The 72,089-nt window shown below is 45.0% G+C and overlaps 3 protein-coding genes across 3 annotated transcripts; 1 reads left to right on the top strand and 2 right to left on the bottom strand.

The window, feature by feature from the left end:
* The first annotated feature begins 21,696 nt into the window (after positions 1–21,696).
* Positions 21,697–31,721, top strand: LOC123159518 (CBBY-like protein). The gene is made up of 8 exons (XM_044577354.1): positions 21,697–22,103; positions 22,203–22,273; positions 24,762–24,920; positions 25,433–25,499; positions 25,776–25,871; positions 27,033–27,079; positions 30,728–30,808; positions 31,386–31,721. The coding sequence occupies exons 1-8, from the start codon at positions 21,786–21,788 to the stop codon at positions 31,507–31,509; spliced, it is 963 nt and encodes a 320-aa protein (XP_044433289.1). The 5' UTR covers positions 21,697–21,785; the 3' UTR covers positions 31,510–31,721.
* A 938-nt stretch (positions 31,722–32,659) lies between these two features.
* Positions 32,660–37,863, bottom strand: LOC123158205 (protein RETICULATA-RELATED 1, chloroplastic). Its single transcript, XM_044576286.1, has 8 exons — positions 37,394–37,863; positions 35,869–36,027; positions 35,692–35,784; positions 35,497–35,612; positions 34,660–34,758; positions 34,305–34,580; positions 34,020–34,184; positions 32,660–33,451 (listed from the first exon to the last, which is right to left on the bottom strand). The coding sequence occupies exons 1-8, from the start codon at positions 37,727–37,729 to the stop codon at positions 33,199–33,201; spliced, it is 1,497 nt and encodes a 498-aa protein (XP_044432221.1). The 5' UTR covers positions 37,730–37,863; the 3' UTR covers positions 32,660–33,198.
* Positions 37,864–50,789: 12,926 nt separating this feature from the next.
* LOC123159353 (copper transport protein ATX1) lies at positions 50,790–52,987 on the bottom strand. Its single transcript, XM_044577178.1, has 3 exons — positions 52,758–52,987; positions 51,932–52,007; positions 50,790–51,082 (listed from the first exon to the last, which is right to left on the bottom strand). The coding sequence occupies exons 1-3, from the start codon at positions 52,764–52,766 to the stop codon at positions 50,931–50,933; spliced, it is 237 nt and encodes a 78-aa protein (XP_044433113.1). The 5' UTR covers positions 52,767–52,987; the 3' UTR covers positions 50,790–50,930.
* Positions 52,988–72,089: the final 19,102 nt, after the last annotated feature.

Here is a 72,089-nt window from a genome sequence, read left to right as displayed (position 1 = left end):
CCGAGGCCCCACCCTGCCGGCAACGTAGGGGAGGATTTCCACCACTCCGCTGAGGCGCCGCCCGCCGGCAACGAGACAGAGGACATCGCCGGCTCCACCGAGGCCCCGCACCACTGCCAACAAGGTCGCGCCACACAGAAAACAAGGAAGAGTAGAACACGGTAGGTCGCCGCCGCTCGGGTCCAAGTAAGGCCACCGCTGCTACCCTCCGATTGAAGCCAAGCTAGGCGGGTTGACCATTGACGGCCGGTTAGCTTCTTGGCGGCGACGTGGAGTCGGAAAGCTGCGCTGGAGAAGAACGCTGCTTCTACTTAACTGCCGATGCAGTTGGCTGACTGACACGTGGGCCCAACATGCCACATATCAGTTACGCAACTGCACCTGCAGTTAAGTCACTGAAGCTTCTGTTCGGCTCAGCGGGACACAGGTGGGTAGCTTCGGTTAATTAATTATACCTCCAGCGCACCCCTTTTTAGTTGAAGAATGTATGAAATGTAATGAAATCCGGCATGTTTATATGAAATCCGACCGTGTATGAATGAATTTATTTCGATTAGTTCGAATTCCTGTATCACTGGCATTGGATGAACATGCAAAACAATACGTACTAGCATTATTCCCAGCGTGATCACCTCGTTTGCAGCAGTTTCACATGTACTCCCTCCGGTCCTTTCTAGTGTGCATACAAGTTTTGTCTGCAGTCAAAGTATCTCTACTTTGACCAATCTTATACAAAAAAGTATGCACTTTCACAATGTGCGAAGTAAAAAGGAACAGAAGGAGTACAAAGAGTTTGAGCAGCTTTTTAGCGTTTCTGTACATTGCAATCAAACACACAGCCTGGCAATTCATAAAGAACATTCAAAACAATCAATGATTATGCATCTCAGCGACTCAAATGTAAGAGGCAATATTTACTTCACAACTAAATAATAAAGAAAATATTGATCGACGCTGCTGACAGCAAAGGGCGTCCCATTCAAAAATATCAAACACATATCTTGCTAAAATCAATGAGCAAAATTTGACAAGGTTGTCCCATTCCAAGGATTATGGAATGGGCAGGGTTTGCCATCAGTTCGGACATTGACATGGCACCTCGTGCTAAATAAACCAGCTATTCTTTTTGTGCAGTTCCACCAAAATCAACCAAATTCGCGCGTAGCTTGTATGATTTCGCCCTTATATGTTGCAACGCCTTGAACTTATGGGCACCTCCTTTCTTGTGGTGGAAATGAATGATTCGATGTATTCATGAACATTTTGTGCAGTTCCCATTGAAATCAAGCTGAGCACCCCTGTTTGCACAAATACAAAAAAGTGATTAGTATAAAGCAAATTGTACTATGAATTGATAGTTTCAACAGGCACATACATGGTCCATGTAGAGCACACTTTTAGAAAAATGGAACTCACCAGAAAGAATCCTAGAACAACATTGTACTCGCGCATCACAGCAAAAAAATGGAGATTTGTCAGTCCTTCTGAGCTGAAGTTAGTTTGGTCTTGTGGGGAGTAATGTAACCATCCTTCAACTGCTCCTTCTGATGAGAAGATAGACAGGGCTTCTTCATCCTGGCATAATCGGAACTAGTCACTTCACGTACTCCATATTCTTCTTTAGAGGAAGATGATCTTGTTGTGCAAAGACAAGAGGACTACTAAATGTTAGCATCCCTGTTTGCTCGAAAAAAAGGAAAGGAAATATTTAAAACAACACAGATGAAGCACTTCCCAAGGACAATACCACTTTTTCATGACAGTATCTAAACAGTAGCACAACACCAATAGAGATGACAAAGCTCAATCATATGGATGAAATCAGTGGGCGAGTACCAACCTTTGTCAGGAGGGTGATTGTGTAGAGCATACAGATGAAGCACTTCTCCGGAACCATCTGTTGCTATCTATGGGGGTGGCCATGCTTACTATATACTCCTCGATTAGTTTAATGTTTCCAACATCTTCTTGTGCAGTTCCACTAAAACATATGGTATCTTCAAAGAAGATCCCTGTTTGCACAAGTAGAGATAATTACGTATGGCATCAAATCAGTGGCAAAACAATTTCTCGTTCCAGCCATAGCAATAAATTAAGATGCAAAACTATATCATTACTTGTGTCATCACAGTTCCAGTGCTTCATTACAGCACCGGGAGTTGATTTTTGTTTTTCTTCCGCTTGTTCTTCCCCTTCATCACTTGGTTCAATAACAGACAAGCTTCGCCTTCAATGTAAGATTTGGCATGTCAATTAGGGAGCACAAGTATAGTACTAAACTTAATTTTCTGATGAAAGTGGCAAAATACAGGCCAGCAGTTGTGAAATATCCTTATCTTACCTCAATGGGATATTACGGTGCACATACAGATTGGAAGTCTTGTCTCCATTTGTGCAGTTCACTAAAATCAAGCAACATTATCGTACAAGTAGCACAACATATGAAAGCACACTGCAGAATCATGTGAAAGAAGGCTAGTACTGACCTCTCATGATGCGGAATTCAAACAACTCACAAGAAGAAGATCTGAACCAAATTCGCCTTAACGGATAGGAAGTAAGATCTCCTCTTGTGCAGTTCCACTAAGATCAAGCAATCAAGCAACGTTGTCGGTGTGACATTTTGGTTGAACTGCACAAAACACTCTTAAAACAAAAGTGTTTTGTGCAGTGCAACAAAAGGTCACAATGGCAACGAGGTGAAGTAGATAACCCTGTTTACACAGAGGTGCAAAGGAAACAATTAGTGGTCAATAACGGTGGATGACACAGAAGCCAACAAAAAGAAGCATCTACCTTATCTAAATGGGAAAGAAAGCAAGACAGTAGCATTTCTCAAACGGTGGCATTGATTAATATTAACATAGAGATTATATTAACAATAAAATTCGTTAAACATGTAATTTGCTTTTAACTGTGGCATTGCATCAATTTTCCAGCGGCATTATTAGAGGGTGTTTGTTTACAGGGACATTTTGGTGTAGGGACTAAAAAAACTCCGTGTCAGTCCCATCTAAACCAAACAGGAGGGACTTTTAGGGACTAAAAGTGGGCATTTGGGACTAAAGAAAGAAGACCCCGAGGGAGTCTTTTTGGGACTTTTTCCAATAGTTGCCCCTGCCACGCATCGCACCTTGTTTCTATTAGTTCATTACTAGGGGTAACATGGTCTTTTAGCATGTCATTTAATAACCTCTAGTCCATGTTTAGTCCCTGGAACCAAGCAGGTAGGGACTAGGGAGTTTTTAACCAAACAGGGCCTTAGATTAACAACAGCTAATGAGTTGCACGGGACAGTGGACGCACCAGCACCATGTGCATCTACCGATGTACTGTGGTCATGCACAGTCTGTTGCAACAAAGAACAAACAACCAAGGAGCATATTTGTGTTGGTCCCAGTTTTGTTATCTTTAGACACCTTTCCCTATGTGAGCGCAGCAAATCTAGTCCTGCTCAAACTCTACAGCCTTGTCCCTTCCTTTCCTTTTTGAACTAGTACTTTCGCCCCTTCCTTTCCTCTTTGAACCACGTCCTAGATTTATGCGATACAACTTTCCCCACTACTTTCCCCCATTCCTTTCCTCTTTGAACCACGTCCTAGATTCATGCTATACAACTTTCCCCCTTCATTTCCTCTTTGAACCACGTCCTAGATTCATGCTATATACAACTTTTCCCACTACTTTCCCCCACTCCTTTCCTCTTTGAACCACGTCCTAGATTCATGGTATACATGCAGCTAGAGCAATGCATGTGGAGTAAGTAAAATATACCTTAAGGTTCTTGGGGCGTGGTTCGGTGGGCGACGGGACGGCGGCGAAGAAGAAGGGGTCGGAGGCCCTCCCGCGCCGCCGCTGGGTGGAAAGTGAACAGCTGCGCCGGTAGTGGATTCCCTCCCTCGCCGACGGCGACAGCGTTAAGCCTCCTTCCCTTCCCGGCGGACGGATCCTGCCGGCTCTTTGAGCAGCAGTGAGGGGAGAGAGAGGCCAACGAAGTCTTGTTTAGACCTGGAGAGGGCGAGAGAGTGTGAAGAGAGCAACTACAAGCACTGAGGCTCCAGCGGGAGAGGGCGAGAGAGTGTGAAGAGAGCAACTACAAGCGCTGAGGCTCCAGCGTGTATATATATATATACTGGAGAGAGAGTGTGAAGCGTGCAAACCCTAGAAAACATTTTGACCAGTCAAAGAATCCTCCTGGCAAAAATTATGCTCAAGTGTAGTTATCGAACCCGAGACCTCAAGTTTGATGAGCGAACAGGCTAACCAGCTACACAACCCTCCCGTTATGTTCAACGAGAGGAAAATAACCTTTTATACATTCCTGCATTCGTGTGACAAGCATGCCGTGTTTTTTTTGTGTGTGTGTGGGAGTCATTGGGATTTCAATCATAATCGTGTCATGTGGCTTTGGTGGTAAGACTATCCACAGTGGTGCAGAAATAATGCAGCCTTAGTCACCTTACCTCTCTCCACGTAGTACGTTGGGTCCCACCAGTCAGAGGGTGAAACAAACAAATTAATAAGAAAAATTAAAAGCGCCAGCGGTGTATCTTACCTCACACATCTCGCTACTGCTCGGGAACACTGTCCAATTGATCCCTCTATTCGCTCAGGTACTATTTTAAGTGAATCCTTATTATAACATGCACACAAATTTTGGGCACTTGTATTCGACTTAAGTCAGTGTGCCACCGTATCTTGTATACTTACTACTCCCTCCGTCTAGGTGCAATAAGTCACGTTAGAAGGTGCAATAGGACCAAGGTGCGTGCGTGTGCGTGTGTGTGTTTAACAGCATGTGTGTGTTAGAGAGTGCGACAGATCGACCTACTCCTACAGAGAGATTGTGTGTAGTGTACGATTTTAGCCGCGAGAGTCGGTGCATCCTCTCATTTCCGGGTGTGTCCGGTAGGGACATGCGGACAGCTGCCACGCCTGCTCCTGACCAGCCTGGCCCACCCAAAGCCCCTCCATCGCCCGCGCGCGCTTCCCGCCCGAAACAGTCAGCGCCGCTCCAAAGAATCGGTGCCGCATTCATGCCAGGGCAGAGCGGACGCGACCTCTCACTAGCGCAAGAGTGATGGTTGCTTCGTCCATCCAACTTACTGCTGGGTCTATGTGATTTGACGGCTCATTGGTCTTTATTACTGAGGTGGTAGGACTGCTGGATGTCCCACGCTTTCGGCGAAAGGAGGTACTACTACTACTAGATTACAATTTTGTCCATTCTTACAACGGAGGAGTGCAAGAGCAGTGAAAACACGCAGGCTCAGTGATTACATGGCCCACCTCACACTATCACCGTGCAACACCTAACTCTTTACATAGTACTCCCTCCGTTCCTAAATATTACTATATGAGTCCATGCGCGTTGCCACGGAACAGCGGTATATCTCTCTGCGCAAAATTATCGATTTCATAGAACTAAAAAAAACTCTATAACCGCATGACAAATGTGGTAGCCAAACTAAATAAACTCCCATCATCATTTAGATCATCCCACGTAAGGAAAAAAGATCAGCCAACTCCTACTGCATAATGGGATTATATTTTTCTTTTTGACATGTTAATGGGACTTAAAAGCTCACTTACATGCATGCTACTGGTGCATGCTTGTATGTAGACATGTTGATGTGACTTAAAACCCACTCACATGCATGTGCCACGGTATTTCTGCATGCTTGCATGTGGCTTAGTGTGGAGCCTCTCAACGTCTAGATCAGACGGCTATTATGGACTGACTTACTTCATCTAAAAGCTACATCAATCTTGATGATGTGGCTTAAGGAGAGGATAGAGAATTCCTAGTAGTGGGGGCTAGCTATTACTAGTAGATAAGTCTTTGTAGAGATTCCACTAGGTGAACTACATATGGAACAAAATGAATGAATCTACACTTAAAATGCATCTATATACATCCGCATGTTGTTCATGGTGAAATCTCTACAAAGACTTATATTTAGAAATGGAGGAAGTACTAGTATAGTACGAAGTACTGTAATTTATCAGCGAGATAAATTTGTACAATGCTATGAAGCTTCCAGCTCCTGTTACATGTATCTTGCGTCCAAGGTTGCCCGTTGCAACATTTCATCAAATACAAAGGAGACTAACATGCATGCTATTGCATCTCAATGATTGACAGATCATAGCAAATATGTACTCCCTCCGTTCCAAAATAAGTGTCTCAACTTTGTGCAAACTTTAGTACAGAGTTGTACTACTACTAAAGTTGACACTTATTTTGGAACAGAGGCAGCTAAAGAAAAAAACGATCCATGCAGTCCCTAGCCCTTGAACCGTGAACCCTGACCAGGCTTCAATTTGCTGGCAACGTTCGAGCTTCCTAATAAATGAAGTTTGCAACCTTTTGACCATCGGATCATTTTGTGCAGTTTCACCAAAATCGAGATGAGCATCCCTGTGGCAAAGAAATTGAAGAAGCGTGATTAGAATAAGATTACTGGGACTAGTTGATGAGACATAAACTCATCACAAATACAGTACGTAGAAGCCAGTAGAGGTATCAGGTATGTGCGGGGCAAAGAAGTAGAGAAATATCCACAGGGAGTGATGTGGGCAGCTGGAGCAGTGGTGCAAGCCGGCTGTAAAGGGAGTTGTACCTGAGGGACGTAGCTCAACCTTGAGGAGGGCGGCGGGAGGCGGCAACTGCCCACGTCGCGGCAGTGAGCAAGGGACGAAGGCAACCTCACCGGCTTTGTGAGAGAGAACGGCGGGGACCCCTGATCGGGACGTGCCGACAGTGGGTTTTCGCCGTCGGCGACGGCCACCGCATCTACACTAAGCATCCACCCCTTCCCCAAGCGGACGTGATCCGCCGGGATGTTAGAGATGTGGCCACAGTCGTTTTGTGCGAGAGAGTGTGAAGAGAGCAACCCCAGCAAGCAACCGTGTAGGCTGGCCCGTCCTGACTATGTATATAGTGGAGCGGTTTCCTTTTCTCTCCATATGAACCTATCATATTGCGTACGTGCCACTGAAGAAAAAAAACTTTATTTATAAATGACGCGGCACCTACTACTCGTTCTCCTATAACCTTGCGCTTGGCATCTCCAAAATATTAACCTTGCGATTGGCTCTTCGCCTCTTCGGGAAGTCGAGCAATAATGGTAGTGCAGTATATATCGTTCTGGCTATATGAGACCGAATGAATTGCTGCACGTCCACCACGTGGGCGAGGGTCGAGGGGCGAGGGAGAGTGCTACTACCTCCGTCCTGGTTTATAGGTCCCTTTTATAGTTTGTGCCAAATTTTGACTAAAGATTTAACTAACAAAATGTTAATGCATGTCAAGAAAAATTATCTCATTGGATTCGTATTTGAACATAGTTTTCAAAAATATAATGTTTGGTGACATGCGTGAACATTTTCTTAGTTTAATCTATGGTCAAAATTTGGCACGAAATACAATGGGGACCAATAAACCCGGACAGAGGTAGTAGTACATACGGAGCAAAATGAGTGAATCTACACTCTAAAATACGTCTATATACATCAGTGTTTGGAGTATGTACTAGTAGTTCATATTGAAATCTACTAAAGGACATATATATTCCAAACAATATGATATAATCTCTATAACCAAGGTAGTAGGGACGAGGAGTAAACGGAGGGAGTAGTAAATTTTTCTCCTCGTCCTGCGAGCCACCGCGCGCATGGGCGAGGGAGCGGGCGTAAGGCAGAGCAAGCTTCACCTCATCCTGCGAGCCACCGCGCCCGTGGGCGGGGGAGACGGTGTACTAAGCAAGCTTCTCGTCGTTCTGCGAGTTGACGGGACACATCAAAAGTACTCCAGTGTATAGAGCCTTGCCTCTAAGGTAGGCCCCACATGGTTTGCCTCTTTTTTAATTTAACATAACGCGTCAAGTCGCAATTTGTTTGTTCACCCGTGGTAGACGATCCTCCCTCCACCAAGTGGACAACCAGTACACGTGCCAAATTACCACGTGGGCTGCCTTTTTCGTACAGAAATGAGCTCCACCGTGTACCCGCGCGGGTGTGGTTGGGAAAGAGACGGGAGTACGTGCACCGTGCATGCACCTCTTCTCTTCGTGCATGTCCCCCACCTACGTGGGTGTGTGTGAGAGATACAAACCGCGTTCGTGAGTGTTTTTTGTTTTGGGTGGGGGTGGGGTGGGGTGGGGGTTGATTTCGTGAATTATTTGTGGGAATATGTGTCGATGACATCTCAAACAAAATTTTGCATGCAATGTGTGTGAAATGGAGGCCTATCCATATCATACATAGAGGGTCGGGCAATCCACGAGAAGAGAGGGAGGGGTCATAGCTATCGATAGAGTCGAAGAGAGGATCAAGTGGGTGGGTGCGAGATCGATGAAGAGAGCCATCGAAATTGTGTGTGTGTGCAAGTCAAAGATATAGCGCGACTGGCCTACCGGAACGTTAGAGGGCACATGTCAAGTTTGTGTGTGGCAGGGAGACATGACTAGAGCGCTCGATGTATCGGTGTGTGGGGGGGGAGGGGGGGGGAGGGGTAGGCAGAGGCCTAACTATAGAGGTAGAACGACTCGTATATGTGTTGAGAAGGAGAGACCCAGCTATGTCTTGAGGGAGATCGGTCGACATCCATACATAACTGAAGGACGGGAAATATGATGGGACAGAGAGAGAGAGGAGAGAGAGAGGGAGGGAGAGGGAGGGAGAGGGGTAGAGTGCTAGATGGGTGATGGAGTTGCTTCTCGGAGATGTTGGGAGAGGCCTACTAGACAAACTGAGGATGGAACTGCAATGTTATCAATAAGAGTGGGGATGTGTTTCTGTGTGTGCCTGTGCGTGATAGATCTGTCGGGACGCATCCATGGATGATGAAGGGGAACCATGTGTTTGGTAAGCAAACCTAACTAGATCGGTAAATCAATTGTTGTTTGTCGAAGGAAGGGAGAGACACAACTAATGAGGTAGATCGATCGACGTATGGGTAAAAACGAGTTATAAGGACCTAGCTAGCTATATGTATAGCGAGAGATCGGTCGGTGTACGTCCATTTGTTAGACGCAAATAAGGCCCAGCGAGACGGATAGACAGAGAGAATGGAGCTAGGAGGTGGTGCGAGAGGCCCAACTACTAGCTAGATAGGGGGAGGAGTGTGCGGTTGTGAGATCGATGAAAAGAGGGGCGAGAGTTTACACGTGTGTCTGACCGTATGAGAGACATGAGGCAAGGACACATAAAGGAGGAGATTGAAGGTGTGTGTGTATGTTGTAGGCAGGCATCGCTGGAGAGGTTTATCGATCGGTGTGTGTCGGAAAGGAGTTGTGGAGACTCTGGGAGAACGACCTAAAGAAAAAAATGAATGTGCCCGGTGGATAGAATGCCGAGGGAGGGGGAGGGCGAGGAGGGCGTGTGCATGCACGAGAGAAAGTTAGTGGTAGCTACAAAGGTTAGAGGATTGTGTGGGTGTAAGAGACTAACAAAGATCATAATTTGATATGAAAGCGGATTCATATATTTGAATAGGAGATCATAGTGTTTTAAACATTGCATGCATGAATATAGCGGTGATACACGTGTTGTGCACATGTTATACCATAATGTGATAATGCATGGCGTTTGCAACTCACAGCTAAATGCCGAACAATCTAAACCATACTATACATCAAACAATCTCACATTTTATTTGAATTTGTGATAATGTGTGGCGTTTGCAGCTTACAACTAAATATCGAGCAATCTAAACAATACTATATATCGAACATTCTCACATTTTATTTGAATTTGTGGTAATGTGTGGTGTTTGCAACTCACATCTAAATACTTGTAGGCGTAGGGGGCGGGGCACCATACATAATGTGATAAACACATTATACATATGAGACATGGTTTAGATTATGAAGATCTAGCTAGAGCTAGAAATGTAATGTGATTTGAAATCAAAATAAAGTGGATTCAAAAAATCTAGTTCGAGTTCATATAGTACACATAGTTCATATGTAACTCGAGACTAATCATGTGGTGTGCTGTGAAGATAATACACAAACTATGGTTTAACTTGACAATAATGATGATTGTAGATCTTATTAAAACAGAGAAACGAATTCAAATGCTTTGACTTCACAACAATCATTACTGTAGATCTTATTCAAATTTAGTTCATATTGAAGCGGTAGTATATACGTTTGGAATGCACTAAAACGTTCATTTGAGTAATAGGTTGCATGCATTATACACGTAGCGAAATATTTTAATTGAACATAACATGAATTCAAAGTTTTGAATGACATTTGTAGTGCGCCTTGATTTGGTACAACACACGTTAGGCTTGTCCGGAAATTTCAACCCGCGCCTTGTTAGCCCGAAATATTTAAGATATATCTTTGTCTCGTTGTGCTCCGACAACTCCCTCCATCTCAACCCGCGCCTTGCTATTCCGAAATTACAACACGCGCGAAAACTCCCACCTCCTGTGAAATCCCGACACGTGAAATGCCCGTGGCACCCCTGAACCGAAAGAACCGCCTCAAATATGTGGGGGGTACTTTCGTAACTTACCCCACATTTCGGACAAGCACGTCTCTAAGCCATGGTTCCCCACTGCCATCCCATCCGCCCACCCATTCGTACACCGAGGCCACGAAAACCCGCGACGAAACCCCACACCCTGCTCCGTCCGCCACCCAGCTGGAGCCTCTTCCCCGACGACGTCGTCCATAGCAACACCTCGATGTCCCTCATCCACCGTACAGGATGAGGATCCGTCGTCAATCTCATCGTCCCGCCGGTTCAGCCACCCCGTCCTCCACCTCCTAGGAGTTGCCCCGATGTTCCCCTCGTCTTTTGTGCCACCTCCATTCCCACACCGCCGTTTTCACCTGCACCACTGGAAGAGCATCATCATCACCGTTTCCTCGGATGAAGCTGCGGCCTAATCGGCGCCACCAAAGAGGTTGTACACTAATCGCCGCATTTTCTTCTTGATTCGATCTCACGGTGGTGCCGGCGCTCGGTCCCGAGCCGACATGGCGCGGCTCCATCCACGGCGGCGTCGCCGGCCACTTCCTCCATGGTGTCGCTCCCTCGGCGGCGACGTCCACATCAGTAGGAGATGCTGCTACTTTAGCTCTCGCTCGTGCTGCTGCTCTGCTCTTGCTCTCAGTCCCCTGCCTGGTCTTCTCTTGCTATTGCTCTTGCTCGCGCTGCTGCTCTCGCTCTTGCTCTTGCTTGCGACACTGCTCCGATTTGGCTACACTTCAGTCGACTGAATCGACTTTTGGGTCAGTCGATTTTCAAGGGGTGGGCTCGTCGGGGTGAAGGAAGAACTAGCCGCAACGGGGAGGGGGGCTCGCCGGAGAGGTACCCCACTATCTATCTTAGGGTTCAGGATGGGGGCGGTGGTCACGAACGATGGCGGGGCGGTGGCGTGGGGATCGCCAGAGAAAAAGCTCGGCACGGGGGGGAGGGGGCTAGAGGGATGGCCGGGACGCCGGCGGGCCGGCGGTGGGGAGTGTTTTCGGGGCGGGTGGGGCGGCGCACCGCCGGCCGCGGGCGGCGGGGGGCTGCTGTTTGGCCGGTGGTGGCTGGCGGCTCAGGGGGGTGGAGGTTGAAGATGAACCGCAGACCCTTGATTTTGTATCCAACGGCTGCAAAATCGATTGACCAGAGATGAAAAAGTCAGTCGACCGACGTGTAGCCTCACCTTGCTAGTGCATTCAGTTTCGACAGCAAAATTCAGTTTCGACAACAAAATTCAGTTTTGACAGTTAAGTTCAGAGATGAGCGGCTGATATATTTTACATCTAGCACTTTGTGGTTATGTATTTTACGTCATGTATTGGAGATGCTATTAGAATTCCACTCAGGTTAATGTTGTTCGTTGTCTCTCTTGTCCTGCTTCAGCTCGGTGTCGTACAACTCACCAGAGCTGCTCCAACGACGAAACCCTCCATCACAGCGGAGCAGTACCTCGGGCTCCATCTCCAGATGCCTAAGATCTTCTTCCCCTCCTCCGACAGCAAAGTCAGCCGGAGCATCCTCACCGGCCAACCCAATCACGCTGAGATCGATATGGCTTCGCCAAAGAGGTTGTACACTTGTTGCATCTCTTTTTTACTCTACATGTTATATATATTGTCCACTAAGCACACGGATTTGTTCCTTTAGTGTCTCCTTGAAAGAAAAAAATGTAGGAATTTTAATTTTCACTTGTCCTCCTTTTCAAATCCCTATTCATGAAGCACAAGAATAAGAGATAATAGCATAATAGTATTATAACCGTACATTTTCTTGTGGTTTGACTTAATCTCACCATGCTTCTTTGCATCCCGTGATCTTCCAATTGTTGTGAATCAAACACCCAGATTGGTAGAAATCCTGTGTTTTTAAATTCTCTGTTTTATACGTGCATTCCTATCCTATTCCTGTCTATTTCCTATCCCTGCATTGTTGGAATCCTCCAATTCAAATGAGCCCTTACAGAATTACTTCTCTTACAGATTAGTTGTCAAAGAAAACCTTGCGTGGTTTGTCCCGCTCCTGCTGCGCCGTCGTCCACCCAAGCTCAGCTGCTCCAACGATAGAAGGGTCCAGCACAGCAGGGATCCGGCCTCCAGACTGTCTTTCGCCGCCTCAGATCTTCTTCCCCGCCGCTGGCAGCCATGATCTCGAGGACTACACGGGTCCGCAAGAGAGGTCGCACTCTTTCGTGTCTGCTTACGTTATGCATCGCTTAATATTACATGCTACTTTATCGTCCTATTCACCGATTAGACTCTGAGTCAGCTCCAAACTAATGGTCAAACTTGAATTTTTAAATGGTTGTGGGGTACATATCAGGGCCACTATCAATAGTATCTATCTACTATCTGGTTAATCTCCGGTGTCTACTATGAGTTTCATGTTGGGTGGAAAACAAATAGTAAAGAAGCCATTATCTGTATTTTTTAACTGAAGCCATTATCTGCCTGCTATTATTAGTTTTGGGTCTATCCACAGGTTGCTACCATCACTCTGGATTTCTGCATGCACTCCTTACATAATATCACTATGTTTTATTCCTATGCATGACAGTTATTGTAAACAATGGAACTGAACATGTAGAGCAAAAGAGACGAGCCTTGCGTGGCAATAAAATTTCATGCAGACGTCGCTCCATGGTAGGCGCAAAGGCAGCCCCCCTCCACGCATTTCGGATTGTAATTGAGAGGAAGATATCTGTTTTGAGGGGGATTCAGAAGGAGAAGACAACTCCTATTTACCCCCTGAGGTCTTCGCTCTAACTTGGCATGCTGATGTTGGTTATATCATGCATATGGTGTCTTGCATTGCTTACTTTATACATCAAATATGTCATCTGCTTAGTTTAGACATCCTTTGTGCGAATGCCATCTGTTTAGTTTATTCATCGTTTATGTGAATTATGCAATGCCATCTTGTTTAGCCAGGCATCATATATGTGAATTTTGCAATGCCATCCTGCTTAGCCAGTCATCTTATATGTAAATTATATCAGGCCATCCTTTTTTTCGTTACATATTACATTTGTCAACAATGTTAGTACATTCAACTGCTCTTCGTGTGCATCAGCCATTTGACACGGTGATGGCAAATTCTAGAGCGTAAACAAGGTCTTCAGAGCAGACTATGCTATCTGACGAAGCGCATATCTCGCTGGTTACGGATAGCTCCTCGGAGGAGGATTCAGAGATAGATGACCAGTCCTATTCCTCCCCCTCGAGGTGTATGCTCTAACTTGGCAGGGTTATGTTGCTCATATCGTGCGTATGGTGTCTCGCATTGCTATGTCATTTGATTAGTTTAGACATGCTTTGTGTGAATGCCACTTGTTTAGTGTCTAATTACCATATATGTGAATTATGCATTGCCATCTTGTTGCAAGACATTATATATGTGAATTATACAATGCTATCTTGTTGCAAAGGCATTATATATGTGAATTATGCAATGCTATGCTGTTTAGCCAATCATCATGTATGTGAATTGTATCATGCTATCATTTTTTTGTATTACGTGTTCCATTTGTCAACAACGTTTGTATATTTAACTACTCTTCCTGTGCATCAGCCATTTGAAGCAGTGATGGAAGTATCTGGAGTGAAAACAAGGTATTCAGAGCAGACAATGCTACCTGCTGGAGCAGACATCTTGCTGGTTACAAAGAGCTCCTCAGAGGAGGATTCAGAGACTGATGACCAGTCCTATTTCCCCCCTTAGGTCTATGCTCAAACTTGGCAGGGTTATATTACCCATGTCATGCATGTTGTCTTGTATTGCTTAGTTTTTACATCATATATGGATTGCCATATGCTTACTTGCTTACTATATAAATCATATATTTGAATTATATCATGCCATCATGTTTACATAGTACATACACATCATCTATCTGAATTATGGCATGGCAACCCATTTAATAAAGACATCATATAGTTATATCATCTCATCTTGTTTAGTGTTTACAGTCATCATATTTTGAATTATGGCATTCTATCCGTGAATATATGTGAATTATGGCATGCCAACCTATTTAATAAACACATTATATAGTTATGTCATGTCATCCTGTTTACATAGTCTCATATTTTGAACTATGTCTTTCCATCTTTTTTAGTTAGCCATCATAATGTGAAATTGTGTCATGCTATCCTGTTTAGTTAGCCATCATATATGTGAAATTGTGTCATGCCATCATGTTTGGTTAGACAACATAAATATGAATTATTTCATGCCCTCTTTTATTCCCCACTATCCATTGCACCTGTCTATCATACAATGTCTATACTTTCAATTACTTTTCTTGTTTATCAGCCATTTGAATTGGAGAGCGTGATGGCAGTATCTAAGGGAGTAACAACATGGTCTTCAGAAAAGATGGTGCTACCAGTTGATGCAGATAGAACCACGGTTGTACTTGCCCAAGGACCAGATCCACCACACATAACCCAGACTCTCGCAGATTGTACCCCTACCCAGTTGGACAGAGAACCAGCTACACCCTTCTAACCCCAACCCCGGCAGATAGTAACCCAGTTCCAGTTGACACAGCACCGTCTCCACCACAGAGCACCCAAACACGAGCAGTTAGTAAGGGAACTGCAGTGCCCAAAGCACGAGGACCACCACTCCAAATCCCAACTCAACGCTTAAAGGAGAAGAAGATTTGTTCTCGGGTCAGGTTCTGTAGCTATGGTTCATACTCCTTTGCTCTTGCATTACTGTATTTACTCATACCAACTATTTTCAAATTTTAAGGATGGAATTGAAACTCCAATGGCGCAACAGGTATGTTTTAAACCTGTTTCTTTAACTAGTTTGCTGTTGTAACCTGCTCTATGTTGATTTCAGTTTCAATTGAATAAACAGTTATGTTCTCATGTCATGCACATTAAAGTGTTGTTATTGCTCTATAGTTACCCACACTTATATTCTGTCTATTCTGCTTTGTCTTGAACAAATATTATTTGAACTGTGTCTTTATCTTGATTTGGCAACAAAAACTAGAATGATATAGACCATAAAGTGACCATGGTACATAGATATATGTTTGTTACATGATGTTATCCTGTCCACTTTACTACTGAACTCATTTACCAAAATGAGTTTCATATACAACATGGTAAACATGTGATGTGTCTGCTTGTTTCTCTTTTAGAATGCAGGCAAAATATTGGAGAACAGTACCGCGTTATCCAATGGTAAAGGAAGTAATGCAGATAAGGTTCAAGATAGTGAGACATCCCTGTTGGTCTCCAAGAAAGCTGATAAAAACTATCTTGACGACAGTGAGGGAACCCAAAAGTCCTGTCTTGATGTAGTATTCGAGTTACTGGCACTACTGCTGGCACAAGTTCTTCGAACTCGCTGCCTGAACCAGTTCGTCTTCTTGAGTCTCAACTTCAAGTTGAAAGGCATTGATCAGATGTGCTGCGACAGGAAGCTGAAGGACCGAGGAAGTCCCTACAGAATTCACATGCATATTTTCTGGTGCAACAACAAGTGCTGGAGGATTTAAGCGCCAAACAAGAGAAAGTTAATAAGCTTGATAAGCATCTTGCCAGCATTATGGGTACCCAGGATATTGTTTCTTGAGATCTTCTGAAGTGGTTTCAGTTATGGATTTGTTTTGCTGCGGCGTTTATTTGCGCTGGTCGCCAACTTTGACAACCAGTGTATATGATATGCTGCTTTGTTCCCTATATTTGCACTGGTGGCGAACTTTGATGCCCGGTGGATGTAATATGTGTAATAGCCGTGATAGCCTAGCGTTAGTTGCTTGCTTATTTATTTCCTTGTTGTCTTGTTTATTTGTTTGCTTGTAGTCATTGCAGTTCTTTTTCCGCGGTTTGCTAGTGGCTGCAATAACCTATTTTTTAAAAGTAGGCCACAATAACCATGGGCTAATATTTACTGTAGTGATATTGGGCCTCCTACTGGCCGTAGAAACAATGGGCCTTCTACGGGCCGTAGAAACAATGGGCCTCCTACGGGTCGTAGAAACAATGGGCCTTCTACGGGTCGTATCATCAATGGGCCTTATACGGGCCGTATGATCGATTGGCCAAACATGGGCCAAACAGACCGCATTATGGCCGTAAATGGGCTAGAGTTGGAATCGTCCGTTCAATGGCCGACCATAACGGGCCATCGTTAATAGGCCGTATTTGATGACGCTATGAAAACGGCCCAACGTATTAACGGACCACAAACGGGCTGACTATAACCACGGGCTGAATTTGGCCCACAAGCAGAAAATGACAGTAACGGACCGTAAGTAAACGAATGCTGGAAATGAGCCCAAGAATAAATGGGCTCTGAGAAGGCCGAAAGATAACATGGGCTGGAAACGGCCCAATGGAATAACGGGCCGTTAATGGGTATAAAGTGATACACTGTTCATTACAGGCCAGTTTCACCATGGCCCGTTAATGGGTGTAAAGTGATACACTGTTCATTACGGGCCAGTTTCACCACGGGTCGTTAATAGGCCAAGAGTTACATAGGGCCTCATATGGGCCGAAAGACGTCATGGGCCATACATGCGCCACAAGTGAAAACGGGCTGGAATCATATTGGATGGCTCAGATGATGCTACTGGGCCTAATTCGGATAGGACGTAATGGGCATTGGGTTAGCGGGCTGTAAATGGGCTATATGCGAACAGGCCGTTAACATGCTTTCCATGGGCCGGCCCGCCACCTTTTGACCAAGTCAAACGGGCCGGCCTTTTCACAGGAATGGGCCTCTGTTGGGCCATGCCACGTGTCGACGCATCATAGGCGCCTTCCGTCCAATGAGTGGATGACATCTGTCCCAACGATGAGCCGACACGTGTTTCCTCCAGCCAATGATGATTTTACACGTGGAAAATCCCCATTGGTCGGGGTTGTTAACGGGTTATCGGATCCAAAACCCGACCCAATAGCTTAACGGCGTTCCGTTACGGTGGATGCCATGTGTCCGTCACCCTTGACGAAAGCACTTCTGTGACGCGCGATTTATCGTCATGGAAGTGGACACTTCCGTGATGGTGATTTTGGTAATGTCATGGAACACTTCTACGACAGCACAGGTATGACTATCTTGATTCTGTCATAAAATCGTCATGGATGTACATGCATGACAAAAAACGCGACCTACTGTGACAAACACATATCATCACGAAAGTGTATTTTTTGTAGTGGTTGGGGACACAAGAGACTCTTTGTTATTTGGTTGCAGGGTTGTTTGAGAGAGACCATCTTCATCCTATGCCTTCCACAGATTGATAAACCTTAGGGCATCCATTTGAGGGAAATTTGCTACTGTCCTACAAAACTCTGGACTTGGAGGCCGAACAACGTCTACAAGGAATAAGTTGTGTAGTAGACATCACCCACCTTTACTTACATGTGCAATATTTTACTTTTCGCTGCTATATTCTTAGAATTGCATGTGTAGGGAGATGCTTGACTTGTTAGAATTGCTAAAATCTTCCCACAACTAAAATGGGAAAATATTAGATTCTATTTGGTCAAGTAGTCTAATCACCCCCCCTTCTAGACATAGTTCCGATCCTATATGCACCTATACAGCTGACAACTGTATTGGGTGTGTTGGGACCCAAGAGACTATTTGTATTTGGTTGCAGGATTGTTGAGAGAGAACCATCTTCATCCTACACCTTCCACGGGCTGATAAACGTTAGGTCATCCACTTGAGAAAATTTGTTGCTGTCCTACAAAACTTTGCGCATGGAGGCCAGCAGAGTCTACAAGAATAAAGTTGCGTAATACTCCCTCCGTTCCAAAATAGATGACCTAACTTTGTACTAAAGTTAGTACAAAGTTGAGTCATCTATTTTAGAACGGAGGAAGTAGACATTAGTCGGTTGTAGTATCACAGCTCATGCTAAACCATCGCCTCCGAATGTTGCAACATGTCACGGATGGCTGGGGTGAGAAAACTGCAACCACAAAGTCATGGTGCTGGAACCGGGCAGCAGAAAAGCTGCAACCACAAGTCATGGGTGCTAGAACCGGGCAGCAGAAAAGCTGCAACCACAAGTCGTTGATGATGGAACCGAATTACAGGAAAGATGTGACTGACATGGTGTTTTGCTGTGATCGGCGAGACATTTTGCATTTGCTGCAACCAGCCAACTACAACGTTGGTGTTCTTACAATTCTAGCTCATGGTGTGCGTGGTCGTCATCTTGCCCTGTAATGCTTGTTGTAGGCTAGGCTATGTCACCGCTCGCGTCGGTGATGCAACCAGCCTCTCTGGCGGCACTTACTACAAGGAGGGGAGAGGGGAGAATGGGGTGCAATGCTCTCCTGAGAAGAGCCGATGTGACAGCGACATACGAGGAAGAAGAATGCGAGGCAGGGAATGAATATGAGAGAAGCGTGTGGATGAGAGCAACACGCGTGTGGATGACAGCCGGAAGACTCTCCTTGGGTGGACCCAATAGCACGTGCGTGGTACTAGTGGGAGTGTCCATCTCGTTCGATCAAGTGGCTCGCGTGTGACCGGCGAGACTTTCGGCCGATTGGACGAAAGGAATTTACCTTTTTTTCTTAGTTGCTAACAAAATTTTCACCTCTTCCATTTCTAACAACAAAGCAAAAATGAAAAATGCCACTTCATGAAAAATTGACTTTCTCGTTTCATACAACCATGAAAATTTTCACTTCATGAAATATTCGATCTACTCAATCATTTTTAACCGCTGCCTTGCCGCTCGACACGGTTGGCCCGTCCGGAGGCAGTCCCTCTCAACTAGCAAGAAGACTAAGGGCGTGTTTGGTTGCCGTGCGCTACAGTACCCGCATTGCATACACTTCTCCACCCAACCTGGCTATGCAAATGCAGCCTCAAATGCGCCATATGCATGTTGTTTGGTTGCCTGCGTGCCCTCTTACCTGCATGGGCTGAACCACACTGCCTGGTATTTGGTTGCCTGCATGTTAGTGCACAAACCCAAGGCATGGTGTTTGGTTGTATGCAAGGCCTGATGTGTGGTAACCTCTTTGGCTAGTTGGTGAGGTTACCACCAAACTTCGGCAGCACACATCATAAGCACAACAGAGTATAAACAGAGCATCAACTAGCATAATTCAAATATAAGCAGTACCACAGTTCATAATAGTTCAACGCATAAACCATAAACATGTTCAAAGCAGACTCGATAGTACGCTCGAAAGAGGTGGCCCGACCCTACTCCTTGGTGGCGAAGGCTTCGTCGTGCTTCCCGCACTTGTTGACGACCTCAATGCCACCGTCGTCGAAGATGATGACCTTGAGGGTGTCGGGAGTGAGGAGCTTGAACGTCACCATGTAGCCGATCTTGATCTAATGAACGGCTGCGTAGGTGGCCCAACCCTGATCCATGGTCACCCTACCGTTCATCAACTTGACCGTCACCTTCCAGGAGCAGGCGGTGTTGTTCCTGAGCTTGAACTCCGTCGGCCCCGCGACGAAGTGCTTGGTGAAGTCCAGGGGCATGGGGATGCACTCAAGCTTTGGTGCAAGGATGACCTTGCAGAAGTGAGTTGGGCCATCCTCCTGATGGTAGTGGCCATAGTTGCGACGCTTGTTGTTGGGGGGGCTCCTCCATGCCCTCGTCGTCGCCACCCTCAAGCGTCTTTGGGTCTTCGTCGGTGGTGGGCGGCAGCTCAACCTCGTCGGGCATTGGGTGAAGGGGCTGCTTGCCCTTGTTGTCAACGGCCAGGAGCACCTCTGTGCCCATCTCATTGCTGTCCTCGATCTGCACACAAGTCATGGAGTCTGGCACTGCACAGAGTTCATGGCTAATTCAAGAGCTTGTAGTTAAAACGGCATGACTGTCACTCTTCTCCTCCTCTCCATCCCCTTATATTTACTCATCCTACCCACCACTACTTACCCACCCCCTCTCTTTTCTCACTGTCAACCTTCCTCCTCCCCATCGCCATGAGCTCTAGCTCCAGCTCCAACGCCAACCCCTTCCCTTGGGGTATTGGCTGGAGGGCCTTCTTCCTCGGGTGGACGGCTGGTGACCGGACCAAGTTCGAGAACACCATGGAGGTGTGCTCGAACTTCGGCTCTATGTCGGACATGCAGAACGAATCTAATGCCGTGCTCATGAAGGCCACTAAAGAAGAGCTGAAGACGCTGATTCCTGACCCAGCGAAGGGCGCGATGGCAGTTGACATCATTCGTTGGGCCATGAATCAGGCCGTCTCCGACGACCCTAAATAGAGGAAGAAGTGGTGCAAGTACAAGACCTACTGGGCTCCTAATGACTGCCGTGCCACAGTGTACTGGGAGACGGCTATCGCGCCGCCGGCGGTCATCGGCGGGGACCTAAGGAAGAGGAAGAAGAGGCGATGCACATGCCAGCTAGGGCGCTAGAGCCAGTCTGTCCTACCTCGCAGATCGACCTCGACTCCGCCGAGGACGACGAGGACGACCCGCCGGCCCGCACGGCGATGAAGAAGAAGATGAAGGCCAACGGCTCGACAAGCCGCTCCGCACGCCGGTGATGGCCGCCGCGGTCAGTCGGTGTCCGTTGTGTACCCCCTTTCCCTCTATTCCCCTATCCCCCAATCCCGAAATCTACCTTATGCATTCCGATCTTGCATGTATGAACTCGTATGAACTAGTATGAATTACCCCTATGCTTATCTACCTCTATTCCCCATTCCCGTCCGTCGTGGATCGAATCTATCGCCGTGGATCGAATCAAGCGTGCATGTCGAAGAGAGAGAAGTGCTTACCGCCATTGATGGGGTCCGGTGGTCCGATTCCTCTGCTCCGATCCGCCGCCGCCAGTGATGGAGTCCGGTGGTCTTCTTCCTCTGCTCCGATCCGTCGCCGCCAGTGAGAGTTGGGAGAGTGGGGAAGAGCGGGGAGAGGAAGCGGTGAGGGGCGGTGAGGCTAATAACTGTCGGTGCTTCGGAAAGCAACGCGGCTTCTCGAGCGTGGCCGCGCGCGTGCAGCCGCGCCCGCCCACATGCACCGCTCGGGCCTGGCCCTGGAAAAACTGCTGATTCGTGCGTTCCCAGTGAGTCAGGCCTAGAGGTACTTTAAAAAGCGTGCGATGCAGATCCAATAATATATGCGGGCTACCAAACAGGCCGAATCCTTCCCGCGCGGGCCTGATCAAACCTTATGCGGTCAACCAAACACGCCCTAACTGTATCGAGCAACGACGGCACAAGGCAAAAGGACGGGCATAGCCGAAGAGGCAATTGTGTGGTGGGCTTTGCCATCAAATCCCAACCCGGGATCATCGACCACAGGGCGCGCTATCCACATCATTTCCCGCGCAAATGAACGCCATGGCCGCCACCGCCACCGCCTCCACGTCGCTCCCGGCGAGGACCTTCTCAAGCGCCCGCCCCGTCGCATGGATCGCCGCCCGGTGCCTCCCAAGAAGGGCAGGAGGAGAGAGCATGCTGTCGCCCTCCCCTCTCCGCTTCTCCGCCGTGAGAACGCGGCGAGCGGAGGCAGCTCGCGCGTCCGCGGCGGGCGCGGGCGGAGCGCCGGCTGCAGCCCTGCCGGCGGCGCTGCTCTTCGACTGCGACGGCGTGCTCGTGGACACCGAGAAGGACGGCCACCGCATTTCCTTCAACGAGACGTTCGCCGAGGTATGGTTTCCTTCCACTCCACCGATGCATTGCCTACGATCCGTCCTGATTTCCTGATGCGGTTGCTCCCCGGGTCAAGATAACTCTTTGTGTTTGCAGAGAGAATTAGGCGTGAGCTGGGATGTTGAACTGTACGGAGAATTGCTCAAGATAGGTGGTGGGAAGGAAAGGTCAATTGATTCTTTACTCTTTTCATAAGTGGTTTGTGTTGCTTTGAGGAATTTGACAAAATGACACACTTCTCTTCAAAGGCCTGCTAAAATCCTGACCACTATTTGCATCTTCACAATTTCAAAAAAATAAATAAATGAAGTGAGAATTCCTAAAACGAAACCACGATGAATTTATTAACTGTTTTAGGAGTACGTGATTCATAATTTACATATTATTGCGTCAGATTATATTCACTCAAGGACTTCTCATTTATTCCTAATATATTGAAACATTTGACTGATCTGAAGTTCCATGGCAATCTCCAAGAGCAATATCATCATGTCAAGGATGAAAATGAAGACAGCTGTTCAGTTATCTAATCGCATAGTCTAAATGTTAGAGTACGTAATGGGCCTGGGCTGGCGGTATAGCCCGTTAGTCTTAGGGTTAATTAGAGATAAGGGTCGCTTGCTTAGGGGTCAAGTAAGTCTTGATTGGAAGTCAAGTAAACCTCTCTATATAAAGAGAGGACATGTATCAATCTAATCAAGCAAGAATTAAGAAGGAAATCCCTTCCCTCTTGCCCGGCCGTGGGCAAAAAGGCCCCCGGCCGGCCCTCTCGCGCCCTCCTTCTAGCAGCACAATAACAATTTGGTATCAGCTAGCTTCGGTTCGATCATGTCTTCACCGCCGCCAAGCCCATCTCTTCCGTTGCCGGTCACCTTGTCGCCTCCGGCAACCACCACGACCGTCGCCCCGCTCCTGCCCGCGTCGGGATCCTCCGTCGCGCCCGCCCCCGCCGGGCTCACCTGGGAGGAGGTGTCCGGGGTGCTGCGGGACCTAACCCAGGCGGTCCAGGAGATCCACCTGTTCTTGGCCGGGTCCTACGGGCCGCACCCGGCTGTGCCGCCCATCGCCGCCCCTGCGCCGCCGTGGCAGCCGCCGCACCAGGCAGCCTTCGCCGCGCTCGCCGGGCCGCTGCAGCTGCCATCCATTGCCACCACCGCTCAGCCCTGGCTGCAGTGGCAGCTGCCGCTCCTGGCGGCCTCCGCCGCGCCCGGCGCTCCGCTGCAGCAGCCGCTGCCGCTGCCTGGCGCGAAACTGCAGCAGCCGCTGTAGCTGCAGCAGCCACCGCCGGTCAGCTCCGCCGCCCAGTATGTGATGCCCTACGACGGGAGTGCGACGACCTCGTTCCCATCAGCGCCGCCGCCATCCCAGGGCGTCCACATCCAGCAGATCAAGTCCCCGCCGTCGCCGTCACCGCTTCCATCTTGGATCGCTACCCGCCACGTGTCGGCGGCTGTGAGGCTGCAGGCTGCTGCGCGCGGCCTCCTAGTGCGTCGGCGTGTGCGGGAGATGCGTGGTCTGCAGCTGCCGCTCCTCCAAGTTTCCCTTCGCGGCGCAAAGGACCTCGATCTCGTCTGCTGCGACGGGGATCTTGGGCATGCGGTTTCCCCCACGGGTGGCGGGCATGCTGTTTTCCCCGCGGGCAGCGACCTCAAAGTCTGCGACATCGACGGTTGGGGAGGCGCACCCCTCCTCGTCATTCTCCATCGCAAGCCCTCCACTCTTCCCTGTGTGGTGCAGACCAACAGCAGTCCGGCGGGGAGAAGGCAGGGTGTCACCGACAGGAGCGCACCGCGTAGCACCACTGCTTTCCGCCGCCGGCCGCCGCGAGGGCGCCTCTGCTGGTCGCTCTTGCGACCACTTCCTGGTGGCCATACACATGCACTCCTTTGGTCCAGGTGGTGTCCATGGGATCCAGGTGGCTGTACACGTGCACGTCCGACGCGCGGATGGTGTCCACTTTTTGTTGAGGGGTCCAAAATAAAGCGTCCCAGTCCATTTCAGGTTGAGAGTCATAAAACAAGCCGAGATGTAAAAGGCTTGTTTTTAGGTGTTAGGTTTGTGTTGCGTCGAGTCATGGTTATAAGTTGGTTAGGCTGCAGCTCGAGGACAAGCTGCATGTCCAGGTGGGGTGTAGTGTTAGAGTACGTAATGGGCCTGGGCTGGCGGTATAGCCCGTTAGTCTTAGGGTTAATTAGAGATAAGGTCGCTTGCTTAGGGGTCAAGTAAGCCTTGCTTGGGAGTCAAGTAAACCTCTCTATATAAAGAGAGGAGATGTATCAATCTAATCAAGCAAGAATTAAGAAGGAAATCCCTTCCCTCTTGCCCGGCCGTGGGCAAAAAGGCCCCCGGCCGGCCCTCTCGCGCCCTCCTTCTAGCAGCACCATAACACTAAAGCTGATGTTTTGTATGGGGAATCTGCAGCTGATTTTCTGAGCTGAAAAATAAACTTCAGAATGGTATTGAAATATTAAAGCATAGGTGTTTTCGAAAGTAATATATGCAAATAACATGTAGGAATTTTTCTTGAAACTGGTGATGCTAAAAGACCTACACTTGGAAACATGATTTTCACACCAAATTAATCCATTCTAGAAAATTTAAATTGAATATTTGTGTTGAATTCAACTGTAACAACAGTTTGAACATTCCTTGCAGGATGACAGCATATTTCAACAAGACAGAGTGGCCAGCTAAAGCGCCAAAGACTGACGAAGAAAGAAAGGAATTTGTTGCTTCTCTTCACAAGAGGAAAACAGAATTGTTTATGGCCCTAATTGAGAAGAAGTTGCTTCCTCTCCGTCCAGGCGTTCAAAGGTCATGTTTTCAAACAATTTGATGACCTCGGTAACTTAAATGCAGTTTAAATGCACTTGCGTATCAGAAACGGCTGCTGCAACTACACTAGTTTGAAGTGCTTCCTTACAACAATCAAAATAGTCACTAAAAAATCACTTATGTTGCGTGTGAACAACATAATAAGCAGTGAACTTTTACCGCTGTATGATTATATAGCAGTTCTGGCGTAACCAATCTGTTCTATACTGGGAACAAAATGCATTAACCATATGTATTATTAATTGTAATTACGTTTCTAATATGTAATCTGAAAAGGTTAAAGAAATAAGTGAAACAAGTTTTACATAACTAGCATTTCATTTGCCGTTGAAGAAGTCTACATTACATGAATAGAAAGATGTGTCGATGTAATCCAACAATAGAATGGTAAATCAACTAACCTAAAAATGCTGGAGTAACTTTTTTTTTAAAGGTGGAGTAACTTTGTTAGACGAAAATTTATAAATTAATTATCTTCTTAACTTTTACAGGTTAATTGATGAAGCTCTAGGAAAAGGGGTGAAAGTTGCAGTATGCAGTACTTCAAATGAGAAAGCTGTAAGTAACAAAGTATTTCCCAACCACAAATGCTTATACGAGAGATATGGTAGGAATTATTAAAAAAAACTGAGTACATCATGGGAGAAGTGTTTCTTCCAGTATTTGCAAAAGGCAATGCTCTCTTTTTCGAACTCAAAAGGGAATGTTCTATTAGTTCTTCTTAAGAACCCATTTTATACTATGCTGCACTCCATTTAAATCACCTCGCATTTGATTTATATTTTGAGTTTATATGCAGGGCTTCTGACATATTTCACTCTCCACTTAGTGCAGGTTTCAGCAATAGTATCGTGCTTACTGGGGCCTGACCGAGCAGAAAAGATTACCATATTCGCTGGGGATGTGGTTCCTCGCAAAAAACCTGATCCGGTAAGGGGTAGTATGCAGTTGTGTTTCGATGTTGCGCTGTACAGTGCAATCTACTTTGTCAGGGGAACCTTTTTCATGGTTTAGTAATATTGTTGTTACAGATAAAAAAACTTTCAGCCGATGATCACATCTGAAAATAGAAACAAATAACTTTCAGCCAAATGACCCCTAAGTTGATCTCACAGTTTGGTACATACTAATTCATCTGGCATATTCTAGGTTTTTGTTTGAATGTTTTTTTTGCCAAGTTTACACGAAGCTTTCAAGAATCTTTGGAAGGTTTGGACTGTCAGTGAATTACTTCACATAATACCATGTCATTAATTGTTCCATACATTTACTTAACCTCACCATTGCGTTTGAAGGATTATCCATTGGACATCCTTCCACTATAACAAACCAATTTGCAGCACATGTGCCTTAGGGCACTACAATGATCCTGGAAACCCGGTAATATCTATTTTGCAGCAATGATGTACCATGATTAGCATTCCGTAGATAGTTTATACTCCCTCCAATTCACAAATAAGTGATGTTTTGAACATATCTTACGTCAAACTTTTAAACTTTTACTGTCAATATAGTTTTAAATATTTACTCCCTCCGTTCCATATTAAGTGCCGCTGATTTAATACAATGTACTAAATCAGTGGCACTTAAGATGGAATGGAGGGAGTAGTAAAAACATGAAAATCATATGTATAGATTTGTCTTGACTTGAAGACCGTGTGAAGTAGAGGGAGTACCTCCTTAAAATTTCTAGGACAAAAAAGCAATAGTCTTCATAGACAGCATCACACCAGAACTGAACATTGGAAAGGAGAGATGAACTAGTCATCAGTGCTGCAGGTGCTGTATATCTGACTGCCCATGATTTATTAAGTTTTCAAGCACTCAGAAGCTTCTTGTTTGAAACTAGCTTGTTTTAATGGAATCTTGGACATTTGCTTCTTTTAAAGATAAATCCTTTCAAAATGATCCTCCTATCATTTTTGTTTGGCTTGGCATATTAAGCTGGATTCAATTCACGCTTTCTATACTCAGATTTACATTTGCTTTCAGTGAAGTAACTATCTGGACATATAAGTTCTGGATAAAAAAAATGATTCCTGTATTTTTGTACATGTCAGAGATAATGTGTTTCTTTTTTGGGTTTTGCAGGCAATCTACTTGCTAGCGGCAACTACATTGGAAGTTGATCCATCTAGGTACTGCAAAAGCAATATTTTGGGTTATTTACACTGTTTTTCTTTTGAGTGTACAACAACAACAACAACAAAGCCTTTAGTCCCAAACAAGTTGGGGTAGGCTAGAGGTGAAACCCATAAGATCTCGCAACCAACTCATGGCTCTGGCACATGGATAGCAAGCTTCCACGCACCCCTGTCCATAGCTAGCTCTTTGTCGATACTCCAATCCTTCAGGTCTCTCTTAACGGACTCCTCCCATGTCAAAATCGGTCGACCCCGCCCTCTCTTGACATTCTCCGCACGCTTTAGCCGTCCGCTATGCACTGGAGCTTCTGGAGGCCTGCGCTGAATATGCCCAAACCATCTCAAACGATGTTGGACAAGCTTCTCCTCAATTGGTGCTACCCCAACTCTATCTCGTATATCATCATTCCAGACTCGATCCTTCCTCGTGTGGCCACACATCCATCTCAACATACGCATCTCCGCCACACCTAACTGTTGAACATGTCGCCTTTTAGTCGGCCAACACTCCGCGCCATACAACATTGCGGGTCGAACCGCCGTCCTGTAGAACTTGCCTTTTAGCTTTTGTGGCACTCTCTTGTCACAGAGAATGCCAGAAGCTTGGCGCCACTTCATCCATCCGGCTTTGATTCGATGGTTCACATCTTCATCAATACCCCCATCCTCCTGCAACATTGACCCCAAATACCGAAAGGTGTCCTTCCGAGGTACCACCTGGCCATCAAGGCTAACCTCCTCCTCCTCACAGCTAGTAGTACTGAAACCGCACATCATGTACTCGGTTTTAGTTCTACTAAGCCTAAACCCTTTCGATTCCAAGGTTTGTCTCCATAACTCTAACTTCCTATTTACCCCCATCCGACTATCGTCAACTAGCACCACATCATCCGCAAAGAGCATACACCATGGGATATCTCCTTGTATACCCCTTGTGACCTCATCCATCACCAATGCAAAAAGATAAGGGCTCAAAGCTGACCCCTGATGCAGTCCTATCTTAATCGGGAAGTCATCGGTGTCGACATCACTTGTTCGAACACTTGTCACAACATTATTGTACATGTCCTTGATGAGGGTAATGTACTTTGCTGGGACTTTGTGTTTCTCCAAGGCCCACCACATGACATTTCGCGGTATCTTATCATAGGCCTTCTCCAAGTCAATGAACACCATATGCAAGTCCTTCTTATGCTCCCTATATCTCTCCATAAGTTGTCGTACCAAGAAAATGGCTTCCATGGTCGACCTCCCAGGCATGAAACCAAACTGATTTTTGGTCACGCTTGCCATTCTTCTTAAGCGGTGCTCAATGACTCTCTCCCATAGCTTCATTGTATGGCTCATCAGCTTAATTCCACGGTAATTAGTACAACTCTGAACATCCCCCTTGTTCTTGAAGATTGATACTAATATACTCCGTCTCCATTCTTCTGGCATCTTGTTTGCCCGAAAAATGAGGTTGAAAAGCTTGGTTAGCCATACTATCGCTACGTCCCCGAGACCTTTCCACACCTCAATGGGGATACAATCAGGGCCCATCGCCTTGCCTCCTTTCATCCTTTTTAAAGCCTCCTTCACCTCAGACTCCTGGATGCGCCGCACAAAACGCATGCTGGTCTCATCAAAGGAGTCATTCAGTTCAATGGTAGAACTCTCATTCTCCCCATTGAACAGCTTGTCGAAGTACTCCCGCCATCTATGCTTAATCTCTTCGTCCTTCACCAAGAGTTGGCCTGCTCCGTCCTTGATGCATTTGACTTGGCCAATATCCCTCGTCTTCCTCTCCCGGATCTTAGCCATCTTATAGATGTCCCTTTCACCTTCCTTCGTGCCTAACCGTTGGTAGAGGTCCTCATATGCCCGACCCCTTGCTTCACCAACAGCTCGATTTGCGGCCTTCTTTGCCATCTTGTACTTCTCTATGTTGTCTGCACTCCTATCCAGGTATAGGCGTCTGAAGCAATCTTTCTTCTCTTTAAGCGCCTTCTGGACATCATCATTCCACCACCAGGTATCGTTATCTTCGCTTCTCCTTCCCCTGGACACTCCAAACTCCTCCGAGGCCACCTTACGAATGCAAGTCGCCATCTTCATCCACACATTGTCCGCATCCCCTCCTTCCTCCCAAGGGCCCTCCTTAAATACCCTCTCCTTGAACACCTGAGCTACCTCCCCCTTGAGCTTCCACCACTTCGTTCTAGCGACCTTGGCACGCTTATCCCGCTGGACACGAATCCGAAAGCGGAAGTCAGCAACCACCAGCTTATGCTGGGGTACAACACTCTCCCCAGGTATCACCTTACAGTCTAGGCACGCACGCCTATCTTCTCTTCTCGAGAGGATGAAATCAATCTGGCTAGAGTGTTGGCCACTACTAAAAGTCACCAGATGTGATTCTCTCTTTCTAAAGAGGGTGTTAGTTACAATCATGTTGTAGGCTAGAGCAAAGCTTAAGACATCTTCTCCTTCTTGATTCCTGATGCCATAGCCAAAGCCCCCATGCGCCCCTTCAAAACCTGTGTTAGATGTACCCACGTGGCCATTGAGGTCTCCTCCTATGAAGAGCTTCTCACCAATCGGTACACTCCTAACCATGTCTTCCAAGCCTTCCCAGAACTCCCTCTTGGTGTTCTCATTGTGGCCTACTTGCGGGGCATATGCGCTGATAACATTGAGAACCAAGTCCTCAGCTACCAGCTTGACCAGGATAATCCGGTCCCCACGTCTCCTGATGTCTACCACTCCATACTTGAGGCTCTTGTTGATCAAGATGCCTACGCCATTTCTGTTTGCAGCCGTCCCCGTGTACCACAGCTTGAAGCCGGTATCCTCCACCTCCTTCGCCTTCTGTCCTCTCCATTTGGTTTCTTGGACGCAAAGGATATCAACACCTCTCCTCACTGCTGCATCAACTAGCTCCCGAAGCTTCCCTGTCAGAGACCCTACGTTCCAGCTACCTAAGCGAATCCTCCTAGGCTCGGCTAGCTTCCTTACCCTTCGCACTCGTCGAGTCAAATGCGAAGACCCTTGCTCATTTTCCACTACATCCGGGCGCCGATGTAGCGCGCCACTAAGGATGCGACGACCCGATCCTCGCTCACTTGCCACCGTATCCGGATCAAGATACGGCGCGCCACTTGGGGGGTGACGGCCCGGCCCTTGCCCATTTTCCACCACACCCGGGTTCCGATGTGGCGCGTCGCTGAGAGGGTTACGCCCCAACGAAAATCTTTTGGGTTTCATCTCCATAAGAGTGGCTGAGTGTATTGTTCCAAAAAAAGAATGATTTGCCTGTTTTGAATGTGGGATTTGTGTATATAGGGTATCTGAAATTAGTCTGATTTAATATTATTATGCATTAGTTTTCACATGAAAAACTCTGTCGTAAATGTTGATTGTTAAAGGAACAGTAGATGCAATAAGAAGACGGACTGCTACGACATTAACATTTGGGTTTCCATTTTGGTCAACATACTGTAATAAATTTCGACTGTATTTACATTGCTGCACCATCTTTTATATTAATTTATTTACAACCTTGTTACATTTTTATCTTTTTTAATTATATGAATTCTTTTGTACTAATTATTAATGTAATATTAGAAGTACTTTTGCTAATATTTCTCCTTTGGATGTCAGCTGTGTTGTTGTTGAAGACAGTAACATAGGGCTTTCAGCAGCCAAAGCTGCTGGTATGAAGTGCATTGTAACAAAAAGCGGGTATAACTTTCTATCTGTGAAGTACTTCTATATGATAGTTAGTACGCATTTCATAATAAAGAAGGGTGGTGTTCTTTTTGGACAGAAGAAAATTGTTGACTTCTACTGTTCTACAAGAGATGTTATATTGCAGAGAACTGGGATCAAAATACTTTTGGCCTTGGACCCGGCATTTATTAGCTCTGCATAAATGCCACCGGTTGACTAAAAAAATGTGTTAGCTTTCTGAACAATGCCTTGCAGTATATCTGACCTATAAGTCCATGCCTACTGCATCACTTGGCCTCAGAAATAAGAATTTATTTTGCCGTCACGTGCATGCTACATACATGACATGTTTTTTCCTTCATTTATTTTCTCACTTTTGTGTACTTGAAATGTTAGGCATGTTCAATAGCATAATCATATGCTTCTAACATTGTAGAGGTTTAAATTTGAGAATGAATGCTAGAAACACCAGCGCAGAAAATGGGAATGGGGCACTACGATTATGAACTCAGTCAGCTGACAACCTAAGCATGCATACTGAATTTGTTCATGAGCCTAGAAGTGGACCTCATCTTCTTGTGTTGAACAGGTACACCGCAGATGAGGACTTTGTGATAGCGGATGCTGTGTTTGATTGCATCGGCGACCCTCCAGAAGGGCGCTTTGATTTAGAGTTCTGCGCCAACCTCCTCCAGAAACAATTCGTGAGCTGAGTAAGCACACGCTCAGAGTCGACCGGCCTCAGTACATAAATCTTGTACAGAAGTTTGCCAAGAGTGGTAACCACCAGTTGTAAATGGTTTTGAATATAAAAGAAATGCCGCTATTTTGCACAAAGAAATGGCTGACATTCAACGGCACTTGCAAAATTATTCGTCCCCTTGGAAAATTCATAAATCCTCCAATATATCTCTAGCATTTGACATTTGCCCTGCTACATTATGAAATTGCCCGTCTCATGTTGTTACCTCACCTTAGAGCAAGGGTTACCTTTGGTAAGTACTCCCTCTGTCCCGAATTAGTTGACTCAGATTTGTCTAGACACGGTTAGTGTTAGATACATCCGTATGTAGACAAATCCAAGACAACTAAATTTGGGACGGAGGTAATGTCTTATTTTCAATCCAACTAATGCTCCTTTGGAACAAAGGATGATGTTTGCAGGAATCTCATAGCATCGGAGATCTACATGAAAGTTTTCCATGAAACAATTTGGACTGTAGGATTTACTTTAAAGTTATCTGCATGAATATTCTTGTTTGCTCTTGTACATGGAGGATTTTAATCATTTCCTTAAAAGCCAAACCTCGCTCTTTTCATGTCTTGTTCAATTCACATGGAAATCCTACTTCCAGTAAAAAAAATCATTCCGATGGGAACAAAAATTGTTCATCTAGCAAATGTCAAGTCAACAAAGAAGAATTGCTGCAGACTACTCCCTCTGTAAAGAAATATAAGAGCATTTAGATCAGTAAAGTAGTGATCTAAACACTCTTATATTTCTTTACAGAGCATTTGAGCAGTTTTGTCTGTCTTTTTGCCTTGAAAACATAGCAAAACATTTCTAAGGTGGAAAAGGTCTACAACCAAGTCAAGTAAACTACTGAGCTGGTGGCCGCGGTAGCACCTACACGTTGCTTGCCCTGAGACAGCATGGCTTGGGGGGGGGGGGGGGGGGGGGGGGGGGGGGCAGGAGCAAAAGAAGTTGAGAGCGGAAGCCAGAGAGGCGCCACATTCATAATCATAATCAATCCATAAAATTGTCATCAAATACAGAAGAGTAAGTTAGATCATCATTTGAAAAAGACCACAGCACCAGAACAAATGGGCACACTGTCAACTATTATGAAGACCGAACACAAGTTCATCAAATCAGATTTTAAAATTTCACTACCATAGAAACTAGTATTCATCTTGAAACATAATTACAGCGCAAATGCATACGAACAACTCATAAAGTAAAACACCATTTTTAAAAATATGAAAAAAATCTAGTGAACAACATATGAGCTTCTCTGATACGAGTATTTACTAGAAGTCTGGTGGTATCTATAGTCTTGAAATTACAGTTAGAACTTCGGTGGCATACTTTGCTCAAACCAACACAGAAGAATGGTAAGGGCCTTCAGCGAACCGGATGAATCGCCTCTGAGTAAAAAAATAGCAAGCCTTTGATCTTGGCCCCAAATTGCAACTGAAACACCAGTTACAATTTCTTTTCTCATCCATCCTACTTCGATAGGCAACTGAAACACTAGTTATAATTTTCCCCCCTCATCCATCCTACTACGATAGGCAACACATGGCATGGCGGAACTGAAGCAAAACTGTCCCAACATGGGTATCAAAACCATCGAACTCAGCGTTTGTTGAAAGAATAGTTAGGTTTTTCCTCATCCACCCTACTTCTTTCGGACAATTCTCTTTCGCCGAAGCTTTGGAGAAGCATCTTCAGCTGCACCATACCTGATGCCTAGAAGTTCTAGGCCAGATACAATTGCATTCTTGGACATAAACCACCCTGCCTGTTGCTCGATGGCAAGCTCTGCTGCTGGGCCATTGTATGTTCTCAATAAATTATCCGAATTAAGCATATCTGCCCCCTCACCAAGCCAGGCACGTCTCGATAGCTCCCCAATTTGAATATTCATCAATCTGAAATAGAGTGCAATGAGTGGCTAATTTTGGAATGTTCTACTTTTAAGAGCAGTTTACTACTCCCTCCGCCCGAAAAAGCTTGTCCCTCAAATGGATGTATCTAGCATTGATGCTAGATACATCCATTTGAGGGACAAGCTTTTTCGGACAGAGGGAGTATATGCTTATATGTGGTTCAAGCAGGGGGCATCCATGCTAAAATAAGGTGAAGAACAAAAAACCCTATAACATAATTGACACTTGGTTCCTCACATGCAATGGACCTTCACAACATGATATCATGAAGAAACTGCAAGGTGCAACGATTCTATAACAAGAATCATTTGATTAACTTGCATGATGACACATCAAGTACATCATTAGCTTCCAAATGCTAATATCATAAATGCCATTTGTGATATACTCATGGCAAAATCTAACTCAACTCGAGTCAGTAGCTTCGGTTCATAATGAAAAACAGAAGTTGGCTATAAGGTAGACATGCAGCTGTATCTAAATATAATGAACAATGTTGAGCATAAACTTTTGGTGAAATTGCAGAGAAAATGATTTGCTAGGGATATACCTCATCGCTGTGCCGAAAAAGATTGCAACACCAAGGACATCAAAATGGTTCGCCATTGATCTATCAAGACCACATAAAAATTGATACCGCAGATTTGCATAAAGCCCATAATAAGCTCCATAACTAAGAGCATTGTTGCTGATAGAAGGAACAGTCATCGACAACCTACACGTAACGAGATTGGTCCAAATTAAACTCCAAAAACGTACAGGCAGAACTGTATAATTACTTAAGAAAAGCAGCGCATTTGGTGAACATGGATATAAACTGCACATAGTAACCCACCTTCTTTCTCTTCCAGCAGAAAGGACATTGGATAGACCACCTTGAATGGAGCCAATAACTAGCCCACCTAGGCAAAGCTCAGCAGCCTTGCTAAAGAGGGACTGGGTTCTTCCTAGAAGACCAAACTGTCTCATAGGATAGCTCTTTTCAAATATATTATTTGGAAGTTTATGGATCATATATGAACGGCATGGTGCAAGTGAACAGAAAACGGCTAAATTGCAAACTGTGGCAGTAACTACATTGAGAAACACCAAATCCCATTCTTCTTGGAACCTAGCACCCAAGAAATGTAGGATTCAATGAGATAGGTGCCAAAATAAAGGTTTAAACAGTAAAAGAAAACACAACATACCTCTCCTTACGGTTTTTCATCTCCCACCAAACAGATGTACTAGCGGTAGCTAGCAACTCAAAGGTCATCTTATGCAGGAAAGATGGATCTGCAAGCATTCTGCAATTAGGGAAGAGATGCCAATTGTTATTTTATTATTGCTAAGTCATAAAATCAACAAAAGGGACATGCAAAGATTATAAACTTAATCAGAGTGCATGCTGGCGCTATTTTATTAGCAAGTAATATAACTCAGAATATAATGTTTAGACTCATAATGTTAGAATATGTTGTCAATTAAACAAGTATCAGATCCTGCACAACTTGACAAACTGGAAGCTCTAACAATCAAGACACTGTTAAACAAAAAGACATTCTCCCTCCGATCCATATTGATTGTTGGTGCTTTAGTACAACTTGAGGTTTTTTTTTAAAAAAATCAACAGTGTTGAATTCTGATATGTTGACTTCCAACAGAGAACATTCACAAATAGATTATGTCCAAACATTGATCATTATATGGTTTAGATACAGCTGCCAGCTATAGTGTTTTGTAAAGATACGAATGGTAAATGAACAAAGTATGGTTTGTGATTATTCTTTACAAGTGAATATGATTAGTGTTTGCTGATGTTACAACTTGCGAGTACAATTTTGATCCAAGTACTTCCAGTAATATCATTATAGAGAGAGATGACAGACAGAATCTATTCAACATGGAGCCTCCTGTTTTATATATTGGAGTCAATCCCATGTGACAAAGCCCAGTATCTCAAGTTCAACAAGATGACAATAATTCAAAAGGAGAATTTTATATGTTGAACAGATGTCACCAAACCAACAATTTTCAGATAGTACCTTCCAACAAGGCCTCTTGAGAAAAAGTCTGGAAAGGCTCGAGAGAAATATCTAGCCTTTGTGGGCCTTCCAAACAGTGACAAATATTGGACCATCTGAGCAGAGCTGACCAAACCCTACAAAATTCCAGTTGATACCATTCAGTAGTTAAGGATCAAAGCTCAAACTACATTTGAGAGTAAGATAGTTCAATACCATCTCATAAGCTTGGCGCAAACCAGCCGGCAAATTACTCATTGTCTTGTACCACTCTTGAAGAACGGCATCAACAAACTCCCTCTTAAAAAGCTGTACAAATGGGAGATGTAAGCTTAGAAACAGTTATCATACCCGAGGAGCACAGATCAGAGGGCTTCTCAGTAAGAATTAGACCTCTTGTATAATAATACGCCTTCTGAAAAATCCACTTTCTTCATCTCCATCGTCAGAGTCTTCAAAGTAATCATCATCATCACCATCATCATCTCCACTATTACCACCACCATAGCCAATTCGTTTCCCATTGTCTCCACCACCACCACCAGTTGCCAGCTATAGTGTTTTGTAAAGATACGAATCGTAAATGAACGAAGTTGTACATACTTTCCTAAGAGACAAGATACTAAACAATACCAAGCGCGCACGAGAAAACATTAAATATTAACAGACAAACTACCATTTCAAAGTGGAACATCCAAAAGCATATCCGCAGGAAGAAATTGTCAAGTTAAATAGAAACTGACAAATTGATTGAAAGGAATTTCATAGGATTTTTGGAGTGTTTGAATCCTTCAGAAATTTTCCTGTATGGGTTGCTTGATTCGCAGGATTAGAATCCTTGGGAAACTTCCTATGGATTCCTTTGCATTCTACTTTGGAGGAAAATTTTCATCCACTCAAACCTCTTGCTACAATTCATTAGTTTTCCTGTGATGTCAAACACTTTTTTATGCAAATTCCCAAAGTTTTCTAATCATATAAGATTCAAGATGAGATGGCACTCCAACCCTGTGTTTTTCTTATTCCTGTGTTCTTAGAATCGCGCGAATCAAAAGAGGTCTTCAAAGTGGAATCTCCAAAATACCTAAGTGCGGCACTGGACAACTTAAACTACACCCAATTTTTTGCACTTGAATGCCCTCTAAGTTCAGCTTGAAGATAAAAGAGATCTCCACCAATTTACATATTGCTGTATATGAATGTTTTAGAATATTAACAATTTGGGTGAGGATGAGCAGCCAAATTTGTGCATTAGGAGTTAAGTACATATAAAATAATTACAATCAACATTTTGACGGCCCAAAAACAAAACCGACCAAAAGAATTTAATCTTAATCCCTCTATGTGCACTAGTGCAATGAACGCATACACATTAGCACTATTTATGAACACTTTATACCATTAGAATCCCCATGTTCTGGTTTGGTCCAATCACCCTTGTCCAGAACACGCCATAGGGACTCAAGTTATATAGACCACAGTTTTGACAGAACTATATCTGCGATGCCACGGAATCACAGAGACGTTATGGAAGTGAGTTGTTGAATGAGAAGTGGACGAATGTGATTCATCCGAGCATTCTCTGTATAGCTTCCACTGTAGTACTTGGCCTCCGAACCACAGATCATGGACGGAAGCCTTTTTTGGTAGTACTTGGCCTCCCAATACGAGCTCCGTTTGGGCAGCAGAGAACCACAGATCATGGACGAAACGTATGCTGAAGGCGCGCACACACACAGAGATAAACTGCCAATTCCAACATCTCAAAGGACGCAACTCACGTGACACGTGTTCGTTCACTCATCTTGTAACACCAGCATCGGAATTCAGTAGTGCCTTCCGTTTCACGCAAGTGATAAAATCATAAAATCCAAGCTACAACACCAAGGAATCTTAACCAACGGCGTGACGAACGCACCTCGGGCTGGACGCCTTTGAGCCTCTTCTGGGAGAGGTCAAGCTTCGCCTTCTGGAGCGTGGCGGCCCCGAACGAGCCGCGCTGCCTCCCGCCCTTCATCTCCGGCGGGCCGGAGGCCGGCGCCGGGGTCGCGGCCAGGCACCGCTCGAGGCCAGCCGCGGCGCGGTCGCGGTCGCGGTCGCACCGCGAGGGGGGCGAGGAGGACGAGGAGACGGCGGCGACCCGGAGGCGGGTGCGGGGGAAGCGGACGAAGCGGGCGGGCGGGCGGGGCTGCGAGCGGGCGGGCGCGGCGAGGAGGCCGTGGTGGGAGACGGCGAGGGAGGCGGCGGAGGCCATGGGTGGCGGCGGGATGGGATGGATGGGATGGTGGCGTTGGTGGCTCCGCCGGCGGTGGGGCTTGGCTGCCTGCCTTCGAAGCCGAAGCGCCGCGGCACGAAGAGGGGCTTATCTGCTCTCTTGGAGTTGTTTTGTGACTTTTGTCTGTGTGGGGCCCGGGCTGCGTACTTCTCTCTCTTTTTATTTCGTGTGGGGGTTTTTGTTCAAAGCCTGTTCGCTTGCGCTGGGAAGATGCGGCTCGCGGCCGCCGCCGGGGGTTGGTGGGTGGTATTATGCCGCGGTAGGCGAGATCAGTCGGCCGGGGCAGGATGCGACGTCCGCCCGTCGGCCTCAGGGTCGGGATCTCCCCTTCGATTTTGCCTCGTATTCCCTCGCCTCTAGATCTCTCCTGGATCGCCTAATTTGTGCGAGGGAGGAATGCACATTTTTCATATCCAAATGAAGGATTTAGTTACAAATCGAAAGTCAGACTTTTGGCAAATCGGAAGTTTTAAATGACGAATTATGTTAAGGGAAGCACTCTGCGCCGGCGCGCCGGCTGAAACTTTCAGCCGGTCGGATGTGCACCGTCCGATTAACGTAAACACAACCGTTCGATTGTCTCCTTTATCCAAACAGCTTCGTTCTAAAATGCGATTCTAATACAGCGAGGCACGGCTCACCCACGGCCGCCGTTCGAAGCACCTGGCGTCGGCGTCGCGAATCCCGGTCAGGCGCTCGAAGCTCCCCGGAGTTGCCTCGCCGTCGACGCTCGCCGCCGCCGTCGGTCGCCGCCGTCGATGCTTGCATTTTTGAGCTGCTGGTTGCAGCCCCGCTGCACGCCGGCAGCAGCTCCCCCACACTTCCTCCTCGAACTTTGCGGTCGTGGGTAGCCGTCACTGGCCACGACGCTGCTGCTCATAGGTGACAGCTCCGCCGCTGGTGGCACCTCCCAGTTGCAAAGGTCATGGAGGCGGCAAAGTAACTCGCGAAAACCACTATATGTAGTTCCAGCAAAAAATTGCATCGCTTGTAACTTTTCTTGTCGCTGGTTGTAGCTCGCCGTGCGCAAGTCGTAGCCTCGATCTTCTCTGGTTCCAGCAAAAAGAAGACGGTTGTAACAAATGGCATTGCGGGTTCCAGCAGGTGGCCTCATGGTTGTAGCATTCTCAACATTGCCGCCTCTGGTTTTGCGGCCGTCGCGCCATCGTGGTCACCGCGGTCACCGCGCATAATAGCAAAACATTATGCCGGTTCCAGCATCTAGCGATAGCGGTTGCAGCATCTGTGGACACATGGTCACCGTGGTCACCACCATAGTAGCAAAACAATATGCCAGTTGTAGCACTTTGGATCGCCGGTCGTAGCATATTTGGACGCCGGTTGTAGCAAAAAAAATGTCAGTTTTTGCTGGAATGGGGCATCGGTGGTGCTACAACCAACCACGGGATTTGCTGGAACTGAACATTAGTGGTGCTACAAAAACAGCCATGAAATTTGCTGGAACCGGCTTTCTTCCAACCATGGCGTTTATGTTTTCTTTTGCTTCAACCGCAGAGGTCAAAGCTGCAACCAGTGTTGCGCAGTGCTGGAAAGGTTCAGTAGGTAATGGACGGAGGAGGTGACCACGGTAAATGGCTGACCAATGTCGACGAGGGAGCTGGGCTGCAAGCGGAGGCGACGGCGAAGCTGCATCTGCTGGCGCGAGCGCTCTAGCTTTTTTTCAAGAGAGAGCTGAGCTGCATCTGCTGTGCGCGGCAGCTGCAGCTTTTTTCGAGAGAGAGCTTGCACCCTGATGTGATGCGGCCGTCGGGGGCGAGCCGGGATGGTGCTGGAGGTCTCCTCGCCGGCCGGCTGTGCAGTAGGCGCGCGCGCTCGTGGGCGAAAGAAGGGATAAGGGGGCGCGTGCGGGAAAAACGGAACCGCCAGATTAGATCAATTGGGATCGAGTGAGCTCGCGAGACCGGCCGAAGTTTCGGCCGGCGTGCCGTACCCAAACATTTTCCTTATGTTAATGTGCGGATGAGAATTTCCTTTAGCAAGTAAGTACTCCATCCGTCCGGAAATACTTGTCACAGAAATGGATAAAAATAGATGTACTTAGAACTAAAATACATCTAGATACATCCATTTCTTCGACAAGTATTTTCGGACGGAGGGAGTAGTACTATAGGAGTATATGATAAATCTTTCCAAATGATAACGCCCACATGTGTGGCATATCTGCACTTCGCCTACACGCTTTGATCTCCGTCTGTTAGAGCAACTCCAACGGGGCGACCCAAACGGACGGCACTTTTATCTGTTTTTTGTTCGTTTGGGTCGGCCGGCTGCCTGGCATCCGCCTGTTTTAGATTTGGGTACCCAAAGCGCCGACCCATATGTGCCGACGTGGCCAGCTGCCCGCCATATTTTAATAAATAGTTCTTTTTTGCATTGTTTCACACAATGGCGGAGCTACGGACAATTTATTGGACGAGCCAAAATTGGATCGGCCAAAGGAAAGCCTGAAAAAATTAAGTTCTTCAGCTGATTTTACCCTGACACCTACTGTTTTAGCCATAGGTTGGGCGGGCCATAGCACAGTTTTACTTGTGCATAGCTCCGTCACTGGTTTCACACACAACTTTTGCATTCAAACATATAGTCAAATAACATAGTTTCAATCGAATAAAATATCATAGTTTTACAAGCCAAATAAAAGTAAAAAATGTCTCACATAGTTTTGCAAGCCGAATAAAGAAGATACATCTATTGGTTGCCAACATGAGCCCACATATGCTCAACCAAAATGATTTGCAGTTGCACGTGAATCATGCATGTCATGATGAAATTGGATGAACTGTTCAAACGTTGCCGCTCCTCCATGCTCAGGCACAACATTCTCACCTTGAAACTGAAAATCTTGATCGTACAGATGTTTCAGTCGCTCATCTTCTACGATCATAATGTGCATGATCACACAAACAGTCATCATCTCCCACAGATTCTACGTGCTCCAAGTATTAGCAGGATACCGAACGATGCCCCATCGAGATTGCAAAACACCAAAGGCACGCTCGACACCCTTCCTAGCACTCTCTTACTCTTTGGCAAATCTTTTCCTCTTCTCTCCAACAGGGTTGGGGATTCTCTTCACAATAGTGGTCCACTGAGGATAGACACCGTCACCCAGGTAGTATCCTTTGTTGTAGTTGTGGCTGTTGATAGTAAAGTTCACCGGTGGGTTGTTGCCTTCGGCAAGCCTAGCAAACATGGACGAGCGTTGAAGCACGCTGATATCATTGTGTGATCCGAACATGCCAAAGAAAGAGTGTCAGATCCAGAGATCTTGAGACTCCACGACCTCTAGTATGACAGTGCAAGCCCTGACATGGCCCTTATACCGCCCTTGCCGAGCAGAAAGGCAGCTCTTCCACTCCCAATGCATACAGTGTATGCTGCCAAGCATCTCTGGGAAGCCCCTACTGGCATTCATCGCCAACAATCGGGTTGTATCTTTAGGAGTTGGCTCTCTCAAGTACTCAGGGCCAAACACAGCAATAACAGCCTTGCAAAACTTATACAAGAAGTCTAGGCATACAGACTCGCTCATACAGACATACTCGTCAATGAGATCACCGGGCACTCCGTATGCAAGCATTCGGATGGCAGCGGTGCATTTCTGATGAGAGGGGAAACCAATCTTTCCAAACACAACAATTTGTTGATGCATCTGAATAAACTCCTCAAACATGGCCGAATTCTGGTATAAATGTTGGATAGGATCACGTATGTTCTCAAATTCCAGAGTTGTGGCGGCATTGTCACCTTCATCCTCGACGATCATATTGTACATGATCACACAACATGTCATCACTTCCCACAAGGTCTCCAGATCCCATTGTTTTGCAGGTCCACGAACAACTATACTCGGGCAATTCTTTCATTTTCAATGCATGCAATCAAGAGATCCAAGCAAACCTGGTCACCCTCTTCCTTCTGAGATTGACATGAGCCTCTCGGTGTCTGCCACAGATGGTTCTCTCAGGTACTGAGGTCCGAACACCTCGAGTCCTCGACCACGGCAGTTGCAAACCTGATCATGGCATCTCCGCATGTGCTCTCAGACATTCGTAGGTACTCGTTCCACGAATCAACGGCCGTGCCATATGCAAGCATCCGGAGTGCGACCGTGCACTTCTGGTAACTAGAGAAGCCAATTGTTCTGGCGTCCTTCTTCAGGATGAAGTAGTCATTGTAGGACCAGACGCCATGGTACAAATGATTGAAGGTAGTCTTGCACGTCCGAAAACGCCGGCGAAAATGGTAGTGAATAGTGCATCGGGGGCAAAGTAGTCGGCCATCAATGTCTAATGCCCATGTTCCTTGTTGCGTTTGAGCACTCGATGGCCCTTGATCTAGCCCTTGAAATTCATAACATGCTCCTCCGCACGCTCCGCATCTTCAAGGACCGCTTGCATCATCGCGGTCTCATCGGAGTACTCCTCCTCATTTGATGAGCCATCGGAGGACTCAACATACTGCTCATACATGTACTCTAAATCGGAATCCATTGGTACAAACAAGAAGGGACAACTGTTTTTAGCGTTGGCGATTCATCGAACAGATGTCGGGCATGGTAGAGGATGGTAGCTGGCGGGGCGGTCGGAGGACAGGGGGTTGAACGGAGACGGCGGAGAAGCGGCGGTGAGTCTTGCTGGATTGCTGGAGGTGACAAAGACGCGGATTTCTGGCAGGGGTGTGGCATGGTGGAGCGACGACAACGGCAAGAGAGAAAGAATGAAGAAGAGAAAATGGAGAGGATGGAGTCGCGGGGTCCAGGAAGGGTTTCGGGTGGGTGATACGTCTCCAACGTATCTATAATTTTTGATTGTTCCATGCTATTATATTATCTGTTTTGGATGCTTAATGAGCTTTATTACACACTTTTATATTATTTTTGGGACTAACCTATTAACCGGAGGCCCAGTGCAAATTGTTGTTTTTTGCCTATTTCAGTGTTTCGCAAAAAAGGAATGTCAAACGGAGTCCAAACGGAATGAAACCTTCGGGAGAGTCGTTTTTGGAACAAACGCGAACCGGGAGACTTGGAGTGGACGTCAAGGAAGCAAAAAGGCGGCCACGAGGTAGGAGGGCGCGCCCAGGGGGGTAGGCGCGCCCCCCACCCTCGTGGGCCCCTCGTGGCTCCACCGACCTACTTCTTTTGCCTATATATACTCATATACCCCGAAAACATCCAGGAGCACCATGAAACCCTATTTCCACCGCTGCAACCTTCTATACCAGTGAGATCCCATCTTGGGGCCTTTTTGGCGCTCCGCCGGAGGGGGAATCGATCACGGAGGGCTTCTACATCAACACCATAGCCCCTCCATCAATGTGTGAATAGTTTACCACAGACCTTCGAGTCCATAGTTATTAACGCTTCTTCTCTCTCTTTGATTCTCAATAGAAAGTTCTCCTCGATCTTCTTGGAGATCTATTCGATGTAATACTTTTTGCGGTGTGTTTGTCGAGATCCGATGAATTGTGGGTTTTTATGATCAAGATTATCTATGAACAATATTTGATTCTTCTCTGAATTCTTATATGTATGATTTGATATCTTTGCAAGTCTCCTCAAATTATCAGTTTAGTTTGGCCTACTAAATTGATCTTTCTTGCAATAGGAGAAGTGCTTAGCTTTGGGTTCAATCTTGCGGTGTCCTTTCCCAGTGACAGCAGGGGCAGCAAGGCACGTATTGTATTGTTGCCATCGAGGATAAAAAGATGATGTTTATATCATATTGCTTGAGTTTATCCCTCTACATCATGTCATCTTGCTTAATGTGTTACTCTATTCTTATGAACTTAATACTGTAGATGCATGCTGGATAGCGGTCGATGTGTGGAGTAATAATAGTAGATGCAGAATTGTTTCGATCTACTTGTCACAGATGTGATGCCTATATACATGATCATGCCTAGATATTCTCATAACTATGCGCTTTTCTATCAATTGCTCGATAGTAATTTGTTCACCCACCGTAAGATATGCTATCTTGAGAGAAGCCACTAGTGAAACCTATGACCCCTGGGTCTCTTTTCCATCGTATTATATCTCTTTTATTAACAGTGCATCTTGTGTACTATTTTGCAATCTTTACTTTTCAATCTATACAACAAAAATACCAAAAATATTTATCTTATTATCTCTATCAGATCTCACTTTTGCAAGTGGCCCCGAAGGGATTGGCAACCCCTTTTATCGCGTTGGTTGCAATGTTCTTATTTGTTTGTGCAGGTACAAGGCGACTTGCGCGTAAACTCCTACTGGATTGATACCTTGGTTCTCAAAAACTGAGGGAAATACTTACACTACCTTGCTGCATCACCATTTCCTCTTCAAGGGAAAACCAACGCATGCTCAAGAGGTAGCAAGAAGGATTTCTGGTGCTGTTGTCGGGGAGGCTTACGCCAAGTCAAGTCAAGATTTGATCTCTCGACAACTCGCCGATTTCTGGCATTGTTGTCGGAAAGACCTACGCACAAGTCAAGACATACCAAGTATCCATCACAAACTCGTATCCCTTGCATTACATTATTTGGCATTTGCCTCTCGTTTTCCTCCCCCCCCCCACTTCTAAAACGATTTTTGAAAACCTTTGCCTTTTCTTTGCATTCTTCCCGTATGTCTTTTTGTTTGTATTTCCATGCGTCCTGTATTTGCTTGCATATTTGCTTGCTAAAAATCTATTGATATGGATCCACTTAAAGTGTTCTACTTGGATCATCTTTGATCTATTTGTGCTCGTGTTGAAACCCCAACTAGTGTAGTTGAGGGAAGATCTTTAGATGAGCATGCTCATTTTGTGCGTCATCGTTTGTCTGAAAAGGGGAAGATCTTATGGTATCAAATAAATAGTTTGCTATGTTATGCTTGTAATCTTTGTGAAATTTATGATTTTACTTGTTGCTTTAAGAATCCTAAAAAACACCTTCCCTACCTACGTGAGTTTAATGACAATGAAATTTTATCTTCTTATGGAAAGGGCGTTTATAGTTACTATGATATCGAACAAATTGAAGAATTTGTCGTTTTTAAGGCTGCTCATGAAGTTGCTTCTTTGATTGAAAAGTATGATATCACTCTCTACAAATCTGAAAATTCCGACATACTTAAATATTGCTATGAAAACTATGCTCATAATGCCTATGTTAAGGAATTTATTGAGAGAATGACCGTTTCTTTGGAAGAAAATAATGATATGCATGAATCTATAGATAATTATGATTTCGATGATTTGATTGAAATATCTCTTGATGAACATGATGCTTGCTATTCTTGTGGCCATGATGCTAATATTTTATGAAGATGAATTTGCTATAGTTCCTTATGTTAAACATGAGATCGTTGCTATTGCACCCATACTTGATAGTTCCTTCGATGAAAAGTATGATTGCAATGATGTTATTATAAATTCTCTTGATGTCAATTGTGCTAATAATATGCAAAACCCTAAGCTTGGGGGTGCTAGTTTTGCTATGTCTACTACTTGTTGCAATGATCATGATTGCATAGGAAGTATGTTAGACTTAAATGTGTTTGTCACATGTTTTATGATGCTCTCTTTGTGTTTTAATTATTATCTTTCATGTGAGCATCGTTGAAATCTTATGCCTAGCTAGGGGCATTAAACGATAGCGCTTGTTGGGAGGCAACCCAATTTTATTTTTGTTGTTTACTTTTTGTTCATGTTTAGTACTAAATAATTCATCTAGCCTCTGGTTAGATGTGGTTTTGTATTTTAATTAGTGTTTGTGCCAAGTAAAACCTTTAGGATAACCTACGATGGTAGTTAATTTGATCTTGGTGAAAAACATAAACTTTTGCGCGCACGAGATTAGTTTTCATAAATCACAGAAACGTGCCTTTCAGTTTATTCTTTTTGTAGAAGATTAATAAACAAATTACCTAGGACTTCCTAATTTGGTAGAATTTTTGGGGTTCTAGAAGTATTCGAGAGTTACAGATTGCTACAAACTGTTCCATTTTTGACAGATTCTGTTTTTCTTGTGTTGTTTGCTTATTTTGATGAATCTATGGCTAGTATCGGGGGGTATGAACCATAGAGAAGTTGGAATACCATAGGTTTAACACCAATATAAATAAAGAATGAGTTCATTACAGTACTTAAAGTGATGGTTTGTTTTCTTGCACTAACGAAGCTCATGAGATTTTCTGTTGAGTTTTGTGTTGTGAAGTTTTCAAGTTTTGGGTAAAGATTTGATGGATTTTGGAATAAAGAGTGGCAAGAGCCTAAGATTGTGGATGCCCAAGTCACCCCAAGGTAAAATTCAAGGACAACCAAAACCCTAAGCTTGGGGATGCCCCGGAAGGCATCCCCTCTTCCGTCTTCATCTATTGGTAACTTTATTTGAGGCTATATTTTTATTCACCACATGATATGTGTTTTGCTTGGAGCGTCTTGTATGATTTGAGTCTTTGCTTTCTAGTTTACCACAATCATCCTTGCTGTACACACCTTTTGTGAGAGACACACATGAATCGGAATTTATTAAAATACTCTATGTGTTTCACTTATATCTTTTGAGCTAGATAATTTTGCTCTAATGCTTCACTTATACCTTTTTAGAGCATGGTGGTGGTTTTATTTTGTAGAAATTATTGATCTCTCATGCTTCACTTATATTATTTTAAGAGTCTTTTAGGACAGCATGGTAATTTGCTTTGGTTATAAAATTAGTCATAATATGATGGGCATCCAAGTTGGGGAAAATAAAAATTTTCATATAGACTGCATTAAATACTATGATAAATTTGATACTTGATAATTGTTTTGAGATATAAAGGTGATAATATTAGAGTCATGCTAGTTGGGTAATTATGAAATTGAGAAATACTTGTGTTAAACTTGGCAAGTCCCGTAACATGCACGTATGATGAACGTTGTGTGACAAATTTGAAGCATGGGGTGTTCTTTGATTGCCTTCCTTATGAGTGGAGGTCGGGATCGCGCGATGGTTAACTCCTACCAACCCTTCCCCTAGGAACATGCGTAGTAGTACTTTGCTTCGAGGACTAATAAACTTTTGCAATAAGTATATGAGTTCTTTATGACTAATGTGAGTCCATGGATTATACACACTCTTACCCTTTCGCAATTTGCTAGCCTCTACGGTACCGTGCATTGCCCTTTCTCACCTTGAGAGTTGGTGCAAACTTCATCGGTGCATCCAAACCCCGTGATATAATACGCTCTATCACACATAAACCTCCTTATATCTTCCTCAAAACAGCCACCATACCTACCTATTATGGCATTTCCATAGCCATTCCGAGATATATTGCCATGCAACTTTCCACCGTTCCGTTTATTATGACACGCTCCATCATTGTCATATTGTTTTGCATGATCATGTAGTTGACATCGTATTTTGTGGCAAGTCACCTTTATAATTCTTTCATACATGTCGCTCTTGATTCATTGCATATCCCGGTACACCGCCGGAGGCATTCACATAGAGTCATATTTTGTCCTAAGTATTGAGTTGTAATTCTTGAGTTGTAAATAAATAGAAGTGTGATAATTTTCATTATTAGAACATCGTCCCATGTTAGGAAAGGATGATGGAGACTATGATTCCCCCACAAGTCAAGATGAGACTCCGGATGAAATAAAAAAAAGAAAAAAAAGGAAAAAAAGAGGCCAAAGAAGCCCAAATAAAAAAATGAGAGAAAAAGAGAGAAGGGACAATGTTACTATCCTTTTTCTCCACTTGTGCTTCAAAATAGCACCATGATCTTCATGATAGAGAGTTTCTTATTTTGTCATCATATACTAGTGGAAATTTTTCATTATAAAACTTGGCTTGTATATTCCAGTGATGAGCTTCCTCAAAATGCCCTAGGTCTTCGTGAGCAGGCAAGTTGGATGCACACCCACTTAGTTTCTTTTTGATGAGCTTTCATACATTTATAGCTCTATTGCATCTGTTACATGACAATCCCTACTCCTCGTATTGACATCAATTGATGGGCATCTCCATAGCCCGTTGATTAGCCGCGTCAATGTGAGACTTTCTCCTTTTTTGTTTTCTAACATAATCCCTATCATCATACTCTACTCATTCCATAGTGCTATGTCCATGGCTTACGCTCATGTATTGTGTGAGGGTTGAAAAGGCTGAAGCGCGTTAAAAAGTATGAACTAATTGCTTGGTTGAAACCGGGGTTGTGCATGATGGGAGCATTTTGTGTGACGAAAATAAAGCGTGGCCAAACTATATGATTTTGTAGCGATAAGCTTTCTTTGGCTATGTTATTTGATAAGACATAAACTACTTGGTTAGCATGCCTGAAGTATTACTATTTTTATGTCAATATTAAACTTTTATCTTTTGGATCTGAACAATCATGCCACAATAAAGATAATTACATTGAAAATTATGTTAGGTAGCATTCCACATCAAAAATTCTGTTTTATCATTTACCTACTCGAGGACGAGCAGGAATTAAGCTTGGGGATGCTTGATACATTTCCAACGTATCTATAATTTTTGATTGTTTCATGCTATTACATTATCTATTTTGGATGTTTAATGGGCTTTATTATGCATTTTATATTATTTTTGGGACTAACCTATTAACTGGAGGCCTAGTGCAAATTGCTGTTTTTTTGCCTATTTCAGTGTTTCGCAGAAAAGGAATATCAAACAAAGTCCAAATGGAATGAAACCTTCGGGAGAATCGTTTTCGAAACAAACGCAATCCAGAAGACTTGGAGTGGACGTCAAGGAAGCAACGAGGCGGCCACGAGGTAGGAGGGCGCGGCCAGGGGGGGTAGGCGCGCCCCCACCCTCGTGGGCCCCTCGTGGCTCCACCGACCTATTTATTTCGCCTATATATATTCATATACCCCGAAAACATACAGGAGCACCACGAAATCCTATTTTCACCGTCGCAACCTTCTATACCCGTGAGATCCCATCTTGGGGCCTTTTCCAGCGCTCCGCCGGAGGAGGAATCGATCACGGAGGGCTTCTACATCAACACCATAGCCTCTCCATCGATGTGTGAGTAGTTTACCACACCTTCGAGTCCATAGTTATTAGCTAGATGGCTTCTTCTCTCTCCTTGATTCTTAATACAAAGTTCTCCTCGATCTTCTTGGAGATCTATACGATGTAATACTTTTTGCGGTGTGTTTGTCGAGATCCGATGAATTGTGGGTTTAGGATCAAGATTATCTGTGAACAATATTTGATTCTTCGCTGAATTCTTATATGTATAATTTGATATCTTTGCAAGTCTCTTCGAATTATCAGTTTAGTTTGGCCTACTAGATTGATCTTTCTTGCAATAGGAGAAGTGCTTAGCTTTGGGTTTAATCTTGCGGTGTCCTTTCCCAGTGACAGCAGGGGCAGCAAGGCACGTATTGTATTGTTGTCATCGAGGATAAAAAGATGGGGTTTATATCATATTGCTTGAGTTTATCCCTCTACATCATGTCATCTTGCTTAATGTGTTACTCTGTTCTTATGAACTTAATACTCTAGATGCGTACTGGATAGAGGTCGATGTGTGGAGTAACAGTAGTAGATGCAGAATCGTTTCGATCTACTTGTCACGGACGTGATGCCTATATACATGATCATGCCTAGATATTCTCATAAATATGCGCTTTTCTATCAATTGCTCGATAGTAATTTGTTCACCCACCGTAAGATATGCTATCTTGAGAGAAGCCACTAGTGAAACCTATGGCCCCGGGGTCTTTTTTCCATCGTATTATATCTCTTTTATTAACAGTGCATCTTGTGTACTATTTTGCAATCTTTACTTTTCAATCTATACAACAAGAATACCAAAAATATTTATCTTATTATCTCTATCAGATCTCACTTTTGCAAGTGGCCGTGAAGGGATTGACAACCCCTTTATCGCGTTGGTTGCAAGGTTCTTATTTGTTTGTGCATGTACAAGGCGACTTGCATGTAACCTCGTACTGGATTGATACCTTGGTTCTAAAAAACTGAGGAAAATACTTATGCTACTTTGCTGCATCACCCTTTTCTGTTCAAGGGAAAACCAATGCAGGCTCAAGAGATAGCAATGGGCCAGGGGGCGAAGAGCAACGTTTCGTGTGTCCGGACTCTCGCAAACCTCTCTCACTTTTGTCTTCATTTTGCGAGAGAAATCATGTCCGAACGGCCGCGCGGACCGATACATGACCACGTTGGATGACTTCCGCGGTCCGGACGGTTGCGAGAGGTTTACGGGTCCGCCTTAAAGATGTCCTAAGGGGACATACCACAATAATCTTGTATTTTTGTTCTATTCCTGCATTTTTTTTAATCCCACTAATCAAAGAAGCCCTAAATGACAAGGCACTCCAAATAGATGTTATGTATCACATTTTACACATGTAGAAGAGATGATATCCCCACTATGAGCAGGATAGAACTTATACCAAAAAAATCACCATGATATTTTTGTTCAGGCAGCCAAATATGGCCAGGAAAATATCTCTTTATGATAAATAGATTTATTTTGCAAGTTCACTATTGTGAATAATTTCTAACACACTATGACTAAACAAAAGATGGTGATGTGCACATACCCTCAGACTTTTCACAACTAAAGCTGAAAAAAAAACTCAATCCACTCCTAACCATTATTTTAAACTTCAATCCACACAAGGGGTAGCTCTATCTGACATAGGCGAACACACACTTTCATAATCAATACATTTATCAAACTCAAAGTGGATCGACCCTAAAAAAATGCTCCCTTGCAACTGATTCTGAATTTTGTTAACCAAAGAGATAGACATGGGTTTTCCCCTCTTCCTCTATTCCAAGGAAGATACTCCACATTTTATCAAAAAAAAAGGAGGATCCTCTACATTAATCTAGATAATTGCAATTCATTTTCTTCCGAAGGAAGAATTGGTATGAGCTTATTCATGCTGTGCATCAACAGCAACCACAAATAACACATTATCAGCACATGTGGCAAACTGATCGAACCATTGCAGATTTACAGTGTAGGAATGCCAACCATAAGATGCACACAGACGAAATTACCAGTTTGCTATTATTTGCAGTAAATTCATGGTGCATATACCATCCGACCAGAAAATCATGTCCTTGCAAAGCATTTCAACTGGGCCATTGTTACATTAAACTTCACAGTTTACATATTAGAGATGCCTTTTTAGGACGAAACAGCAGATGCCGAGGGTTCAGCCTCCCAGAACGATGTCTTCTTGCCTGTCTTCGAAACAGTCTGCAGAACAGCATCCGGCGTCACATTACCCTTCACAGTGACCTTCTGCTCCTTGATGTCTACATCGAAGGACTCAACACCTGAAGAAACCACAAAAGTCCGATGAATATGTTTAGATTCAACGCCTAAGACCTGTTTGTAATGTAACACTTCCCCTTTCCTGGGAAAGAATCAATGCTTGCACAAATGCATAAAGAATAGGATGCCTTGAAGAGCACTCAAACTCTCACAGGAATTCATGGTTTTGAATACTCATTCACATGAGATAGCTCAATTCATACACAGCAATAAATAAATCACACAAAAGTGGCGGGAAATTTCCAGGCTCCAAATGGGCCATAACATACAATAATATATCAAAACGATAGGCCATTTCAACCAGGACACTAACATAGTGACATAGATACATGCAATCGTGTATATATTAATCAATCGAGCTATGCACAGTCAGATGCAGAAAGTATGAATTAACTGTCATCTAGGTTCATGATGGATATCATCATACCAATCTTAATATATCCAAGCTATTGCCATTGGACAAACAAAATATACCAGAGCTCTATACCAGGTTGTCTTTCAGCTATTGGACCTATCAAATGCTTTTGGAATCAAGTTTTATCCAAAGCATGTGTTCAAAAATAAAAAGGTTTATCCAAAGCATTCTGGTGCACCTGGTCAAAGTGGGAAACATAACAGTGCTTTGGGAAAGCCAGTGGATGCTAAATGGAAGCTCAATGACAAGATCCATTCAATCAAGCCATCTATTTGGCAACTGAAAAATGGGAAAGCATCTCAAGTGACCTCTAAGAATTGTCTGTTGAAGGCATTAGAAAATGTAAATACAATGATGTATCAATTCCAGTTGCATGGGTTTAAGTAAAACAAAACAGAAAGGAAAACCATATCAATAAATGGAGAGCTAAACCAACCTTCCATTTTGCCAAGAACCCGCTTAACAGCTCCAACACATCCCTCACATGACATGCCAACCCTGAGTTCAACAGTCTGCATCACAGAGTAAATCTTAATTCCAACAATTTCCACAGAACAACTATGAATTATTGCTTCCAGCTGAGAATGCATCAATAGAATGTCTCAGCCTATAGCACTTAATCACCATATAACATACTTCCATCGAATTATGTAATCATGACATTGTTCCAAGGAAACAGTCGAAACCATGCAGTTGCAAGTTAAATCGTTCAGTACAGGTGCACTGAATCTTTAGTAAGTACCTAACGGCTTGCTTAAGTGATGGGGATCAAAATTCTTTACTTAACCTCAAAATTCAACAAAGATCAGTGACCTTTTAATAGCTAATTGGTTCAATTTTTCATAGTGGTACAATCAAAAAACAGTTTGACTGACCAAACTACAAATATTTTATTTTGACTAATTAATTGGCCCCCAAAACTTTGTGAGCAGTCAAAATGTCTTATTTTGCACAATTGGGCAGGAGCTCTAGCAATCCCGCTACGGGCTACGCCCTGGCAATCGAGCAGGACCAGGTTCCCCCGAATCAACACTCTCGCTAGCAAAATCACGCAAAACCGCAAACAGCACAGTCGAGTCGCCAGTCACCCGCACGAACAGATCTGCTGGGCCACCAGACAGATCCCTTATATGAGATGCTAGGAAGGAACAGATCAAACTGCTTGGGATTCCAAACATCACCACTGCTCCGCGCTATTAGATGGGCGCCTAGCCAGCCTAGCAGATCTCGAGACGGAAATCGACGAGGTGCCGGGGAGGTACCTGAGACATTGCGTGCGAAATCGGTTGATCCGCGGACGGCGAGGGCGCAGAGGGATGGGGAAAGGAAAAGTTGGGTGTGAGGTCGGAGGGGTTGGACGACGACGACGGCTCGGGAAGGAACGGCCGGGAGAGGGGTCAATAAATACGCACAGAGGTCAGAGACGGTGGCGTCCAAGTGATTGCTTTGATTTTTGTGGCGAGGGTGGACGCGGTTTTCGTCTGGTTGACAGGTGGGGTTGCGGCGTAGCTTGCACGCTGTTAGACCACGACTGGGCCGAGATTGGTTCCCGAATCGCCAGCCGTGACGAACGATGTAGAGAGAGATCCGTGGGGAAGTCTCGCTGGCAGTGCCTGTTTTACCACCGTCATCAAGGATGCAAGTTTTCAAGGGAATATGGGTTCCGTATGGAGGTAATCTTCAAAGTTCGGTAAAGAAGAATGTTAGTGTACGGTATCTCGTTGACCCGCAAATTCGCTCCTGCATGAACAGAAGACCAGTCCGCAGACAAGGATACGGAAGCCGGCTATCTAAAGATATCTTGTATATGTTCCTAATAAAAGGCAATTTGATACACTCAAATAAAGTCTGATCCATAGCGTGTGCCGGATCGCACCAGCACTAGATCACAACCAAAAATTAGGCAAGTATGCATAGTTTTTACATGCCTGATGACAAGAAAATATCAGTCCAATAGTTTGTGCATAGATTTTCTACGACGGGCAATCCGAGCTTCCACGCTCAAGGTGCCGCTGCCGCCGCCATGTAGGCAGCCTCCGGCTCCTTGTCCGGCGCCTCCAACTAATTTCCTGCCGCTACAACATCTTGTAGCGGACGACTTGCACGGTCAGTCTTGTGTCGACATCCAAAGACTTCAAATTCAAGGACAACATTTTAGTGTCGACCGCATCGTCTGCTTCTTTTCGAGCATGTCCTTCGCTTTGAGCTTGAGCTTCTTCTCGGGCACCTTCATCAACAAATTGAATCCCTCCGTTTTTCCTCCTCCTTGATGTCGGAGTGCTTGACGTATGCCTCTTTGGACAAGATGCTCTTGAACAAGTCCGTCATCTTGGTCGCCGCATCTTCTCGCTTCACCCTCTCCCCCTCCCACTTGTTTCCCTGAAACCCTCTTCTAACCTTCTTGGGTGGTTCTTTTGTTGAGTCGGTTGGGTCACCAGATTCTTTCTCGGTGGCTTGGGTGGCGGTCTTGGCTATGTATAGGTTCCACTTCAGTTGCCAATTCAATCTCAACCAACAATGCATGAGGGTGAAGTTTTTCTTCTCAACCTTCTTGAACACCGTACACACACGAGACTGCTACAAAATAAAACATTGTCAACAATGCATATCTGGTTGCACAACTATGCATATCCGTCTAGTGATCAACAAACCAATGCATATCTAGCCAGTGATCTATAAAAAATGCATATCCGGTTGCACAACTATGCATATTCGGCTAGTGATCAACAAAATTATGCATATCCGGCCAGTGATCAACAAAACTGTGCATATTCGCCCCATGATCAACAAAATTATGCATATCCGGCTATGAAACTAAGCATATCCTGCCAAATGAACTTACTTGCTCAGTGATTTGCACAGCACTAGGCCACCATGCGATGAGATGCTTCAAGTGGCCGCAATACTTTGACACGGCCTCTTGGATGGTGTACCATCGATGGTTGAGGGATTTTGATTCATGGTTGTGGACGACCGCGTCGGAGTAGGAGGCGAAATGTTTGTGTTACCATGTGTGAATGTTGGCCCAAAAAAAGTTGTGTTATTTTGTTCTGTGCCATGGATCAGATCGAGGCTAGTGGGCAACATGCATGGCATAACAGCTCATCCTATCGCATGCTAAAGCTTTCTCCTCTACCCATCTTCTTCGGATCGCCGGCAAAATCATCCGGATCATCGTCCTCTCCGTCCTTCTCCTCATGTTATTGTTGTTGTCCGGCGGCCCAATCCTGCTGTTGTGTGCTTGACTGGGTGTAGCCCTGTTGAGTGTGGGTGTAGTTGTCGGACTTGGTGGGATCCGAGTCTTCAACTTGCCCGTCCTCATAGCCGCCTCCTCCTCTGCCTCTGTTGTGAATGATGACGAACATCTCCCTGTCGGCGGCGTCATACGCCGGTCCCCCCACCTTAGGCATAACAACAAACAGAGAGTAGGCACCCATTTGCTCCCCGCCCGCCGTCCACACCCAGACAAGCTGTAGTGTAGAACAATCTGTGTAACATCCCAAAATTCTAAATTTGGAATGTTATATTAATTAAGTAATGATGATTTCTTGTGTGATTTGTTGTGTGAAATTGAGTGGAATCTGAAGACTTTTTGAAAGTTAACTGAGAGGTAATAAAAGGACTTTCCCAAACTTTCCTTTCTTGCTTTGTGAAAGCACAAGTGCTCCCTCGGTGATTTTGGTAATTAATGTCAACATATCTCTTGTTGGACTAACATTTTCATCTAGTATATTTCAAAGAGTTCAAGAAAGGCGTGGCGTGGATAAGAGAATGTGGAACCCCTTCAAGATGGTAAGGACAAATATTGGCAAAAGCTCAAGACTCTTCATTTCTATTTTAGTGATCCAAGATCACATTGAGTCCATAGGAAAAGCCAATACTATTAAAAGGGGATGAGGTGTTGCTTAATGGTCTACTTGCTCAAAGTGCTTAGTGATATTGCTCCAAAACCCTCAACCACTTTCTCAATTCCAAATATGTCCAAAACCTAAAGTCAAACTCGGCCCAATTGATTTGTTTCATCCAACGCCACCGAGTTCATTGACATAGCCACTACCAGAAACCCTAATCAGTTCGATCTCACCGATAGGATCTCGGTCTCACCGAGATGGCCTTGCAAACTCTCTTTTGCCTGTTGCAATTATTCCGGTCTCACCGAGATGTGCAATCGGTCACATCGAGTTTGCCTGACCAACTCTCTATTTGCTCATTGTTGAAATCGGTCTCACCGAGTTCGTGCAATCGATCACACTGAGATGAGGTTTTGCCTTAACCCTGGCACATCGGGCCCACCGGGTTGATCATGTCGATCCCACCAAAAATCCTAACGTTCACATTTTGAACTAGATCGGTCCCATCGAGTTTCTTTATTCGGTCTGACCGAGTGTGGTAAAATGTGTGTAACGGCTAGATTTTGTGTGAAGGCTATATATACCCCTCCACCCCCTTCTCCATTTGTGAGAGAGCCATCAAAACGTGCCTACACTTCCACTACTTATTTTCTGAGAGAGAACCACCTACTCATGTGTTGAGACCAAGACATTCCAATCCAACCACAAGAATCTTGATCTCTAGCCTTCCCCAAGTTGCTTTTCACTCAAATCCTCCTTCCACCATATTCAAATCTATGTGAGAGAGTTGAGTGTTGGGGAGACTATCATTTGAAGCACAAGAGCAACGAGTTTATCATCAACACACCATCTATTACCTTTTGGAGAGTGGTGTCTCCTAGATTGGTTAGGTGTCACTTGGGAGCCTCCGTCAAGATTGTGGAGTTGAACCAAGGAGTTTGTAAGGGCAAGGAGATTGCCTACTTCGTGAAGATCTACCCAAATGAGGCAAGTCCTTTGCGGGCGATGGCCATGGTGGGATAGACAAGGTTGCTTCTTCGTGGACCCTTCGTGGGTGGAGCCCTCGGTGGACTCGCGCAACCATTACCCTTCATGGGTTGAAGTCTCCATCAACGTGGATGTACGATAGCACCACCTATCAGAACCACGCCAAAAATCTCCGTGTCTTCATTGCATTTGCACACCCCAATCCTATCCCTTTACTTTTCTTGCAAATTGCATGCTTTACTTTTCGCTACTCATATACTCTTGCCATGCTTGCTTGAAATGTATTGTGAATGCTTAAACTTTTGCTAAAACTCCACCTCAACTTGAAGAACTTAAAAGCTGCCACTTTTGCTAGTTGAGTGTCTAATCACCCCCCTCCATACACCTCTTCTCGATCCTTTCAATTGGTATAAGAGCATTGGTCTTCATTGCTTTGGTTTAATCACCATTGGAGGAGGATGGATGAGTCTACGATGGGGAGTTTTAGACGTAGAGTGCCCATGCTTGATGGAGAGTTCTATAATGCTTGCAAAGTGAGATGCTTGAGATTTTCAATGAATATCAATTGAACAAGTACATTACTAGCCCTTGTGCGCCCCTTATTGATCCATTGAATCCTACCTCCGATGAATCTCTTGAAATTATTCGCAATCTTAGAACTATCAATCTTATCAGTAGAGGATTGCCTAGAAATTTGATTGTATGCTTGCCTACTCTTGAATGTGCTTACACCATATGTAGATATCTTGAGGAATGCTTTCCGGACTATTCCTTGAAAAACTTAGATGATATTCTTCAAAAGTCCATTGCTTTAAATAAGATGAATCCTAACGATCCTAAGTTTGGTAATTGTCTATTTGAGCTTCGTGACCTTATGCGTGCCAAAGGAGATGTTGGAATCATTAGTAACATCATCTCATAGGTCATTAGAATTCATAAAGATGCACATTGTCATGATCATAAATCTAATGAATCACTCTCTCTAGGTGATGATCAATCACAAAACGATGTTGAACATGGATACTATGATGAGGATGATGATAGTGACTTTGATCTCGATGAGTCTATGAGACACTTTGGTCTTATGGCTAACCTTCATGGCTGCATGGCTGGAGGAAAGGAATGGGTTCTTGATAGTGGATGTACCGATCACATGACCGGAGACAAGGATATGTTTCGTGAGCTTGCTGAAAGCAACGGCCTTGAAAGTATGTCACTTTTGGTGATAACTCAAAGGGTAAGGTGGCCATCTCACATGACAGCTCCATACAAAATGTTATGCTCGTTGAATCTATTGGCTATAATTTACTTTCCGTATCTAGACTAGTCGGTTTCAGTTTCAATGTCCTATTTACTAAAGTAGATTGCCAAGTGTTTTAAAGAGATAATCATAATATGGTCTTTACCGGTATACATAGAGGTGATCTATAAATTTTTGATTTCACTAAAAAGGCTCAACCTAGAACTTGCTTAATTGCTAAATCTTCTAAAGGTTGGTTGTGACATAGAAGGTTAGGTCACGTGGGCATGCAAAATCTTGATAAGCTTATTAAAGGTGATCATATCCTTGGAGTCAAAGATGTTGTATTTGGCAAGGATAGACTTTGTAGTGCTTGTCAAGCAAGAAAACAAGTTGGAGGAAGTCATCCCGTGAAGAACATCATGACCACAAGAAGACCACTCAAGTTGCTTCATATGGATCTTTTTGGTCCCAACGCCTACAAGAGTCTCGGTGGTAACTCGTTTGGATTGGTCATTGTTGATGATTTTTCAAGATTTACGTGGGTGTTCTTTCTTGATGATAAATCGCAGGTCCAAAAGATCTTTAAGAACTTCGCTAGGAAGGCCCAAAATCAATTTGAAGTGATGATCAAGAAGGTTCGCAGCGACAACGGAACGGAGTTCAAGAACGTTGTGGACACCTTTCTTGACGAAGAAGGGATTTCACATGAGTTCTCGGCTACATGCACACCTCAACAAAATGGAGTTGTTGAGAGGAAGAACCAGACTCCTATTGAGATGGCAAGAATGATGCTTGATGAGTACAAGATGCCAAAACACTTTTGGGTGGAAGCGGTTGAGACAGCTTGTCATGCAACAAATCGTTTATATCTTCACAAGCTACTCGACAAGACGACATACGAGCTTCTCACCGGTAACAAACCCCAAGTTGGATACTTTCGAGTATTTGTCTCAAAGTGCTATATTCTTGATAAGCATCGTTGTTCGAAATTTTCTCCTAAATCTCATGAAGGTTTCCTACTCGGTTATGGCTCAAACTCTCACACTTACCGTGTCTACAACAATTTCACCCAAAAGGTTGAAGAGACAGTAGATGTGAAGTTTGATGAATCTAATGGCTCTCAAGTAGAGCAATTGCCAATTGATGTAGGTGACAAAGACCCTTCGGAAGCAATACAAGACTTGTCTATTGGCAAGATTCGCCCAATGGAGGTGAAGGAGAGCACCTCGTCCATCCAAGTGGAAGCCTCAACTTCACGCCAAGGTGAACCACAAGTTGACTTGGAGGCATCCACAAGTGGAACACATCAAGAAAATGGAAACGAGGATGTAAAACAAGATGAACCTCGTCGACCTCCTTCTCCACCTCCACAAGAGAACAACAATGCCAACGACAATGAAGAAAGACAAGAGGAATAATAAGACAATGAAGAGGATGTTCCACCCCGACCCAGACAAAATCTCTCACGAGTTCGAGCAAGAGTCTCAAGAGATCATCCCGTCAAAAAAATCTTCGATGATATTCAAACTGGGAGAATTACTCGCTCTAAAACTCGCTTTGCTAGCTCTTGTGAACATTACTCATCCATTTCTAGTATTGAACCTATGAAGGTTGAAGAGGCTCTTGATGATCCGAATTGGGTGAATGCTAAGCATGAAGAGCTACACAATTTCGAGAGGAATCAAGTATGGACGTTGGTTGAAAAGCCCTATGAGAAGCACAATGTCATTGGAACCAAATGGGTGTTTCGGATAAGCAAGATGAAGATGGACAAGTTGTACGCAACAAGGCCCGTCTCGTCGCCCAAGGCTACACTCAAGTCAAAGGTATGGACTATGGTGAGACATATGCCCCCGTTGCTAGACTTGTTTCCATTCACATCTTACTTGCTTATGCCAATCACCATGATATCACATTATACCAAATGAACATTAAAAGTGCTTTTCTAAATGGTGAAATTGACAAGGAAGTTTATGTTAAACAACCTCCCGGCTTTGTTAATCCCAAGAAACCCGATCATGTTTACAAACTTCACAAAGCTCTTTATGGTCTTAAACAAGCTCCTAGAGCGTGGTATAAATGCTTGACTAAGTTCCTTATTGAAAAAGGCTTTGATATTGGAAAAATTGATTCTACACTTTTTACCAAAAGGGTTAATGATGAATTATTTGTGTGCCAAATTTATGTGGATGATATCATATTTGGTTTGACTAACCGCCATTTTAGTGAAAAGTTCGGAAGGCTAATGTCGGAGAAGTTTGAGATGTCTATGATGAGTGAACTCAAGTTATTTCTTGGTTTGCAAATCAAGCAAACTAAGGAGGGTACCTTTGTTTCCCAAACAAAGTATACCAAGGACTTATTCAAGAAGTTCAACATGCAAGAAAGCAAAGGTATGAAAACACCCATGCCTACTAGTGGACATCTTGACTTAACTAACACTATTGTAGGATGCTGCTAACGCAACACTATGATCAGAGACCCTTCGAGAAACTGTGTGTGATGCAATAACCGCAAACGGTGGTGTCAGAGAACCGTCTAAAATGTGCAACATTTGCGATGACGAATGCATCAAACACGGTTCAGATTTTTGTTGTGTGTGCGATGAAGGGCATACGGTTGATCCAGCAGAACTATTTGCGATGAGGAAGAACAACAGAAACGAGCAGCCATATCAATGTGTATGCAATATACGACATACAGTTCCCTCCGATGAACTGTGTGCTATTAGGGAATGCAACCGAAACGGTCAACCAGATCAAGGTGTGTGTGATATACGTTATATGGTTCACTCGGATAAACTGTTTTCGATTAGGCAAGAGAACGGAAACGGTTCATATTAACAAGATGTGTGTGATATGTGGCATTTGCGGTCAGCCAAAAGAACACAAACGATTCGTGTAAACCAGATGTGTGTGATACGCAGCAAACAGCCCACTCGGATGAACTATTTGCATGAGAAATTATAACATAGACGGTTACTATAATAAGTTCGTGTGCGATTCTGTTCGTACAAAAAACTTTGAAAATGCAAACTAGTTGTTTGCGTATAAACAATTATCAAAAAGTAACGAGATATACCTTCTTCAAGCCAATCAACATGTGTTCAAAAAACAAGAAATGTCAAAAATTACAAAACAAAGACCTCGATAGACCTTGCTGCTATAGATCCCTCTTTGCAGCCTTTATTGTGCAACACAATGGAAATGGTTCAACTGAACAATATGTGTGTGATACGTGGCAAACAGGTCCGTGATCAGAAATGTGTGCGAAGAGCAATAATAACACAGACGATTGCTGCTAATAAGCCATGTGATTTGCTCTGTATACAGAAGAATAACGTATATATATATATAACTGAAATAAACATTCAATTACATAAGTGACTATACAGATCATTCACACACACCTCAATAAACAATTGCATGCATTCTAAAGTAGGAGAAATGATCGTCTAGTCATCTACTTCTTGTGATGCTCCCGCCACTGCTCTGTGGCTCGATCCCTCGGTAGGGGCATGAACAAGACACTTCCTCATGTCAACGACCCGCCTGTACATCTCATAGCTTGTGTACGCGTCATTGGCCGCGTACTTGACATGTTCTTCATCCAGTCTCTCATGCCAAACACTGTGCCAGGTGTCCTTGTCCTTCTTGCTCTCATCCTTCATCTTCATGTAGTAGGGGTCGATGATGGCCGAGGCGAGGTCAACCAGGGAGTTCAATTTGTTCTTGGCACTGCCCCAGACCTTGTAGTGGTCCTGGATGTTGACAAGATTCAGGCATTTTAAGCCTGAAACCTTGAGCGCTTTTAGATCGTTGGTGGTGTCCACCGCATCGAACTTGTAGTCGGAGGTATTGATAAACCTGGAGAAACGCTCGCAAGGCCTTGTGTCCAGGTGGTAGTGGTAGACGAGGACATCATGTAACACGCACAACTGGGTGACAACAACCTTCTGATTGTGCCCGGCACGACCGATGGTGTACTCGAGGTCGAAGCCGACCACTTGGTACTTGTCCTCGGCAAGGAACTGCTCCATAGTTTGGATGGAGCTCTCCACCAACATCGGATTGTTCGTGTACACCACCGAGAGGGCCTTCCTCCTCACGTGGGTGTCCACTACGTGATGCGTGGTGAACTGTCCGCCGTTGTCGTCGTCGGCCGCTGGGAGCACCATTTGAGCCATGGGGATCGCCATTGGAACCGTTGGATGTCCTCTCTGTATGTGTCGTCGTGGAGGTGCTTATTGTGTCGTGTGACGCGAGAGATGAAGGTAAATTGCCGCAGGAATAAATGGGGGCCGGGCGGCCTGGATTCTCGGCGCGTCCACATGGCAGTTTTTGCATCGGGTAACTGCATTGTGGAGCCGCGCCCGGTGCAACCGCATGCATACGAACGTGCATGATCGTGCACCGGCCCCAAACACTGGCAGCGCACATCGAGGGGCGAGGGTAGAGCACCGGAGGGACGCAAGAGGGCAGAGCACGCGCGGCGGGACGTGAGCAGAGCATGCTGCGGCCGCCTCAACCGCAAGCAACCACACACATAGAGCAGCTGAACACGCAGGAAATGGTCGCCTACAAGCCGGCTGACACTTGCGTTGCTGCGTAGAGAGCGGTCGTGTGCTACTACCTCCGTCTTGGTCTATAGTCCCCTTTATATTATGTGCCATACTTTGCCCTCAAATTTAACCAACAAAATGTTAATGCATGTTATAAAAATTATATAATTAGAAACTATTGGAAATATGCCCTAGAGGCAATAATAAAAATGGTTATTATTGTATTTCCTTGTTCATGATAATTGTCTATTGTTCGTGCTATAATTGTATTGACCGGAAACCGCAATACATGTGTGAATACATAAGCCACAACATGTCCCTAGTGAGCCTCTAGTTGACTAGCTCGTTGATCAACAGATGGTCATGGTTTCCTGACCATGGACATTGGATGTCATTGATAACGGGATCACATCATTAGGAGAATGATGTGATGGACGAGACCCAATCCTAAGCATAGCACAAGATCGTGTAGTTCGTTTGCTAAAGATTTTCTAATGTCAAGTATCATTTCCTTAGACCATGAGATTGTGTAACTCCCTGATACCGTAGGAGTGCTTTGGGTGTACCAAACGTCACAACGTAACTGGGTGGCTATAAAGGTGCACTACATGTATCTCCAAAAGTGTTTGTTGGGTTGGCACGAATCGAGACTGGGATTTGTCACTCCGTATGACGGAGAGGTATCTCTGGGCCCATTCGGTGATGCATCATCATAATGAGCTCAATGTGACTAAGTAGTTAGTCACGGGATCATGCATTATGGAACGAGTAAAGTGACTTGCCGGTAACGAGATTGAACGAGGTATTGGGATACCGATGATCGAATCTCGGGCAAGTAACATACCGATTGACAAAGGGAATTGCATACGGGATTGCTTGAATCCTTGACATCGTGGTTCATCCGATGAGATCATCGTGGAACATGTGGGAGCCAACACGGGTATCCAGATCCCGTTGTTGGTTATTGGCCAGAGAGCTGTCTCGGTCATGTCTGCATGATTCCCGAACCCGTAGGGTCTACACACTTAAGGTTCGATGACGCTAGGGTTATAAGGGAAGTTTGTATGTGGTTATCGAATGTTGTTCGGAGTCCCGGATGAGACCCCGGACATGACGAGGAGTTCCGGAATGGTCCGGAGGTAAAGAATAATATATAAGAAGTGAGGTTTTGGCCACCGGAAGTATTTCGGGGGTGACCGGTAATGTAGCGGGACCATCGGAAGGGTTCCGGGGGTCCACCGGGAGGGGCCACTAGCCCCGGAGGCTTGCATGGGCCTAGAGTGGAAAGAGACCAGCCCCAGAGTGGGCTGGTGCCGCCTCCCACCAAGGCCCAAGGCGCAGCTATGAGGGGAGAGGGGAAACCCTAGGCGTAGATGGGCCTAAAGGCCCACCCTAGGGTGCACCCCCTCTCTCCCCCTCTTGGCCGCCCCCCCTCTATCCCATCTAGGGCTGCCGCCCCCTAGGTGTGGGAACCCTAGAGGGGGCGCACCCTCCTCCCCTCCTCCTATAAATAGTGGGGGTTTTGGGGCTGCCATACACATGAGTTTCCATCTCTCCTGGCGTAGCCCTACCCCTCTCCCTCCTCGTCTCTCGTAGTGCTTGGCGAAGCCCTGCAGGAGTGCCACGCTCCTCCATCACCACCACACCATTGTGCTGCTGCTGGACGGAGTCTTCCCCAACCTCTCCCTCTCTTCTTGCTGGATCAAGGCACGGGAGACGTCACCGGGCTGCACGTGTGTTGAACGCGGAGGCACCGTTTTTCTGTGCTTAGATAGGATTCGGCCGTGATCTGAATCGCTTCGTGAACGACTCCACCGACCGCGTTCTTGTAACTCTTCCGCATCGCGATCTTCAAGGGTATGAAGATACACTCCCCTCTCTCTCATTGCTAGAATCTCCTAGATTGATCTTGGTGACTCGTAGGAAAATTTTGAATTATTGCTACGTTCCCCAACAGTGGCATCATGAGCCAGGTTCATGCGTAGATTCTATGCACGAGTAGACACAAGTTGTTGTGGGTGTTAATTTTGTTCAATATGCTTACCGTTACTAGTCCTATCTTGTTTCGACGGTATTGTGGGATGAAGCGGCCCGACCCGACCTTACACGTACACTTACGTGAGACAGGTTCCACCGATTGACATGCACTTGTTGCATAAGGTGGCTAGCGGGTGCCAGTCTCTCCCACTTTAGTCGGATTGGATTCGATGAAAAGGGTCCTTATGAAGGGTAAATAACAATTGGCATATCACGTTGTGGTTTTGACGTAGGTAAGAAACGTTCTTGCTAGAAACCTATAGCAGCCACGTAAAAACTTGCAACAACAATTAGAGGACGTCTAACTTGTTTTTGCAGCATATGCCGTGTGATGTGATATGGCCAAGAAGGATGTGATGAATGAAATATATGTGATGTATGAGATTGATCATATTCTTGTAATAGGAATCACGACTTGCATGCCGAGTATGACAACCGGCAGGAGCCATAGGAGTTGTCTTTATTTATTGTATGACCTGCGTGTCACTGAATAACGCCTTGTAATTACTTTACTTCATTGCTAAACCGTTAGCTATAGTAGTAGAAGTAATAAGTTGGCGAGACAACTTCATGGAGACACGATGATGGAGATCATGATGATGGAGATCATGGTGTCATGTCGGTGACGATGATGATCATGGAGCCCCGAACATGGAGATCAAAAGGAGCAAAATGGTATTGGCCATATCATGTCACTATTTGATTGCATGTGATGTTTATCATGTTTATGCATCTTATTTGCTTAGAACGACGGTAGTAAATAAGATGATCCCTCATAATAATTTCAAGAAAGTGTTCCCCGTAACTGTGCACCATTGCGAAAGTTCGTTGTTTCGAAGCACCATGTGATGATCGGGTGTGATAGATTCTAACATTCGCATACAACGGGTGTAAGACAGATTTACACACGTGAAACACTTAGGTTGACTTGACGAGCCTAGCATGTACATACATGTCCTCGGAACACAAGAGACCGAAAGGTCGAACATGAGTCGTATAGTAGATACGATCAACATGAAGATGTTCACCGATGATGACTAGTCCGTCTCACATGATGATCGGACACGGCCTAGTTGACTCGAATCATGTATCACTTAGATGACTAGAGGGATGTCTATCTGAGTGGGAGTTCATCAAATAATTTGATTAGATGAACTTAATTATCCTGAACATAGTCAAAAGGTCTTTGCAAATTACGTCATAGCTCACGTTTTAGTTCTACTATTTTAGATATGTTCCTAGAGAAAATTTAGTTGAAAGTTTATAGTAGCAACTATGCGGACTAGGTCTGTAAACTGAGGATTGTCCTCGTTGCTGCGTAGAAGGCTTATGTCCTTAATGCACCGCTCGGTGTGCTGAACCTCGAACGTCGTGTATGGATGTTGCGAACATCTGACATACACGTTTTGATGACTACGTGATAGTTCAGTAATGTTAACGGTTTAGAATTGAGGCACCGAAGACGATTTTGAAACGTCACGGAACATATGAGATGTTCCGAGGGCTGAAATTGGGATTTCAGGCTCATGCCTATGTCAAGAGGTATAGGACCTCTGACGAGTTTCTTAGCCTACAAACAAAGGGAGAAAAGCTCAATTGTTGATCTTGTACTCAGATTGTCTGGGTACAACAATCACTTGAATCGAGTGGGAGTTAATCTCCCAGATGAGATAGTGATGTTTCTCCACAGTCATTGCCACCAAGCTACTAGAGCTTCGTGATGAACTATAACATATCAGGGATAGATATGATGATCCTTGAAATATTCACGATGTTTGACATCGTGAAAGTAGAAATCAAGAAGGAGCATCAATTGTTGATGGTTAGTGAAACCACTAGTTTTAAGAAGGGCAAGGGAAAGAAGGGATACTTCACGAAACGACAAATCAGTTGATGCTCTAGTAAAGAAACCCAAGGTTGAACCCAAACCCGAGACTAAGTGCTTCTGTAATGAGGGGAACGGTCATTGAAGCAGGACTACCTTAGATACTTGGTAGATGAGAAGGCTGGCAAGGTCGACAGAAGTATATTGGATATACATTATATTAATGTGTACTTTACTAGTACTCCTAGTAGCACCAGGGTATTAGATACCGGTTCGGTTGCTAAGTGTTGGTAACTCGAAATAAAAGCTGCGGAATAAACGGAGACTAGCTAAAGGTGAGATGACGATATGTGTTGGAAGTGTTTCCAAGCTTGATGTGATCAAGCATCGCATACTCCCTCTACCATCGAGATTGGTGTTAAACCTAAATAATTGTTATTTGGTGTTTGCGTTGAGCATAGACATGATTGGATTATGTCTATTGCAATACGGTTATCCATTTAAGGAGAATAATGGTTACTCTATTTATTTGAATAATACCTTCAATGGTCTTGCACCTAAAATAATGGTTTATTGAATCTCGATCGTAGTGATACACATGTTCATGCCAAAAGATATAAGATAGTAATGATATAGTGCCACCTACTTGTGGCACTGCCATTTGAGTCATATTGGTATAAAACGCATGAAGAAGATCCATGTTGATGGATCTTTGGACTCACTCATTTTTGAAAAGATTGAGACATGTGAACCATGTCTATTGGTATATACGCATGAAGAAACTCCATGCAGATGGACCGTTTGGACTCACTTGTTTTTGAATCACTTGAGACATGCAAATCATACCACATGGGCAAGATGACTGAAAGCCTCATTTTCAGTAAAATGGAAAAAGAAAGCAACTTGTTAGAAGTAATACATTTTGATGTGTGCAGTCCAATGAGTGCTGAGGCATGCAGTGGATATCGTTATGTTCTTACTTCATAGATGATTTGAGTAGATACTGAGTACATTTACTTGATGAAACACAAGTCTGAATTATTGAATGGTTCAAGTAATTTCAGAGTGAAGTTGAAGATCGTCGTGACAAGAGGATAAAATGTCTATGATGTGATCATAGAGATGAATATCTGAGTTACGAGTTTGGTACACAATTGAGACATTGTGGAAATTGTTTCACAACTAACACCGCCTGGAACACCATAGTGTGATGGTGTGTCCGAACATCATAGATGCACCCTATTGGATATGGGGCATACCATGATGTCTCTTATCGAATTACCACTATCGTTCATGGGTTAGGCATTAGAGACAACCACATTCACTTTAATAGGGCACCACATAATTCCGTTGAGATGACACCATATGAACTATGGTTTAGATAAACCTAAGCTGTCGTTTCTTGAAAGTTTGGGGCTGCGACGCTTATATGAAAAAGTTTCATCCTGATGAGCTCGAACCCAAAGCGGATAAATACATCTTCATAGGACACCCAAAACATTTGGGTATACCTCCTATTTTAGATCCGGAAGCAAAAGTGATTGTTTCTAGAAACAAGTCCTTTCTCGAGGAAAGGTTTCTGTTGAAAGAATTGAGTGGGAGGATGGTGGAGACTTGATCAGGTTGTTGAACCATCACTTCAACTAGTGTGTAGCAGGGCACAGGAAGTTGTTCCTATGGCACCTACACCAATTGAAGTAGAAGCTTATGATAGTGATCATGAAACTTCGGATCAAGTCACTACCAAACCTCATAGGTCGACAAGGATGCGTATTGCTTCAGAGTGGTACGCAATCCTGTCTTGGAGGTCATGTTGCTAGACAACAATGAACCTACGAGCTATGGAGAAGCGATGGTGGGCTTGGATTCCGATGAATGGCTCGAGGCCATAAAATCCGAGAGAGGATCCATGTATGAAAACAAAGTGTAGACTTTGCCCGAACTACTCGATGGTCGTAAGGCTGTTGAGTACAGATGGATTTTAAAAGGGAAGACAGACAATGATGGTAAGTGTCACCATTAACAAAGCTTGACTTGTCGCTAAGATGTTTTCCGACAAGTTCAAGGAGTTGACTATGATGAGACTTTCTTACTCGTAGCGATGCTAAGAGTCTGTTAGAATTAGATTAGCAGCTATTGCATTATTTATGAAATCTTGCAGATAGGATGTCAAAATATAGTTTCCTCGACGATTTTCTTGAGGAAAGGTTGTATCTGATACAACCAGAAGGTTTTGACAATCCTAAAAGATGCTAACAAGTATGCAAAACTCCAGCAATCCTTCTAAGGACTGGAGTAAGCATCTCGGAGTTGGAATATACACTTTGATGAGATGATCAAAGATTTTGGATTTATACAAAGTTTATGAGAAACTTGTATTTCCAAAGAAGTGAGTGGGAGCACTATAGAATTTCGGATGAGTATATGTTGTTGACGTATTGTTGATCAGAAATGATATAGAATTTCTAGAAAGCATATAGGGTATTTGAAAAGTGTTTTTCAATGGAAAACCTGGATTAAGCTACTTGAACATTGAGCATCAAGATCTATAAGGACAGATAAAAAACGCTTAATAGTACTTCCAAATAAATACATACCGTGAGAAGATTTTGAAGGAGTTCAAAATAGATCGGCAAAGAAGGAGTTCTTGGCTTTGTTATAAGGTGTGAGTATTGAGTAAGACTCAAGACCTGACCATGGCATAAGAGAGAGAATGGACGAAGGTCGTCCCCTATGCTTCAGACATAGGCTCTACAGTATGCTATGCTGTGTACCGCACCTGAAGTGTGCCTTGCCATGAGTCAAGGTGTACAAGAATGATCCAGGAATGGATCACAAGACAGCGGTCAAACATATCCTTAGTAACTAGTGGACTAAGGAATTTTCTCGATTATGGAGGTGGTAAAAGAGTTCGTCGTAAAGGGTTACGCCGATGCAAACTTTGACACTAATCCGGATTATTCTGAGTAGTAAACCGGATTCGTATAGTAGAACAGTTATTTGGAATAGCTCCAAATAGAGTGTGGTAGCTGCATCTAGGAGATGACATAGAGATTTGTAAAGCACACATGGATCTGAAAGATTCAGACCCGTTGACTAATAACCACTCTCACAAGCGAGATATGATCAAACCCAATGGGTGTTGGACTCGTTACAATCACATAGTGATATGAACTAGATTTTTGACTCTAGTGCAAGTGGGAGACTGTTGGAAATATGCCATAGAGGCAATAATAAAATAGTTATTATTGTATTTCCTTGTTCATGATAATTGTCTATTGTTCATGCTATGATTGTATTGACCGGAAACCGCAATACATGTGTGAATACATAAGCCACAACATGTCCCTAGTGAGCCTCTAGTTGACTAGCTCGTTGATCAACAGATGGTCATGGTTTCCTGACCATGGACATTGGATGTCATTGATAACGGGATCACATCATTAGGAGAATGATGTGATGGACGAGACCCAATCCTAAGCATATCACAAGATCGTGTAGTTCGTTTGCTAAAGCTTTTCTAATGTCAAGTATCATTTCCTTAGACCATGAGATTGTGTAACTCCCTGATACCGTAGGAGTGCTTTGGGTGTACCAAACGTCACAACGTAACTGGGTGGCTATAAAGGTGCACTACATATATCTCCAAAAGTGTCTGTTGGGTTGGCACGAATCGAGACTGGGATTTGTCACTCCGTATGACGGAGAGGTATCTCTGGTCCCATTCGGTGATGCATCATCATAATGAGCTCAATGTGACTAAGTAGTTAGTCACGGGATCATGTATTATGGAACGAGTAAAGTGACTTGCCGGTAACGAGATTGAATGAGGTATTAGGATACCGATGATCGAATCTCGGGCAAGTAACATACCGATTGACAAAGGGAATTGCATACGGGATTGCTTGAATCCTTGACATCGTGGTTCATCCGATGAGATCATCGTGGAACATGTGGGAGCCAACATGGGTATCCAGATCCCGCTGTTGGTTATTGGCCAGAGAGCTGTCTCGGTCATGTCTGCATGATTCCCGAACCCATAGGGTCTACACACTTAAGGTTCGATGACGCTAGGGTTATAAGGGAAGTTTGTATGTGATTACCGAATGTTGTTTGGAGTCCCGGATGAGATCCCGGACGTCACGAGGAGTTCCAGAATGGTCCGGAGGTAAAGCATAATATATAGGAAGTGAGGTTTTGGCCACCGGAAGTATTTCGGGGGTCATCGATAATGTACCGGGACCACCAGAAGGGTTCCGGGGGTCCACCGGGAGGGGCCACCAGCCCCGGAGGCTTGCATGGGCCTAGAGTGGAAAGGGACCAGCCCCAGAGTGGGCTGGTGCGCTTCCCACCAAGGCCCAAGGCGTAGCTATGAGGGGAGAGGGGAAACCCTAGGCGTAGATGGGCCTAAAGGCCCACCCTAGCTAGGGCGCACCCCCCTCTCTCCCCCTCTTGGACGCCCCCCTCTATCCCATCTAGGGCTGCCGCCCCCCTAGGGGTGGGAACCCTAGAGGGGGCGCACCCTCCTCCCCTCCTCCTATAAATAGTGGGGGTTTTGGGGCTGCCATACACATGAGTTTCCATCTCTCCTGGCGCAGCCCTACCCCTCTCCCTCCTCGTCTCTCGTAGTGCTTGGCGAAGCCTTGTAGGAGTGCCACGCTCCTCCATCACCACCACGCCGTTGTGCTGCTACTGGACGAAGTCTTCCCCAACCTCTCCCTCTCTTCTTGCTGGATCAAGGCACGGGAGACGTCACCGGGCTGCACGTGTGTTGAACGCGGAGGCACCGTTTTTCGGTGCTTAGATCGGATTCGACCGCGATCTGAATCGCTTCGTGAAAGACTCCACCGACCGCGTTCTTGTAACGCTTCCGCATCGCGATCTTCAAGGGTATGAAGATACACTCCCCTCTCTCCCGTTGCTAGAATCTCCTAGATTGATCTTGGTGACTCGTAGGAAAATTTTGAATTATTGCTACGTTCCCCAACAGAAACTATGTTCAAATACGAATCCAACTATATAATCTTTGGCGACGTGCAATAGTATTTTACTAGTTAACTCCTACTTATAAACCAGGACCGGTGTATAGTAGGTAATTCAATCGCAAATATTTTTTTATTGACCGTATGTGTACGTGACCTTTCGTCATCCTCTCGCATGTCTTGTCACCCCGCTGCTGCAGACGGCTTACAGCACAAGCTTGCGCAGCGCGCGGGAGCGTTCTTTTGGCCAAACGGTGGCGCCAATGAATCATCGGTGAGCCCGTTCCCGCGCAACCTCGCAGGTTCCCGCACAAGCTTCCCGCTCGACTAGGTGAAATCCCCCAAAATCCCAATGCTTACCGGGCTACTATAAAAACCCTCACGGCCGGCGACTCCTGCGTCGCATTTCCTCTCCCTCCCTGTAGCTTATCTCGTCTGCTTCTCCCACAATCACCAATGGCACCGGTCCATCGTGGTCGCTCAGCCACTCCACCGTCATCAGACGACAACTCCAGCTGGGAGGCTACACCCCGGTGGCGGCACAGTCCCCGACATAGTGTAGTGCGCGTGGCGTTCCTGTTGGGTTTGCATGGAACACCCACCACATGCTCCACCGCCGGTGCCCGTCGGTAGTTGTTGCCGGCCGCCATTGCCGCCACACCACCGTCGTAAGCTAGGGCCATCACCCGCTCTGCCGCCGTGCCCGAAAGCGGGAGGTGGCCATCGTGGCCGCCACCCCACTATCGGCCACCATGGCCATCACCCGCTCTGCCACCGCGGCTCGAAGGCGGGAGGTGGTGGTCGTGGCCGCCACCCCATCATCGGCCGCCCTGGCCGCCAGCCCATCATCGACTGTCGAGATCATCCCCGCTCCGCCACCGCCGCCCGGAGGGGGGAGGCGGAGGTGGATGCCGGCACGTGCGTCAGCGACCTTGCACGCTACACCGAGTTCCTGCGGGAGGAGGAGGAGCGCCTCGTTGATCATGCAAAGAGCCTTACCGCTGCTGTGGCCGCAGCACACGCCGCCTCAGAGGTGAGGAATCATGAGATCTACGAGTAGAACTACCGCTTCGAGAGGGATCGTCTGGAGCAGCAGTGGGTGTTCGAG

This window comes from Triticum aestivum, chromosome 7B (assembly GCF_018294505.1).
Source record: "Triticum aestivum cultivar Chinese Spring chromosome 7B, IWGSC CS RefSeq v2.1, whole genome shotgun sequence".
Lineage (NCBI taxonomy): Eukaryota > Viridiplantae > Streptophyta > Magnoliopsida > Poales > Poaceae > Triticum > Triticum aestivum.
This window is presented reverse-complemented; position numbering and strand designations above follow the sequence as displayed.

Coding starts and splice junctions, on each gene's coding strand:
- LOC123158205 (XM_044576286.1), bottom strand. CDS start 37,729: ATGGCCTCCGCCGCCTCCCTCGCCGTCTCCCACCACGGCCTCCTCGCC. Junction 35,785..35,868: donor GGCGTATTATTATACAAGAG/GTCTAATTCTTA, acceptor CCATTTGTACAG/CTTTTTAAGAGGGAGTTTGT. Junction 34,759..35,496: donor TCAAGAGGCCTTGTTGGAAG/GTACTATCTGAA, acceptor CCCTAATTGCAG/AATGCTTGCAGATCCATCTT.
- LOC123159518 (XM_044577354.1), top strand. CDS start 21,786: ATGAACGCCATGGCCGCCACCGCCACCGCCTCCACGTCGCTCCCGGCG. Junction 25,500..25,775: donor GTACTTCAAATGAGAAAGCT/GTAAGTAACAAA, acceptor CACTTAGTGCAG/GTTTCAGCAATAGTATCGTG. Junction 25,872..27,032: donor CTCGCAAAAAACCTGATCCG/GTAAGGGGTAGT, acceptor TGGGTTTTGCAG/GCAATCTACTTGCTAGCGGC.
- LOC123159353 (XM_044577178.1), bottom strand. Junction 51,083..51,931: donor GGTTCTTGGCAAAATGGAAG/GTTGGTTTAGCT, acceptor TGGTTTCTTCAG/GTGTTGAGTCCTTCGATGTA.